We start from the raw sequence: 72,089 nt of genomic DNA, 5'->3' as shown, positions 1-72,089 counted from the left end.
CTGGACAACTTTCTTTTCTAACACTTGACTCTGCTCTCCTCAGCTGATTGATGTGTTGTATCTAGTTGATATCAGACTCAATCTCAAAGGTGTAGGAGAGTAGTCCATTTCAGTCCTTAACCATTCTGACTACCCAGTCTGTAGTCCCTCTCCAGGACTGCTTGTCCAGGAGCATTGAAACACTGAACCTCCTTGTTTGAGGAGCTTCCACTCTGTCTCAGTTGTTTGTCCTGCATGCTCCTTCTGAGACTGATTGGAGGAGATCCAAACGTGAGCACAAGGGATGACCCAGGAAGAGCACAGCTAGTGAGTTGTTGGTTGTGGAGTGTGCTGCACTGTGAGTTGCAAGGATGAAATCGGCAAGCTTCTGATTCAGTGTCAGTGCAGTATGTTCTGCTGACATTGCATGCAGTGTGTTCTTTAGACTCAGGACGAACCTTTCAGCCAAGCCATTTGTAGCTGGATGGTGCGGTGCAGGTGTAATATGTACTATTCCATTCATTTTCGGAAATGACTGAAATTGTTCCACATCAAATTGTGGTTCATTGTCACTGAAATGCCAGTGTTCTGGAATACCAGTCCTTGAGAAGAGGATTCTCAACACATCAGCAGTGCATGAGGCTATTTGGTTGATGCACCATCAATAACTCTCTCTGAGACGTAAAGGCGAGATATCGGCTTTAATTGAAGAAGGAAGAAGGAACAAGCAGCGGTTGACCACCATACTACATCCTGGAGACAGAGAGGCCGGGCTCAGGCCTCAATCGCCTTTATACCGGGGTCTGTGGGAGGAGCCACGGGAGCAGTCAGCAGGAGGTGTGTCCAGACAGGTATATGTAGTTCACCACATGGGCATACTTCAGGCCATTCTGCAGCTGCACGAAACCTGCACCCATGAATGGTCTGGAAAAATCTACGTGAATCCTCTGCCAGGGCACTACAGGCCATTACCAGGAATCGAGAGGCGCTGTTCTTGGTATCTTCTGGACGTGTTGGCATCCTGCACAGTGCTTCGCAAGTTGCTTGATCTGCTGATCTATCCCAGGCCACCAGACAAAGCTTGGAGGCAACACATTCATTTTAAGTACGCTTAGATGACCAGCATGTAACTCATCCTACACTTTAGCTCTCAAACAACGCATAAGGCAACCTCCATCAAGGGCAAGTTCATCCCAGCGCGGTAAAAATGGAGGGGTTGGGAGTTCTGCTCCACATTCCAGCCATCAGCTATTTTGGGTCACCATGGAGACCTGAGACAGTGTAGAGTCTTCTCCATTTTCCCTTTGGATCATCTCTGGTGTAATAGGGAGAGTTTTGAATTGTGTTAGGGAGAATATGTCCGTAAGAGTGTCCTCTTTTGTAAATTTTTCAGGTATTTCCTTTCCCAAGGATAAACAGGATAATCTATCAGCATTTCCTTGATTCATCATCTTTTTGAATTCAATGTTTTAATTGTGTCTTCCAAGAAACAAAGCCGATCTTTGCATTCATGCAGCTGATGTTAGTGGAGCACCCTTCTGTGGATTGAAAATGGACTTTAGATGTTGATGATAAGTAATGAGGGTTAATGTTGTCCTTTACAGGTACCAGTTGAAATGTTTTACATCCCAAACAGTTTCAAAGCCCCTCTGTCAATCTGTGCATGAATGTTTTCTTACATTGGTAAGGGAACACGATGCAAAGGCAATGGGGTGCTCACTTCCATCACACATAATATGTGACATGACTGCACCTAAACCATAAGGAGAGATGTCACAGGCAAGCTTTGCTGGACGATGGGGATCATAATCTGTGAGTGCAGTGTCTGATGTCACCATCTCCTTTACCTTTTGGAAAGCCAGCTCACGCTAATTTGTACATTGCAGTTTCTTCCCAATCTCTAATATTCAGTTCAAGTGTGGAACACTGTAGCCAGTCTGGCAGGAGCCTGTTATAGTAATTAACAAACCCTAAAAAGGACCACAACAGGGGCATCCACCACTGCTCCGATTTTCTCAGCACACTTATGTAATCTTGCACATCAATGGTGTGACCACAGTAAGTAATGCTTGGTTAAAAGAACTCTCACTTATTGCATTGTGCTCTGAATCTATAATCTTCTTTTCTTTTTAACACTGCCTTGAGAGCTTGGAGGTGTTCCTTGTCATCTTAACCAGTAACAATGATGTGACCGAGGTAACACCGAATGCCTGGGCATCCTTGCAGCACCTGCTCCATAGTTTTCTGACAGAGTGCTGGAGCTAATGCTACTCCAAAAATAAGCTTATTATTATGATAAATCCCTTTGTGAGTGTTTATAGTGAGAAACCACAGATACTGACAGACATATCCTACTTGGCTACTAGGATCACTGGCTTTGCACATGGGCTCCAGTTGACCTTGGAAAGAATTCCCTCAGCAATCTGAATATTTTTCTCTGCCAAACATGCTCCTTGTATGTGTCCAACTTTGTTGTATTTTCTGCAAGCTTCACCCTTAAATCTGTACTGCTCTGGTGATGGTGAGCCCCCGCCGCAATGGTAATGCCATTTGTTCAGCTAGCCCAGTTTCTGTTTGGATGTTGCAATTTTGTTCACACAGACTTTCATTCCTGACTGCAACTCTATTGTGTCTCTGGCTGCTGTTTCCATTGACATGCTATTTCAGCTGCTTTTTATGTAAGTTTTGCTTTAGTTATGAGCTGTTTTTGAATGCTCACTTGGATGATTCCACAAGCTAAATGATCTCTCTGTGCATCAATAAGTCCATGACTCTACTGACAATGTTCAACAACTTCTTCCATTCAGCCATGTATACTGAAATGGACTTCCCTTCCTTTTGATTCCACCTATGAAACCTAAAGCGTTCTGCAATCAACAATGTTTTCTGTTCTAAATGTTCCTGCATTACTTCCATCATATCAGCAAAGCTCATTTTGGCTGGTTTGGTTGGAGCAGTCAAAATTCTAAGCAAACTGTGTGCCTTTAAATCAAATGCACTCAGCAAAACTGCCACTTGCTTCTCATTAGCTATTTCATGTGCTTCAAAATACGGCTCGATTTACTGAGTATACGATATCCAATTCTATGTTGTGTAATCAAATGCCATTTCTGCTCTTTTTTTAAGACTATTATTACTCGGTAATCACTGTTTATGAAACTGTGAATTTGTGCATCTTTCTGCCTTTTTAAAAAACTTAACTGTGTCTGTCCCTTTGAAAAAAGCATGCACTGTGCTGTTCTTTTTATTCGACCATTTCTCTCTCTGGTTATTTTTAACTCAAACTTATTGCTGAGCTTCAACTGGTATATAATCATCACATCACAGGTTCATTTTAAAAAATAATGCATTGCCACTGTTATATTTGTAACTCCTAATCATAAAAACTAATTGTAAGGAAAACAAGGGAGCCGGCATGGAAGTCTAACCTCATTGTACCTTAAGTGAGGCATGCACAGTGGAGTGATGACTTATTCCGTTTACATACTTTTACATGTAACCTGCAATGCATTATGTAAGCAACAAAGAATGCTTAATCAAACAATATATTCACAATATTACAGAAATATTATAGACACAACTGCAAATGCAAAACTATGAAGATCTGGATACACTCCACATTAAGTACCTCATATTTACCTGAGTTGTGGTATGTCTAGTTAATGTGGCCCAATTGACTAAAGGAAAAAGCCAAATGAAGGAAAGTTTTTTTTCATTGTTTTAATTAACACTAATATTTTCAATTAACTTGACTAATTATTGTAAAACACATCCAACTTACTTTTTCCCTATTTTTATTATTGATGTTTATTTGAATGTATTTCTATTAATTAATTATTGGAGAACTTGATTAAGGGCAGGAAAGGCTGCTTGCTGCATGAGTTGTCAGAAGGCCACAAGCATGGCCATTAGGAAGGGCTTCAGGCTAGGCTATCTGAAGCCCACACACAACTTGCTCTGTCTTGTGATGTGTCAGTAACATAAGGCCTTGGTTTTTGGGAGCTCAGCACCCCAAGAGATATCTGAGTCTGTGCCAATCTGGCAAAAGGAAAATGCAGGCCATGGGCAGAGTTGAAGATGATCAATCAACCATATTAGGAATTGCATCCAACGTAGAATTATTATGGAACTATTTCTATTAAATAGAAATCTGGAATGAGAAAAGGTCAAAAGACTAATCATGCCTCAATTTGGACTAGAATATAAAAGCCAGAATGTAATTCTGAGGCATTATAAGATGTTGGTCCAACCATGTTTGGAGTATTTTGAGCAGTTTTGGTCCTTGACTCTCAGGAAGGTTGTGATAGCATTGGAGAGGGTCCATAGGAGGTTCTTGAGAATTATCCTGGAAATGAAAGGGTTAATGCACGAGGAGCGCTCTGGGTCTGTACTCACTGAAGTTTAGAAGGATAATGTGAGATCTCACTGAAACCTACCAAATATTGAAAGGCCCAGATACAGTGGCAGTGGAGAGGATGTTTCTAATAATGAGTGTGTTTATGAACAGCGGACACAGCCTCAGAACAGAAGGATGTCCCTTTAGAATGGAGATGAGGAGGTATTTCTTTAGCCAGATGTTGACGAATCTGTGGAATTCATTACCATAGATGGCTGTAGAGGCCAAGCCATTGGGTTTATTTAAAATGGAGATTACAGGTAGAAGGCAGGAGAATGAGGGTGAGAGGAATAATAAATCAGCCATGATTGAGTGGCAGCGAACTTTCAATAGGACGAATGCCCTAATTCTGCTCCCATCTCTTATGGTCTCTTGGCAGATGTGTGAAGCAATTGAACAGTTAGTCTTAGTAATATTAACCAAAAAAAAATCCAGTTGGTTTACTATGTTGAAGACAATCTGTATTCTTTACATGGTATGCCTTATATGTGACTCCAGGGCCACTTTATGTGTAGACTCTGAAATGGTTTAGCAGGTCATTCAGCTCTACCTGTGTTCAGTAGTGTTCATCTAAAATGATTGAAGAATGCACCACCCACCAGCTTCCCAAGCAGCAAAATTATTGTTGGCCTTGATAACAATGCCCAAATCCTGAAAAATCAATATAACTAGTTTTTTGTGGACTCATCGTCGTCGTTAGGTCGCATCTGGAATTTTCAGTTGGTGGACGATTTCTCTCTACGCCGCTCTGTCCCGACACTTGTCCACAACATCCCTAGTCTTGTCCAGCTTGGTCCAATCCTTGATGTTATCCAGCCACCTTGTTCTTTGCCTTCCTCTTCTTTTCTTTCCCTCCACCTTTCCATATAGCAAGTCCAACAAGATGTTATCTCTCTGCGTAATGTGTCCACAACAAGCAACTTCTAACTTCATAATCTTCTCCAGCAATGTCCATGGTCTATCAACTTCAGACAAAACCCTCTCATTTGAAACTTTCTCGTATCCAGCTAATCTTCAACATTTGTGGACTTAACACTTATTAAATTGTACTAAATTGCTTTTCCATCTCTCTGAAAACAGTACAGCCATAACATTATTTTTAGACCTACAAATCTTAATTAGCTAACTCAGAAGTTACACTCTACTTGATCATTTGTTTAGAAACCTGTCTGATTTCATGAACTTGCCACAGTTTTGATTAGTTGCAAATAATTCTGTGGGAAATGTGGATTTAGTTTGTACTGTCTGCTTGATAATATTTCAAGACTCAGTCTTGCACAACATAGACACGCATTTAGTTCAGTTACATTTGTTCTACTAGCCCAGACAGAAGAATGTTCATTAATCTTTCACGGTTACAAGGATTTTTCAATGCAGGATGACCTCTCTCAATTGTCTATCTCTTGTTTAAAAAAAAATGACTCTGTCATATTTAAAGTTGATTTAAATATGTTGGACTTAATTATATTTATTTATCTTGGTAAACTGTAAATGATTAACATGAAAGTTTTTTTTGTATTCTGATTGGTCACTATTTTGCACATAAAATTAATTGAACAATGATACTATAATTATTGTCTAATTCTTCCAGTTGATATAAATCTGCTCCACAGTAGATGTTACGTAATTCAGTAATTGCTGATATAGTTCTTCATTTTGCATTATACCTCAGCAAATGGCTATTTTTAATGTTTTTTCTTTGTAAAGCTGTAAAATTTATCAGACCATGAACGTGAGGCACTGTATGTTGTCAACTACTGTATTTTGAAGAGTTTCATCAATAGGTGGCAGTAAATAACCAACTGATTAGCTTAAAACTATGATTGCTAATACTAGATTTATTTTATTGTTCAAAAGTCTTTTATGCAATTGTCAGCAATTGAAATGGTTCAACAACGTTAGTCCATGCACCGGCCAGACTAAATTTGTACAATGCATATTGCTGGTGCCTGTAAAATATCTGCTTGGAGTTATTACACACACTCTGCAGTCAATTTATTTGTGGCTTAGGTTTAGCAGAAATTGATGGCACAGATCCTGTTATATCAAAGAATAAAATGCTATGTTTAAGATATTTACAGAAAGCATTTAATTCGGTATGCTACTTGAAAGTAGTTGTTGAATGGAGAACTTTAGTTCACCAACAGCTGAACACATCTGGAGCTTTGTATGACTTTACTCCCCTGTCCACACATCATTTAAAAATCTGTTTGTTGTCTTCGCTATCTGACTTAATTGACGCACCAAGAATCTTAAAATTCCTTTCCTTGTCCATGTATTTTCTGCCATATTCATCTCCTGTAAGACCTCCATTCACATATTAAAAAGAATCATGAAAAACAAACAGGTGTGAGAAGAGACCATATGGAAGTTTACAAAATTATGAGAAACGAAGATAGGAAAGAGAGTCAGAACCTTTTCACCAGGGCAATGGAGTTTAGAAATAGAGGACACATATTTAAAGTGAGTGGAGAGCATCTCTAAGGGGTAAGTTTTTCACACAGAATCTGGTGAATATTTGGAATACATTGCCAGAAAAGGCGGTGGAGGCAGATACTATTGCAACATTTCAAAGGTATTTGAATAGACTCTTGCATAGAAAAGGAGTAGAAGTTTAAAAGCCTAATGTGGACAACAGGGATTAGCATAGACAGGCATCACCTACAGCATGGATGAGTTGGGTCAAAAGGGTTTGTTTCTATGCTATATGTTTTTATGATTCTATGATTCAATGAAATGAGGATTGCCTTTTTGAATTATTTATGACTTTAATCAAAAATGCAAACTTATTTAAACAAATTAATTTACAGCTTTAAATATATGTGTACAATGACAACATAGCTGTTCTTGAGCTGGAAAGATTGACAGGCAGACACAATGATTTGAGGTCAATGCCATCTGTTTGATAGATTTTGAGTGTGAAGCTAGTAGAAGTAATTTGTTCCCCATAACAACAACATCTCAATTACAGTGAAGATTACAACTCTGGAGACTCATTTGTACCTTATGACAGTGTGATGGGTTGAATACTACATGTTAATATACCACTGCTTGGTCATTTGGGGGCCTGGGGGGGGGGTAGAATTAGGCAAAACAGGATCGAAAAATGACCAAAAATACTGTAAGAGAATAACAAAACATACTACCTTACAAAGTGTGCCTGTGCAACATATTTGGATGATGTAAGCAAGATCTCTTATAATCATCACCTCTGAAGATCTTGTTTTTTTGTGACATCCTCAATACATCATTATATTTGTTTCAACATTTCAAAGTTAGTTTCACAGTGAAAAGTGCATGGGGAACTAAAAGAAATCAAACTAGCTCTGGAGTGCTGTTCTCATTTCCTCTTTATTTCCAACTCACTTGAAGTTGAATGTTAGAGAGTCCTTGAGAAAATCCAGCCAATATCTCCCACATAGAATTTATAACTGCATGCAGACTTTCAAGAAGGAACAAAGCAAAGTATTGGCAAGGTGATGCAGAAAGGGGGTAATGTGTTCCTGTTCAGGGTCAAGATGCCTCTACTCAAACATAGTAATAGGTTGCTGCTGGCATCATTATTAAAATTATATTTTTTATTAATGCATTTAAGAATATTAGTTACACTTAACTGTGCTTAAATCTTATTTTAAGGTGTAACAGGTAGCTTGCATTCATAAATTCTCCCCACCACCTCCTCTCCAATAATCCTAGCAGCACTTTGCAACCTAAAGGATACTGTTAGCTCTCCAGCCCTCTGCCCCTTTACTCTACTGATACTTCCCATGATATCATTTCCTGTTGCCTCCTGCAAATTTGCATATTGAACGATAAATGACTTAATAAGCGGTTCTTCTCTCTTTAGAAGAGTTCAGCTGAGAATCTTAATGAATTGCAGTAAATAATTACTAGCCGTATTTTTAAAAATTGCTAGGTCAGTTCAAATACCTAATCTGCTGATTTCCCCCTCATCTAGTGTTTAGTATACTTATCTATTGATTGTTCTCAATTAAAATGTTACTTCTTAACCAATGTGTCAGCTCTGGCTCTGCTCATTGGTCTCCTCCTTTAGTTAATATAACAGTTACTGCTGAAATTTGAGCAATCTGGACTGATGTGCCAATTCATAACTTCACAGTTGGACGTGATAATTGATGAGATGGTGAAGTTAGGCTCTGTCTGCAGTCTTTGATGAAAGTAAGAGGAATTATACTAAAGGATTCCTGGGAAATTATCCCTGGGGACTTTGTTCTTCAATCAATATCACTAATAACTTATCTGATCATCATTTGCTGTGTGGAAATAGCTGTCATAGTACATAAATTACAAAAGTGTGGATTGTACAAAGAGTACTTAGTGACATTCTGAAATTGTGCAAAAAGTGACACAGACTTATAAACCTTCATAATGAACCTTAGTCCAACTAATATATGTTGTAATCTACTGCATATGATTCATTGAATGAATAAATACTGTCTGCTGGAAATGATAACCAAATTTTAGTAGTTTTCTTTCTTGTGGCTATTACCCTATTGAATGGATGAGTAGTCCTGAGGAAGTTTATGTCTGCCTGCATCTTGTATTCTTACGTTCTTGCATGCATGCAATGAATCATATCCATATCAACATCTGAATCTGCTGTTAGTGCTGTAATATACTGAATTTTACACTATGGTAAACTAAATCCATGAACTGATCATGAATACCATCTTATTCTAAAGCAGTATCAAGCATTGGGGATTAACTTTTGTCATTTTGAAAAATGCTCCAACATTATTATCGATTATGTTCCTTTTCAATATGACCTGACTATTAATGGGTTTTACAAGTTGATATATAAATCACTTTATATGATTATCCATCTTTTGAGCCTATGAATTGGCATGAGAAATCTTTAAACTTTTATTATGAGTGTTTGCATGAATACTTTTGCTAAAATGTCAAACTTCATGTGAAAAAATTATCTTTATCATTTTGAGAGCTTGGCTGTCAATATTGGTGACTTTGAGTCTTTTGTAGAGTATTGATTTTCTGCCAAGAAATTTCCTGAAATTGTCATTTACTGCTTTGATGCTTTCTTTAATAACTAAGCCATTTGGCAGACCTTTGGCGATCTTCCTGTGTTTGTCTGTTCATAATGATGGAAATGGAGAAACAAGTGTGAGAAAAATTTAAGAACATTAATACTGAGGCAATGCTACATGGTAAATTTTAAGTGAAATTGCCACCTGATTCATGATTTACATCTAAAAAATGAAACTACTACTTATGGCTTCACCTATTAAGGGTACAGCATGATGTTATCATCATTCTTCCACATCATCAGTAATGCAACCTGGGGTCATTGGGCATTTCGGGTCTTTAATCATTAGACACCCTCTCCGAGGTGATGGGTTAGGGTTAGGGTTAGGTTGAGAGTATGCGGACAGTGGGTGAATCATCCCTCTTGTGCTTGTTGATCTTGTCACTTGAGATTCAGTGTCACGCGACCCTGCCACTTTGATCCAGTCCACACCTTCATTAACCAGGTCCAACACTTACCTTTATTGGATCTTACTTCAAAAAGGCAACAATTATACCAGTGCCTATGAAGAATAATGCGGGCTGCCTTAATGACTATTGTCCGGTAGCACTCACATTGACAGTGATGAAATGCTTTGAGAGGTTGGTTATGACTAGACTGAACTCCTGCCACAGCAAGGACCTGGACCCATTGCAATTTGCCTATCACCACAAAAGGACAATGGCAGACACAATCTCAATGGCTCTCCACACAGCTTTAGACTACCTAGACAATACAAACACTTACATCAGGATGCTGTTCATCAACTATAGCTCAGCACTTAATACCATCATTCCCACAATCCTGATTGAGAAGTTGCAGAACCTGGGCCTCTGTACCTTTGTCTGCAAATGGATGCTTGACTTCATCAGAAGACCACAGTCTGTGCAGATTAGTGATAACATATCCTTCTCGCTGACGATCAACACTGGCACACCTCAGGGGTGTGTGCTTAGCCCACTGCTCTACTCTCTGTATACACATGACTGTGTGACCAGGTATAGCTCAAATACCATCTATAAATTTGCTGATGATACAACCATTTTTGGTAGAATCTCAGGTGGTGACGAGAGGGTGTACAGGAGTAAGATATGCCAACTAGTGGAATGGTGCAGCAGCGACAACCTGGCACTCAACATCAGTAAGACGAAAGAGCTGATTGTGCACTTCAGGAAAGGTAAGATGAAGGAGCACATATCACTCCTCATAGAGAGATCAGAAGTGGAGAGATTGAGCAGCTCCAAGTTCCTTAGTGTCAAGATCTCTGAGGATTTAACCTGATCCCAATGTATCAATGTAGTTATAAAGAAGGCAAGACAGTGGCTATACTTCATTAGGAGTTTGAAGAGATTTGGTATGTCAACAAATACACTCAAAAACTTCTATAGATGTACCGTGGAGAGCATTCTGACAATCTGCATCACTGTCTGGTATGGAGGGGCTACTGCACAGGACTGAAAGAAGCTGCAGAAGGTTGTAAATCTAGTCAGTTCCATCTTGGGCACTATCCGACAAAGTACCCAGGACATCTTTAGGGAGCGGTGTCTCAGAAAGGCAGCGTCCATTATCAAGGACCTCCAGCACCCAGGGCATGCCCTTTTCTCACTGTTACCATCAGGTAGGAGGTACAGAAGCTTGAAGGCACACACTCAGTGATTCAGGAACAGCTTCTTCCCCTCTGCCATCCGATTCCTAAATCAACATTGAAGTTTTGGACGCTACCTGTGGTGAACTACATATACCTGTCTGGACACGCCCCCCCCCCCCCCCCCCCCACTGACTGCTCCTGTGGCTCCTCCCATGGTCTCCGGTATAAAGGTGATTGGGGACTCCGCCCTGGCCTCAGTCTCCAGGATGCAGTGTGGTGTCAATTGCTGCTTCTTCTTTCTTCCAGCCAATGAAAGCCTATATCTCACCTCACGTCTCCAAGAGTTATTGATGGTGCATCATTACCTCACTTTTTTAATATACAGTTTTCTGTTTTTACACATTTTAAAAAATCTATTCAATATACATATTTATTATTATGTTTTATTTTATTTTTCCTCCCTCTCTCTCTCTGCTAGATTATGTTTTGCATTGAGCTGCTGCTGCTAAGTTAACAAATTTCACATCACATGCCGGAGATAAAAAACCTGATTCTGATTCTATACAACTGGACTGTGATTTAATTGTTCTACTGACAATTGCTCTACTCTGATCGATTGGCATTGAGTATGCCACTAAAAGCAAAATGAGAAATTATGTTTCACACTGATTTTTTTTCAGTAAAATTAATAGAATTGTTTCATACAAAATTCACATACATCATCCCAGTAAAAATGACTGGGTAGAAATTCCCTGATGCATACACCTAAGATTGGAGACTGTTTTCCATGTAATTTGGATGGGTTTCTTAGCTAATGCGGACCAGCAGATCCCGCAAAGGCCTGGCAGCAGAAGACACACTCGCCTGAGCTTGCTCAAGTAAGGCAGAGTAGAGTCCCCTAGAAGTCTTAATGAGCCAATGAGAAACTTCCTTATTGACTGCAGTTCCCATGGCAAAGACACCACCAAAAAAAATATAATCAACCGTGATAGATATCTGCTTGTTGCTAAAGACAAAAGGTGTCATAAGGCTTGTGAATTCCACCTATCATAAGAGACTATGCCATGCAGTTATATCTTGTGAAATTGTTTGCTTTTTGCTTGTACTTCAAGACAGAATGGCACAATACACTGTCATGTTTATATTAACCTGTATATCTAAGTGAGTGAATGAATTAAAAAGATGGAAATCAAAGTCTGAGTGATTCAGTAATTAAAGCAAACCTAAAGCATTTTAAAAAGTATTTCAGGAGGATTCACATTCATGACACTGACAACAAAGTGGAAAGTAAAGCAGGCAGAACCAATAGGTAAACATGAGGGAACTTGCAAATTTACAAAACTGTGGGGAAGCAGAAAGCATTCCTTGAAAACAAAACAAGATTAGTGCATACAAAATCTTCCCTGTGGACGTGATGACAGAAACAGTACAAATGGGATCTCAAGAAATACAATAAGAAATATAAGAGGTGTTTAGTATTTATGTGCAGCACTTGGACAACATTGTAGAGGCTACAGAGAAATGAAATGAAGTCTGTAGATGGAAAACAAGTTAATGAGTAGGGGACTGCCTCTCTATGTACCTCACACCAGCAAATTTGATAGTACCATTTGATGAAATTATTGACAGTGTAAAGGCATTGTTCAGACCCAGCTTTATTTGAAAAATTTCAGAGCTAGCACTGCTGAGTATGTGTAACAAGATGCTCAAGTAGGGAATTAGGGATTACATTTTTTAAGTCTGAAGGATTTAGCACTGCAATGTAACTGGATGGAATGTTTAGGGACAGATTAGTGTGTTGTAACTAGAGAATCCAGTCCAAAATATATGACATGCTGGACATTATTTTGGAGAAGATAATCGAGTGAGGGAATTTGAAGGAAAAGGCAGAGTGAAGTTTTGGTCAAGATCGAATGGAGTCGAAGCACGTAAAAGAAGGATGGACAGGTCTTTCCCTCCAGATTCATAATCATGGGCTTGAAGCATAACTATGAGTCAGCACTTGCAAAAGATGTCGTAATGTGGAAGATGTTCAGACCAATAAGGAACTCAGGTATTGGATAAGTCACTGTTGAGGCAAAGGACAGAGCAAGCAATATCAATGTTGTTCCAGAACTGGCAACAGAGATAGGTCAGTTGTTATGAATAAATGATTGCTCGGATCATGAAGAATGAGTCGAGGAGAGTATATCATTAAAGTTCTGCTGTTCCAAGTAAAATTGAAAATGGATGGATGACGCTCTATAGTGCTTGTGAAGAATCTGAACCTCGGCAAATAAATCAGTGACCACCTTTTTGTGCATCAAAAGACTGCCCTCAGTGCCCAGAATGAATCAAATAAGATATTAGCGTATTTTGTGATTTAGAAGCTTGTGGAGATATCAGTTTAATTTAACAGATGAAACTGAGGCTGTTGTGCGTATTGGAAAGCAAGGTCCACATCTATTCTGAGCAGAATCACACAGAAGATGTGATGTTACTGTAACCACCAGAATAAGGTAAGAATGTTAAAGCTCACAGAGTAGCCATTAAAATGCCTGTTCCCACTAACATGATAATAGGTTTAGAGCTCTTAACCAGTTGAGAGCAGAATCTATTGTGTTACAGCAACAATATTGGGAATCCAAGAATGTAGTAAGTCATCTCTAAGAGGCAGAAACTGATTAACACTGATAATGTCAGCAGAACTTACCATCACCTTAGGCTGGAAAATTCATTATGAGATGCTTTGGCCAAACTGAATGATAAACAAAAGCAGAACCAAAGTCTGCATAAGGTTTCAAAGAAGCACACAAAGTGGAAAGCAAGAGAATAAATGAATATAGAGGAGCAGCGTAAGAATAGAAGAATCAGAGCATGTTGATGTAAATCACTGTACAGAATTAGTGAAATAGGTTCAATGAATCAAGAAGTTGAAATAGTCAAGAACCAAAACTTTCTACAAAGATGTTGATGTGCATCAAGGAGAGAAACTCCTGTAAGTTCTAGCACAGAGATGCAGAACAGAGGGATGTCACAAGAAGATCTCTGGTGAAAAGAAAACCTCCAGGGGTTGATATTTTGGGTTTGATTATACTTACATGACTGAAGTTGACCTGTGCTAACTTATAAGTGTATAAAAGCCTCACTTTAAACATGCAGATTGGTTAGTACAGTATTGTCCATTTTTTTTCTAACGGGAAAATAGCATGGTATATATATCAAAGTACAGCTGAGGAAAACTGCTATCTTAAAATTGAGTTGCATGTAACATTATTTGCACCACAGGTACAATTCATGTGGAAAAAGATTGAGCTGCCCAGCCACCAGGTCTGTCTGCTGTTTATCTAACCGCTTGCTCAGCTGTGGACTCGTCACTCCATTCACATCATCCCATGTGTAATGACAGTAAAAAGGTAGTTAGGTAATAAATACATGATTACATTGAGGTAGAATAAAGGAAAATAGAATATAGAATATTGTGTTGCGTTTGCAGAGTATTGGCAGGAAAATAAAGTGCAAGGAGTTCAATCAGGAAGATTGGGAGATCAGGATTTCAAGAGTTGAATTAGCATGGGGAAATTGTGCTGAGGTAGTAAATCAGCTCAAATCCTGCTGAGTTGCTGAGATCAAGCCCTGAATATACTTTATACCTGAGCCCGGATTTATGTTATTTGGGGTTCATTGACCAAGGAGTTAGATTTGAGTATGCTTTCTGTATTTTATTTTTTCTCTTTAGTTTACTGTATCAATATACTTTTAATTAATAAATAACAGTTTCATGTTTTAACTTCATCAATTTTTCTTTAACAATGTTTTTAAACTATTTTATAGTTATTTTTCCAACAGTTTCAAAATGTTTCTCATCATCAGAAACATTTGGAAACGATGAAAAGACCCTCAAATCACCAGAAGTTTCCAGTTATCAGTAAAACTCCAGGACTGTGAGCAGTGCTTGACTGTCTGAGCTTGAATCCAGTTACCACTCGTGCCAAGTTGTGCTGCGGTGGTAGTGCTGCCAGCAGTGCTTTGGGAGTGTTGTGGCTACTGTACTTCAGTATGGCTATGGGATTACAGTGTCCAAGTGCAGAATGTTAACTATCTTGCTTACTAAATGCTTTGCGGCTATGTGAGTGAACGTGCAACAGTCATACTCAGGTCACCAGACCTATTCCCTCCAGAGGTGGAGGTCTTGCTCCAATAAACTTTTGAGTCCTTTGAAAAATTAAACATTTTAAATGGTGTGACATCAAATAACTGCTCCAAAAATCATTATATAAATTTCCCAAGAAAGCCCAAAAATGGTGTTTGAGGGATCTAAAGGTTCAGTTCAACTGGCCAGGCAACTAGAAAAGCCAAAAGTTGACCTGTATCTGGTTCTTTAACATCCAGGAATATTTGAGCCAATTATTTTTTTCATACTGAACAAACCACTGATCTCCTAATTGCCAAACTATGGTCCAAGAAGTAAAATGTTTAGTCACTTTGGTGGAACAACACATAATGTTGTTGAAGGTATCTCTTAATTTTAAAAAAAACTTTTGGACACCAAAAATTGGAGTAAGGTTGAGTTATTTATCCCCTTGAGCCTGCACCACCTTACAAAAAGTTCATGGTTAATCTCTGACCTGGAGCACCTTTCTCCTGCACAAACCTAGAACCTGTGATTCCTCTTATATCTATAAATCTATTGACCTATATTATTCATGCAACCAATGACTGAACTTCCGTTTCCCTCTCTCATTAATCTCCTTGCCTACTCACCTACCCTGTGGTGCTCTTCCCCTTTCCCTTTCTCATATCGTCCTCTACCCTCTACTATCAGACTCTTTCTTCTGTGACCCATTATCTCTTTCACCTATGAGCTTCCCAGCTCTTTACTTCACCCTTCCACCTCTCCTGATTTCACCTTTTACCTACCTCCTTGTACTTCTTCATCCCCTCAACCCATGCCCTAATGTCTCATCTTTTCACCAATCCTGATGAAGGGTCTCAGCCCGAAATGCTGAGTGTTCCCTTTTTTCCATAGATGCTGCCTGGCCTGCTGAGTTCCTCCAGCGTTTTGTGTGTGCTGCTTGGATTTCCAGCATCTACAGATGTTACTGTCTTACTGACAGGACTTGCCTGCAGAGCAGGAGATCGCAGAGTGAGTTAGAGACAGCGCCTTATGGACATTACGCAGCAGTTTTAAAAAGCGAGCATGCCCTATTGGGATTTGTCTGCAGAGTCAGAAATTGCTTGAGTTAACAGTAATTAGGGTTAATTAGCAAGGGCCAATTAAAAGTAGTGGGGTTTAAGTACAGCGGACATTGTGTGAGTGGACAGTGTTTTTGCAGTCAGACTTTGACTCAACAGGCTAAGACGAGAACAGGCGCAGGCTGGAACTTGACTTTGGGAAGTTAGTAGCATAACGAGTGTAGGCAGGATGGTAGCTCAGGCAGTGAAATACTCCAGTGAGCTGTGGGATTTCAGAGTACCTAATGGCCTCCTGTTGACTACAACTCCAGAAAGTGCACCCTACTTCAGTTCCTGACTGATAAATTCAAAGAACTGGAGATGGGGCTGAATGCACTTAGGACTATCTGGGAAGCTGAAAACTTCAAGGATGAGTCTTTTATTGGGGTGGCTTACACCCAGAGTGCAGGCTTCAGATAGCACATGGGTGACCACCAGGAGAGGTAAGGGGAGTAATCATGCAGTGCTGTGTCCCCCTAAGGCCATTCCCCTCAGCAACAATTACACCCCTTTGGATACTGTTGGGGGGTTGACCTATCACAGCACAGCAGCAGTGGTCAGGCCAGTGCCACTGTGCATGGCTCTGAGGTTCAGTAGGGAAGGTTAATTCAGGCAGAAGGGTGGTGATAGGAGACTCTGTAGTTAAGGGAATAGACAGGAGATTCTGTGGCCATGAAAGAGAAGGCAAGATGCTGTGTTTCCTCCCAAGTGCTAGGGTCCAGGATGTCTCAGAATATTCTCAAGAGGGGGGGGTGAGGAGCCAAAAGTTGTGATACACTTTGGCAGTAATGACATAAGTAGAAAGGGAGAAGAGGTTTTGTGCAGTGAGTGTAGGAAGTTAAGGAAGAGGGTGAAGAGTAGGCTGCCCAGGATAGTGTAATGTGCCAGTCAGGGCAGGAACAGGATGATGTTACAGATGAATGAGTGACTGAGTGACTGGTGCAGAGGCCAGGGTTTCAGGCTCTCGGATAACTGGAATCTTTCCTGGACCAGAGTAAACTGTACAAAAGAGATGGGCTGCAACAAAACTGGGGAGGAGTCAGTATCCTGGCCAAGAAGGGTTAACATATGAGGAGTGTTTGATGGCTCTGGGCCTGTACTTGCTAGAGTTTAGAAGAAAGAGGGGGATCTCATTGAGACCTATTGAATATTGAAAGGCCTAGACAGAGTAGATTTGGAGAGAATGTATCCTATAGTGGGTGGGTCCAGGACCAGAGGGCACAGCCTCAGAATAGAGAGATATCCATTTACAGCAACGAGATAAGATGGAATTTCTTTAGCCAGAGGATGGTGAATCTGTGGAATTCATTGCCACAGACCACTGTGGAGGCAAGTCATTGAGTATATTTAAAGTAGAGATTGATTGATTAGTCAAGGAACCAAAGTTTACAGGGAGAAGGCAAGAGAATGGGGATGGGGACGATAATAAATCAGCCATGATTGAATGGCGGAGCAGACTTGATGGGCCGAGTGGCTGAATTCTGCTTCTGTGTCTTATGGTCTTATGGACTATAAGCTTAGTTTTAGAGTCCTTTTCAGAGAAACATCTACCCTGATGAGCCCTCTAAGAATTTTATACATTTCAGCTGAAGATAAACTAAAATGAGTTGGAGCTGATATTTATCTATTTTTCTGTTGCGATACAGTTCAGAGTAGGTGCATCCAACTCTTCAAGTTGTGCCACCCAGCAACCCCTAATTTAACCCTGGCCTTATCACGCAACAATCTTTAATAACCAATTAATCTACCAATCAGTACGTCTTTGGACTGTGGGAGGAAACTGGAGCATGTGGAGGAAACCCATGCGGGCTCGGGGAGAATGTACAAACTCCTTACATCAGCGGTGGGAATGTGGGCATGTGGTACCTTCTGAGGCTTAAGCTGGTTTGACATCTTCAAAAAGAACTGGATTTTGAATTGCCATTTTGAGTATGTCTGGCTTGTATGATGCTTCTTTTGTTCATGAACCTGTGGATCAGAATTAGTTGATGTGTAATTTTAACACTCTACACAGCTGGACAAATAATCCACACAGCATTTCCAAAACATTATGCGTCTTCTGGCATTTTAAGAAAGGATCTTTCAAGGAGTGGCACTGCAAATCTAAAACAAGTCCATTTGGGACAAGCTTAACACTGCTTGACCTGCAATAAACTGGATGGATGATTAAAATGAACACTAACCAAACAATGTAATTTTCTGCCTATTTTAATAATTTTTGTTGGACAGAAGCTGACTTGATAGGAAATATGAAATGCAAATCAGATTCTGATTATATCATAGTAATCAAGTTCTATTTACCTAGCTGCCCAAGAACTCATGTCCCAAACTCAGACAGTCAGTGTTCTGAAGTGAGTTGGTTTATACTCAGTCTTCATTCTGTCTGGCTGTTTCTGATCCTGTGTTAAAATCAAAAGATTTGGAAGAAAATCTTCTTGGCAGGTTCTTGGTCCTGGTCCTTTTTCGCTTATTTTCAACACAATTCCATGAATTCTAGGAAATGTATTAATTTCTTGCTGGCTGTTTGGCTTCAGTAGTGTAGACAGCTCCCTGACTGAAAAACAAACAATACTTAAAATCAGTTTTATATAATGTTGCTTTTTGCCACAATAAAGAATTAAATTCAAGAAAATATAATTTTCCTTTTTTAATTTATAGTTTAGATTTAGAGAATTAAATTACTCCTGACAACACACTCTGCTTTATAGATAACCACATCGATACATAATGTGCTTGATTTTCCTGAGAGATCCCAGCAACTTCACATGGCACAGCAAGCATTTCCCTTAATTTAGATCAACTTAACTTGGGCTCATTGGCAAGCAAATGCAAAATCACAAAATTCCCAGACTTCCTTATTGTGTATTTAATATTTCAGTAATATTTTCATAATATTGTAAATGTATTGTTTGATGGAGCATCAAACATAATGCTTACATAATGCATTGTGGGTTATCTGTAAAGGGTCGTAAATTGCATACGTCATTATGCCACCACATGATATGTATGCATCACTTAAAATTAAAAAAAAGCTAAGTTAGACCACAATTCCTGGCTCTGTGTTTTTCCTTTTAATTAGTTTTATGTTTTGAAATTACAAAATATAATAGTGGTGATGAGGAAGTTTTAAAACAAGCTAAAGATGACTACCCACCTGTTGAAGTGCAGCGAGCGGTTTGGATTTTTAAAAAAATGGAGTAAGAAACAGTAGAGTTAAAAAAAGCAGCACAGCACATTTTTTCTTTGCAAGGAGCGAAATTCAATTGAGTGAAAATAGGCAGGAAACAGAAGAATTCATGGATGACTACTGTTATGAATGTACCACAGCTCTGAGGGGCAGAAGAGTGCGGGGTAGCCCCCTCCTTTGTGAGAATCGCAAGATCACTATTGATTTGGGTCAGGAGACCCAGGAAATGAGAGAGAGACGTGCGGAATGTCTTGTTCCCTTGGTGATATAAAGCTATGGGAAATGGCTATTGTCTCTTGGAGACGGACTTGTGTATTACAATACTGTGCTACGTGGAAGCCCTCAGGCAAAGTGGACTGGTTGAGGGAGGGATTGCATCACCCCCAACCTGATTGACATCTGAGACCCTGTGAGTCAGGATAAAAGAGGGTCTGTGGGAACAGCCCCTCAGACGCACCAGAAGAAACGCTAGCGATCCCGTAATAGCGGAAGCCAGTGGGGAGGCCATGTGCGTTCGGTTCCATTCGCCCCAGAACCGGTGCCCTTACCACGGAAAAACAGCTTTTAGCTAACAACGGGGAAACTAACTCCCCAACGACTCGAAGGATTGACATCAAAAAAAGGACTGGGCAAGTTTTAAACCCGTCTTTCTCTCAAACCAAAACGCTGCATCTTGAACGAACTAACAGTGACTTTTATATTTCCACCGGACAATACATTATCCCCTAGACAACGATAGAGCTGTTTCTTATTGATTATTATTATAACCGCGCGTTTAGATTTAGTATTGACGATGTATATTATCTGTATGTTTGCATTGATATTATTTTGTGTATTTTTATCAATAAATACTGTTAAAATAGTACCATCAGACTTCAATGGACCTCTCTATCTTTGCTGGTAAGTGACCCAGTTACGGAGTTCGTAACAACTTGGGATTCTCGTCTTGGGATTTGATATCAAATTGGAGGGCCAGTGAATCGGGCTTGTAAGTCCAGACTTGGATCTGGTTACACGGGTAGCCAGACGGGAAGCCAGCAAAGATGGACGTGGGTGAATTTATAGAAAACCCGACTCTGGAGGCACTAGACGTGGCCACCAAATCAGACTTGATAAATTTGGCAAAGGGGTTAAACCTCGCAGAGGTGAGGTTGTCAATATAAAAGCAGGAGGTGCGAAGGGTAATAACTCGGTATTATATTGGGAAGAATGTGTTTGCAGCTGAGGTATTGGAAAATATTCCTGAAAAGGTACCAGCTAGTGTTGGAGAAATTAAGGTTGGAACATGCAATTAAGGAAAAGCAGCTGGAAGCAGCTGAGAAGGAGAATGAAAGAGCTGAGAGAGAGAGGGAGCATGCACTCCAGCTAAAGGAGTTAGAGGTGAAACAGGAGCAAGAAAGAGCTGAGAAACAAAGAGAGCACGAAATTCAGTTAAAACAGCTGGAAGAAGCTGAGAAAGAGAGGGAAAGAGCTGAGAAACAAAGAGAGCATGAACTTCAGTTAAAACAGCTGGAAGAAGCTGAGAAAGAGAGGGAAAGAGCTGAGAAACAAAGAGAGCACGAAATTCAGTTAAAACAGCTGGAAGCAGCTGAGAAAGAAGGAGAGAGAGTATGGGGAGGCAGAGAAACAAAGGAACCATGACTTGGAGATGGAGAAGTTAAGGCAAGGGCGAAGAGATCAAGGGGCAGACCGAGAGGAACAGTTTAATGTTAGTCGGGAATTGAGGTTAGTCCCTCCGTTCGAGGAGACGGATGTTGATAGTTATTTCTTGCATTTTGAAAAGGTGGCAGTGAATCAGATGTGGCCCAGAGATCAGTGGGTGGCACTGTTACAAAGTGTGCTAAAAGGGAAGGCACAGCAGGCATATACGGCGTTGGCCATGGAGGAGGAAGAGGAGGAGAGTTATGACAAAGTAAAGGTGGCCATTCTCCAGAGTTATGAGCTAGTACCTGAGGCATATAGACAAAATTTCAGAAATTTAAAGAAAGGGTGGAATCAGACGTATATCGAGTTTGCCTATGAGAAGGGTGTGCCTTTGGACTGTTGGTGCATAGCAGAGATAGTGGAGGAGGATTATTGGCATCTCAGGGAGTTAATTCTGATTGAGGTTGTGTTTCGGAGGATATCCAGATGTATTTGAATGAGGCGCCGAATAAGTCCATCTCAGAATTTGCTAGATGAATATGCCCTAACCCACAAGACAAAGTTTTCCTTGAATAAAAGTTCCCAGAGAGACCGTGGGAACGATCGAGAAAGCCCGCCGGCTGAGGCAGAGGTCCCGCCGGAAGCTAGTGGTACGGTTGAGGGGGAAAGGCCAGACGGCCAGAGATTTCTGGGCTTGACCTGTTTTACTTGTGGAAAGGGGGGGCATACTGCATCTAGGTGCTTTGCTCCGAGGAAAGAGACAGGAAAAGGGAAAGCAGCAGTCCCTACCGGATGTGCCGTGATAATCAGTAAATCGACAAGAGAGCCCCAGGTAGACAGAGTACGAGAAGGGTCTGAGACTTATCTGTCAAACGGAACCATGTCTGTGAGGGAGGGAGACACACCAGTTCCAGTACGGATCTGGAGAGACACGGGGGCTGAGCTGTCGTTGATCAGCAGTAAGGTACTAGATTTTGGTCGCAAAACGGGAATGGTAGCTGTGAAAGGAATAAGCAAAGGGACAGAAATGGTGCCCATACATAAGGTTATTATGGATTATGAGCTGGTGTCTAGACCAGTTGAAATAGGGGTGCGATCAGGATTCCTGAGAACTGACACGGACGTCCTTCTCGGTAACGATTTAGCAGGTGGTAAGGTTTGGTTAGCAATGACGATGACCAGCTTGCCGGTGAGTGTTGCCCCTAGATTCGAAGATCTATCCCACATGCTCGGTCACTCGCAGCCTGTTGAGAGAGGCAGCTGAGAATGAGAGCAGTTTAAATCCGGCCAGTTTCGATTTGGCCGAGATGTTTTTACTGACCCTGTACCACGAGGGTTTAGAGGGTGGTAAAACAAAGAGTAGTAAAGTGAAAGAGGGTAAGGGAGAGGAGGTAGACCTGCCCTTAGTGAGGAGAAAAGTTTTAGAGGCAGAAGATAAAGATGAGAAACAGCTAGACCTGTTAAAAAGTCCAGAGTTGGACCTGGATGATCTGTCTGGGTTGGCAGAACTGTTTGAAGAGGTTGAAAATGCTAGAGGTGTTCCCGATAATTAAATGAGGGCAGTCTTAGATGAAAAAGGTGCCCTTACCTTGAAGGAGTCTGCTGGGTTGGCAGATGAGGTTGTTTCAGCCCGCGGGGTTGAGTTTACTCCGGAAGGGAGTTGCCCAGAGAGTAGCTGGGAGAATCTGGGGAATTTAGAATTTGGACCGGGTATGGGTATTGAAAGCCTGATAGAGGCAAATGTCCTGTTTGAGAGTGTCCAAGATGTGGATGCATGTGGTACTGAACCTAGTACTGGAGCTCAGAAAAAGTCTGAGGTATTTGATTCCATTGAACGGGGAGGCCGTCCTTGTGGGTCAGATGGACATGGTTCAGTGAAGAAAGGGTTAATCTTGGTAATAGTGGGAAGTGAGAGTTCCCAGGTGTTTGTGCTCAATGGTGGATTAAAAGTTAATGCGGACACCAAAAGTGGGGAGATAAATCTTATTGTCAAAGGAAACGGGAAATATGTAGTTCCCAAATCCAATGAAGAATATTTAAAGTCTGCGGATCGCTTACAGATGGAGTTGGAAGATGACAGGGCCCCCCAGGCTCTTGTTATTCCAGAGTGTGGTGTGAAAAGGCAGAATTTGAAATGCTGCTTGAATGAAGAGTTCGAACTGAAAACTAATAGCCTGAAGGGTCCTGACGAGAGGGCTAGCAACCTGTGTAAAATTAAAGAATTGGGTGGAAATTCAGAAGATGGTCTAAGTTTGGGACATGGTGTTGATAAAATAACTCCTATGAAAGAAGCAGGCGAGAGCCTCTGTCGCCAGGGCTCCCCACATGGGAACTAACCGGAAAAGAGGCGACGGTTAATGGGGACGCCATTTTTAAATCGCAAAAGCCAGTTTTACGGGATTTCGACAAAGCATGTGAATAATAAAGACAACCCGATGGAAGCCTGCCTGTTAATTTTGAAGCAACAGAAAGAATAGTATTTGCATGAACTTTTGTAGATACACGTAAGCTAAGATCACAACTCTTCAGTTTTTGTTTGCTGAAGGAAAGAAATAAAAGTAGGTGGTTATTAAATTGGAGTCTGATGCTACAAGACTTTAGTAAGGTACAAGATGTTAAGATATTAAAGGAAGTGACACTGTAATCGTTAACTGTTTAGATGCTGAATTGAATGTATAGCTGTCTTACTCTGTAGTGAAAAGGAAAAGCTTTTGTATTGTGTTAGATTCTAAAATCCTGTAAGACTCTATACTACTTCGTTTCACCGCTGGTGAAAATGCTTTGAAGAAAGGGGGTGTTATGAATGTATCACAGCTCTGAGGGTCCGAAGGGTGTGGGGAAGCCCCCTCCTTTGTGAGAATTGCAAGATCACTATTGATTTGGGTCAGGAGACCCAGGAAATATGAGAGATGTGCGGAATGTCTTGTTCCCCCGGCGATATAAAGCTATGGGAAACGGCCACTGTCTCTTGGAGACGGACTTGTGTATTATAATACTGTGCTATGTGGAAGCCCTCAGGCAAAGTAGGCTGGTTGAGGGAGGGATTGCCTCACCCCAACCTGATTGACATCAGAGACCCTGTGAGTCAGGATAAAAGAGGGTCTGTGGGAACAGCCCCTCAGACGCACCAGAAGAAACGCTAGCGATCCCGTATTAGCAAAAGCCGGTGGGGAGGCCATGTGCATTCGGTTCCATTTGCCCGGAACCGGTGCCTTTTACCACGGAAAAACGGCTTTTAGCTAACAACGGGGAAACCAACTCCCCAACGACTCGAAGGATTGACATCAAAAAAAAGGACTGGGCAAGTTTTAAACCCGTCTTTCTCTCAAACCAAAACGCTGCAGCTTGAACAAACTAACAGTGACTTTTATACTGGACAATACGTTATCCCCTAGACAACGATAGAGCTATTTCTTATTGATTATTATTATACGTGCACGTTTAGATTTAGTATTGACGACGTATATTATCTGTATGCTTGCATTGATATTATTTTGTGTATTTTTATCAAATACTGTCAAAATAGTACCATCAGACTTCAATGGACCTCTCTATCTTTGCTGGTAAGTGACCCAGTTACGGGGTTCGTAACACTAACTTTAATAATTACAAAAGCAAGAGCAGAATTGCTCCTCTGGGAATGGGCCATTTATATAGAGAAGTACAACAACCAACAGACCACATTGGGCTTGTACGTGGTAAAAACCAAAGGGCCAACATTCTGGGGTCATGATTGACTGAGACAACTACAACTTGATTAGGGTTCCATGCACCACTTGCATGCCACATCCTCTGCAAGAGAATCATCTGAAATCCAAATAAGAAAGGTACTGGATGATGCCACAACTATCTGCATGCTGTACACCATGAACTAACAAAGGGCAAGCAGGTGTTGGTGCCTCCAGTTAGAAAGCTTTTTGGACCAAGGAAGGACCATGTTGCTCAGAGGAATCATGAAAGTGGCAAAAGCAATGGTCTGACTACAACAGTATTGGCAGTAATATATCTGAGGAAGCTTTTGATGTGTTAATCAGGCAGTTACTTGAAAAATGTGGCTTCGTTTTAAACTTCAGAGATTTCAAGAGCTTCAGGAAAGTTGCAAGCATTCAGTTTCTGTGAGTGTAAAGAGCAAGAATCGACTGTGCATCCATTAAGGTTATTGCATGAACTTCAATTGAGAGACAGCAAGTTGCTTGTAGAAGTAGATGCAAAGACCAAAATCAGTTGGATGAATGAAAGGCTAAAAAGAAAGGAATCAATGGTGATACAAAAACAGAGGTTTTTCAGATGAGGAAACCAAAAGGAGAGATCAGATCGTAAAGGGATCAACAGAAGAATTACTAAGTGAATACTCCAATGAACTAAATGCACCTTCCCAAGATCAAGATGAATATCCTAGAAGGAAGAAAAAGGAAAAGAAAGAGAAGCATGACTTCAGCATTATGAAATAGAAGAGGGTAATTCAGATTTAATTCCTCGAGAAACTAGCAAATTGAGAGATATTCACAAGAAACTAGAAGGACCAAAAGGACAATGAGTGAAAGAAAGACAAGGTTGGAAAAAAGAGAAGCAAGGATTGAAGTAGATCCTGAGAGAAAAGCCAAAAAAAGGAGAAGAATGGTGTCCAGAGCTGTGATAACCATTTAGGTGATAACCATTGTAGGTGGTGTCCTATACAACCACCATGGAGGAAGCCCCAGAACCTGAGATTGTTTTCACAGCCACAAGTCTCACCTGCCAAACAGAGGGGTCCCCTTATCAGGAACGATGTTCTCCCACAACGATCAAATCTCTAGGTCTGAGATTTGCTGTGCTGTGGATGTCTGTATTATAGTTGAATTATATTGTATGTGTTTATATAGTTGAGATGCATTCTATATTGATTTGGAGTTTACATCTAAGCACGGAAGAGTGCTGTGTATTTAATGTTTCAGTAATATTTGAGTGATATTGTAACTATATTGTTTGATGAAGCATACTTGTTGTTTACATAATGCATTATAGGTTATCTGTAAAAGTATGTAAATGGCATACATCATCACGTCACCACTTGATATGTGTGCACCCGGCTTAAGGTAAAACATATGAAGTTAGACTCACATTCCTGACTCTGTGTTTTTGCATTTAATTAGTTTTATATTTTGGAGTTACAAAACGTAACATTCCTGAGATGTACTATTCTGGTGGTGCACGGACTTCTTGCAATTCCTTAACAGTTATGCTGTGAAATGGGTCTTCAACCACACTACTTCAACCAGATTCAGAAACTCCATTCATTTCCAGAGTGCGAGGAGCTAAGTGTCAGGTATTTTATAATTTTTTTTAAAAACCCAACGACCTAAAACTTTGTCTATTTATTATTTATTTATTCAGAGAGATACAGTATGGAACATGCCCTTCCGATCCAACGAGCTGAACTGTTCAGCAACCCATCTATTTAACGCTAGCCTAATCACAGGACAATTTACAATGACCAATTATCTTACTGTCAGGCATGCCATTGGACAGTGGAAGGACACTGGAACACCTGGGAAAATATCCAAGTGATCAAAGGGAGAACATACAAACTCTGTAGAGACAGTGCTGGAATTGAACTCTGAACTCTGACTGTAATAGTGTCACGCTAACCACTGCATTACCATGGCACCCATACTGTTTTTCAGTCTTTTAATTTTTAAAATTGTTTTGACTTATTAGGCTACTTAACTTTTAATCATATTTGAATGTTTTGGATTGTCATATTCAATCTATAAGTATTAACAGCTGGTTTGACCAACAGTCATGGTATCAAAGCAAGCCATTACTAAATGTGAGTGTTCAAGATCAACTGACTCTACTGTCCATATAATGGAGAAATCCAAGAAGTTCTGCTTGGCGAAGTGGGCATTCCCATTCAGGAGCATTAACAAAGTCTGTACAACATTCACAAACTTCATGAAAATTTGGCATTAATATCACGTACATTGTCTTCCATGTATTCATTGCCATAATTCTGTTTGAATCACATTGACTCAGCTAGTGGAATAATTGGATAAGCCTCAGCACAGATTTCCTATCAAAGGAGAATGGTCCCTGCTCCAACATCTTATTGGACTCTAATTTCTGAACTGCTGGTTTCCAGTTTCATTGCTGGATCATCAGCCCTATATTTCTGACTGACTCAGAAGAGAAATCCCCATACCCACCATACTATTCCAACTTGTGGGTCAACGGGGAACAGAAGCAGAAGGCTTCCAGCTCTCTCAGTTGTGGATACATCAGAAAAGCAATGTGCAAAGTAAGATCCACTTGTCAACAAATGTCTTGAAACAATCATCAATGTATAGGTGATAATTTTACATTTCAGTTCTATTAACATATTAGCCTATTAACATAGGCTTTTTGTTGTAAAGGAAGTTATTTTGCTTGTTAAATAAATGACTAAATATTGTCATAAATATTTAACTTTAAATTAAAGAACGCTTAGCAAATAGTGCACAGAAACTAAACTGTCTGTGGAATTGCATAAGATTCCATATATAAATATTCCAACAAAAGATTGATTCTGAGTACAACAAGAAATCAAGCTTGGTAACATTCCAGCTTGTTATGGGTTCCTTAATTCACAAGCTAATTAGCAAGGACTTTAAAAAAAATTATCTGCCCATATAAATTAAGGTATTTGTCTTAACCTCATCCACAGCCTTCCCATCAGACTAGAACATCCTCATTTGTGACTTATCTCAGTCCTTTGGTGAGAACTTGTCTATTGTTGCAGTTTAACTCATGATAACTGTCGCCTTAGAGGGCAAGCTGTACCATAACAAACCCGTGTTCCCAGCCAATCGTAGTGTGACTTCTTAGACTGTTACATGGTGGAATCTATTTTGTGAGATATCAAAGCAGCAGCTGGAGCAGGTCATATATTTAATCTGAAGCAAGAATTTGAAAAAAAAAGTAGTGACCTTTAGCATAAATTGAACTTTATTCTCAAATAAGTAAAGAAATAAATGTCATATTATTTATTTTCATACAGAAGGGGTTCATATTCAAAATATTAATATGGCACATTTTAAACATATAGTTAATACTCAAAGGGAATTATGTCAGATCTTTCAATATTTCATTCCTGTAATTTTACTATATATTTATTTTTGTGTTTTTAAACAAGCTCAGGGTGTTAATAATGTGGAATTTATATCTTGGGTGTCAAGTGTTAACATCAATTTTACCCAGCAGTAAAGGCACAAAAGCCAGGTTAAGTGTAAAATCACATCTGTTCTTGAGCCAAAATGGATCTTGATGCCAATTTCTAAACAGTGTTTCATAATGAACTATTTTCTTTACATCTCTCAACTAGGCATGTAAACTATTAGAGTTAAGTGTCAAATTAATGTTGAAGTAGTTTTGTGCATGTTCTTAAGGAAGTTAGGAAGTAGCTTTCCATTCATTTAAATGTAAGAAAATCATAAATATTTTTATATTTACTGTAGTTATAATTATCTCTATGTAACAAGCATCATATTTGGTTACAGATCAATAAAATTAGTGCAAAAACAAATTTAATGAATGAATCAAGCTATTTTATTTATTGAACACTTCAAATAGATTTAGTTATCATATCAAATTTACTTTGTACAGCACAAAATAATTTTGACATGGCTCCTGAAGATGCTAGCACATTGTTGTTGATCTTTCAGTCCTGCATATCTTATCCTGTTTACTTGTGGAAGTAAATCTGGTGCCATACAGCAAATCTTTGTCTTGATGTGAATACATGTCCTTAAGTTATCTCAGACTGATGAAATTTTGTACAATTAATATGCTGGAGCTTTGCTTTACTGTCTGGAGACAGGATATTTCTGAATCCTTGCTGACCTTGACTGGGGCAGTTCTGTGTCATGCATGTAGTTATCTTGAGCAGGGCATGAATCTATATTGCCGTGAGGTATTGGTATGGGATTTTGTAATTTAATTCTTGAATGTTTACCTAGTTTAAAAGTATTTACCTCAATATTCAAACATTTCATCAATTCATTAGGAACAGAAATAAAACATTTGTAACAGACTTAGATATTATACATTCCTGACTTTTTAATAAGTTTCTTAGTAATATATTAACTACAGCAGTTTCAGAGATGCTATGGATTCACTTGGCTGAATGATTCTGATTATTTTGGAATCATTAGTAAAATGCTAATAGCATAACATTTTCCGACCCTGCCATTCCAAGTGAAAGATTAATGGCTGGAGAACCTACAAACTAGTGTTTAAGTTCCTTACAATGAACTATGAAAGAGCTGATTTTTTACAGAGGCATCATCTGTATTCTCATTAAGCTAAAGTCCTTGTGGACATTGTAACTTGATGGGTGCTGGATGTCAGTCTTGAACATTTTTTTTAATTTGAACTGTTTCCTGTTGAATCAACTTAAATGAAGAAAGAAAAGGCATCATCACATAGCAGTTTTTGAGTATGTGTGTTTGGTGGGGTGTTGGGTAGGTGGGAAAAGGTCTTGTTTTGCTGTTGTCTTGATTTGTTCTGTTGTTGCTGCTGCTTATGTTGTTCTGTTGGCACTGGAAGGTATGGTAACACTTGTGAGCTGCAGGTTGTTAATGCAGGTGGTGCATTTCACTGTATGGTTCAATGTGCGTGTGATATATCTGTGGGAAGAATAAATGGGAGTAGTGTAAATAGATACTTGTTTGTCAGTCAGACCTGGTGGGCCAAATGGCCTGCTTCTGTGTTGTATGAGCTTCTGCTGTAAAGCTAAAGAGGGCTGCACCCCAGGGGAATTCTTTGCAGCTGAAGATGGACCTTGCTGCTGGTGAATTTGACGTTAGCTGGAATACTTGGACTGAGAGACAGAGGACGGGCACATTGCTGCCTACTGGAGGGGAAGGAAAGGTTCAAAAGTGCCTGAACTTCTTCACTGTAACTTTCATCTGGAGTGAGAGGACGGGGTGCCTATGTTGATACATCCAGGCAGGGGCTGGAAACTGAGGAAAGGCAAGGCCTAGCAAAAGGACAGTCAGAAGGGTCAGTGGTTGAGCTGGAGAAGAGCTTTTATTTCCCAGCTCCTTGTGTGCCGGCCTGACCATTCATTTTCTCTATCCTCCCTCTAGCACATCCTTTCTGCTGTCCCAGCTTCAGATTTCCTAGGCTGGTGTATAGAGCCAATCAGCAAAAGATAAACTAGACATTTTTAAATGTATTGAAAGAAAGTGCTATGTAGACTGCAGTGGTTAATTACTTAACAGGTATGCAGCGTCAGAAAATTGTACTTCCCTGAACAAAATTCTTCCATGCGATTCCCAATACGTCTGCAGCCTATATTGGCTGTGCCTGATACAACTGGACTTTACACTGACTTGGCAGTTGTTGAGCCTGGGAGAACGGGACCCACTGGCTGCCAAGGCCGTTCGGGTGCAGAACTGGCCACTTATAATAAAATGGGCTCTGAATTTCTCAGAATATTGCAGATGAGTTGGGGTGTGGGGCACTTTCCTGGCAGAACATTGAGCCCCAGAGAGCCCTGGAATAAAGCGTATTTGCCCGAAGGCATGTGATCAATGAACTCTGCTTTGGAAGATCTTCTTCAGTGTTTCCTTCTGAGCATTATTGCCAAAACTGAATTCAATCTGCAATACCATTCTGAATTGAGAATACTAAGCTTAAGAAGTTTCAAACTGAAACACAATCCACCTAAAATGAGCCCACTTCTATATTTTAATTACACAAGAGTGTGGAGTACTCAGCTACTCCCAAAGGCAAGTCCCTCAGAGAAATATTTTATTGATAATTTTCCTGAGATTTATTTTCCATTCTGGATTTAACACATGCTGATAAGTATTTGAAATAATGGTGGTTGGAAGGCGGCAAGGATTCTAGGGGAAACAGGTAAAGATCTTTGCAGAGAACTGTTTGGTGCCAAGACTACATGGCTGAGTTACAGTTGCTGGATCTTTATTCTCTCAAGGGAAGGAGACCTCATCGAAGTTTATAAAAATACATATACAAGGAGGACTGTTGTAATATTCTCAGGGTTTGAGGGTCCAAAATTAGAAGACATTAAAATAAGGGCGGGTGGGTACTTAAAATTCACCCTGAGAGGTAACATTTTACATAGCGGGTAGTGAGTAGCGTGGGAGGAAGTGGGTAATGAGTAACTGTGGGAGGAAGCGGGTAGAGAAAAAATGTGAGTGGAAGCAGGTAGTGAGTACCTGTGAGAGGAGGTCGGTAGTGAGCAACTGTGGGAGGAAGCAAGTAGTCAGTACCTGTGCGAGAAAACGGGTAGAGAGTAACTGTGGGAGGAAGCGAGTAGTGAGTACCTGTGCAAGAAAGCGGGTAGAGAGTAACTGTGGGAGGAAGTGAGTAGTGAAAAACTGTGAGAGGAAGAAGGTAGTGAGTACTTGTGAGAGGAAGTGGGTAGTGAGTATCTGTGAAAGGAAGTGGGTAGTGAGTAACTATGGGAGGAGGAGGGTAGTGAGTAACTGTGAGAGGAAGCGGGTGGGGTGTATTTGTGGGAGGAAGGGGTGGGGAGTAACTGTGGGAGGAAGTGGGTAGTGAGTAACTGTGAGAGGAAGCGGGTAGTGAGTATCTGTGAGATGAAGTGGGTAGTGAGTACATGTTGGAGGAAGCAGGTAGTGAGTAACTGTGAGAGGAAGCATGTAGCGAGTATGCGTAGGAGGAAGGTGGTAGTGTGTAACTGTGGGAGGAAGTGGGTAGTGAGCTACTGTGGGAGGAATCGGGTAGAGAGTAATTGTGTGAGGAAGTGGGTAGTGAGTAACTATGAGAAAAAGCAGGTAGTGAGTAACTGTGATAGGAAGCGGGTAGTGAGTAACTGTGGGAGGAAGCAGGTAGTGAGTGACTGTGGGTGGAAGTGGGTAGCGTGTAATTTTGAGAGGAAGTGCGTAGTGTGTAACTGTGAGAGGAAGTGGGTAGTGAGTAACAGTGGGAGGAAGCAGGTAGTGAGTACCTGTGCTAGGATTCGTGTAGAGAGTAACTGTGGGAGGAAGCGAGTAGTGAAAAACTGTGAGAGGAAGCAGGTAGTGAGTAATTGTGAGATGAACCGGGTAGTGAGTATCTGTGGGAGTAAGTGGGAAGTGAGTATCTGTGGGAGGAAGCTGGTAGTGAATACCTGTGTGAGGAAGCGGGTAGTGCGTAAGTGTGAGAGGAAGCGTGTAGCGAGTATTTGTGAGAGGAAGCGGGTAGTGAGTATCTGTGAGAGGAAGCGGGTAGTGAGTACCTGTGGGTGGAAGCGGGTAGTTTGTACCTGTGGGAGGAAGCGGGTACTTAGTGACTGTGGGAGGAAGCGGGTAGATAATAATTGGGAGAGGAAGTGGGTAGTGAGTATCTGTGAGAGGAACAGGGTAGTGAGTATCTGTGAGAGGAAGTGGGTAGTGAGTATCTGTGAGAGGAAGCGGGTAGTGAATACCTTTGAGAGGAAGTGGGTAGTGAGTACCTGTGGGTGGAAGCGGGTAGTTTGTACCTGTGGGAGGAAGCGGGTACTTAGTGACTGTGGGAGGAAGCGGGTAGATAATAATTGGGAGAGGAAGTGGGTAGTGAGTATCTGTGAGAGGAACAGGGTAGTGAGTATCTGTGAGAGGAAGTGGGTAGTGAGTATCTGTGAGAGGAAGCGGGTAGTGAATACCTTTGAGAGGAAGTGGGTAGTGAGTACCTGTGGGTGGAAGCGGGTAGTTTGTACCTGTGGGAGGAAGCGGGTACTTAGTGACTGTGGGAGGAAGCGGGTAGATAATAATTGGGAGAGGAAGTGGGTAGTGAGTATCTGTGAGAGGAACAGGGTAGTGAGTAACTGTGAGAGGAAACGGGTGGGCTGTCTTTGCGAGAGGAACTGGGTAGTGAGTGACTGTGGGAGGAAGCGGGTAGTGAGTACCTGTGCGAGGAAGCAGTTAGTGAGCATTTCTGAGAGGAAGCAGGTAGAGAGTACCTTTGGGTGGAAGCGGGTAGTTAGTAAATGTGGGAGGAAGCGGATTGGGAGTAACTGTGAGAGGAAGCGAGTGGGGTGTATTTGTGGGAGGAAGTGGGAAGTGAATAACTGTGGGAGGAAGCGGGTAGTGAGAACATGTACGAGGAAGCAGGTAGAGAGTAATTGTGAGAGGAAGTGGGTAGTGAGTAACTGTGGGAGGAAGCGGGTAGTGAGTAACTGTGAGAGGAAGTGGGTAAGGAGTACCTTTGCGAGGAAGAGAGTAGAGAGTAACTGTGGGAAGAAGCAAGTAGTGAAAGGAAGCAGGTAGTGAGTACTTGTGAGTCAAGCAGGTAGTGAGAGTCTGTGAGAGGAAGCAGGTAGTGAGTACTTCTGAGAGGAAGCGGGTAGTGAGAACCTGTGGGAGGAATTGGGTAGTGAGTAACTGTGGGAGGAAGCAAGTAGTGAGTACTTATGAGAGGAAGCGGGTAGTGAGTATCTGTGAGAGGAAGCGGGTTGTGAGTACCTGTGGGAGGAAGTGGGTTGTGAGTAACTGTGGGAGGAATTGGGTAGTGAGTAACTGTGGGAGGAAGCAAGTAGTGAGTACTTATGAGAGGAAGCGGGTAGTGAGTATCTGTGAGTGGAAGCGGGTAGTGAGGATCTGTGCGAGGAAGCGGGTAGTGAGGATCTGTGCGAGGAAGCGGGTAGTGAGTATCTGTGAGAGGAAGCGGGTAGTGAGGATCTGTGCGAGGAAGCAGGTAGTGAGTAGTGAGTAACTGTGGGTTGAAGCGGGTAGTGAGGATCTGTGAGAGGAAGCGGGTAGTGAGGATCTGTGAGAGGAAGCAGGTAGTGAGTAACTGTGGGAGGAAGCGGGTAGAGAGTAACTGTGGGAGGAAGCGGGTAGAGAGTAACTGTGGGAGTATGTGGGTATTGAGTAAAAGTGGTAGGAAGCGGGTAGTAAAAACCTGAGAGGAAGCAGGTAGTGAGAACCTGTGGGTGAAAGTGGGTAGTGAGTAAATGTGGGACGAAGTGTGTAGTGAGTAACTGTAGGAGGAAGCGGGTAGTGAGTAGTGAGTAACTGTGGGTTGAAGCGGGTAGTGAGGATCTGTGGGAGGAAGCGGGTAGTGAGTACCTGTGAGTGGAAGCATGTAGTGAGAACTTGTGCGAGGAAGCAGGTTGTGTATCTGTGGGTGGAATCGGTTAGTGAATACATGTGCGAGTAAGTGGGTAGTGAGTAATTGTGAGAGGAAGCGGGTAGTGAGTGAGAGGAAGTGTGTAGTGAGTGACTGTGAGAGGAAGCAGGTAGTGAATACTTTTGAGAGGAAGTGGGTAGTGAGTACCTGTGGGTGGAAGCGGGTAGTTTGTACCTGTGAGAGGAAGCGGGTGGGGTTTATTTGTTGGGAGGAAACGGGAAGTGAGTACCTGTGGGAGGAAGCTGGTACTTAGTGACTGCGGGAGGAAGCGGGTAGATAGTAATTGGGAGAGGAAGCGGGTAGTGAGTATCTGTGAGAGGAAGCGGGTAGTGAGTAACTGTGAGAGGAAGCGGGTAGTGAGTAACTGTGGGAGGAAGTGGGTAGAGAGTAACTGTGAGAGGAAGCAGTTAGTGAGCTTTCTGAGAGGAAGCGGGTAGTGAGTACCTTTGGGTGGAAGCGGGTAGTTAGTAACTGTGGGAGGAAGCGGTTTGGGAGTAACTGTGAGAGGAATTGTGTAGTGAGTAACTGTGAGAGGAAGCGGGTGGGGTGTATTTGTGGGAGGAAGTGGGAAGTGAATAAATGTGGGAGGAAGCGAGTAGTGAGAACCTGTACGAGGAAGCAGGTAGAGAGTAATTGTGAGAGGATGTGGGTAGTGAGTAACTGTGGGTGGAAGGGGGTAGTAAGTATCTGTGAGTGGAAGTGGTTAGTGAGTAACTGTGGGAGGAAGCGGGTAGTGAGTATCTGTGAGTGGAAGTGGTTAGTGAGTAACTGTGTGAGGAAGCGGGTGGAGAGTAACTGAGGGAGGAAGCGGGTAGTGAGTACTTCTGAGAGGAAGCGGGTGTTGAGTATCTGTGAGAGGAAGTGGGTTGTGAGTACCTGTGGGTCGAAGCGGGTATTGAGTAACTGTGGATGGAGAGTAACTGTGAGAGGAAGCAGGTAGTGAGTATTTGTGAGAGGAAGCGGGTAGTCAGTAACTGTGGGAGGAGGCGGGTAGTGAGTAATTGTGACAGGAAGCGGGTAGTGAGTATCTGTGGGAGGAGGTGGGTAGTGAGTAATTGTGACAGGAAGCGGGTAGTGAGTATCTGTGGGAGGAGGCGGGTAGTGAGTAATTGTGACAGGAAGCGGGTAGTGAGTATCTGTGGGAGGAGGCGGGTAGTGAGTAATTGTGACAGGAAGCGGGTAGTGAGTATCTGTGGGAGGAGGCGGGTAGTGAGTAATTGTGACAGGAAGCGGGTAGTCAGTAACTGTGGGAGGAGGCGGGTAGTGAGTAATTGTGAGAGGAAGCGGGTAGTGAGTATCTGTGGGAGGAGGCGGGTAGTGAGTAATTGTGACAGGAAGCGGGTAGTGAGTATCTGTGGGAGGAGGCGGGTAGTGAGTAATTGTGACAGGAAGCGGGTAGTGAGTATCTGTGGGAGGAGGCGGGTAGTGAGTAATTGTGACAGGAAGCGGGTAGTCAGTAACTGTGGGAGGAGGCGGGTAGTGAGTAATTGTGAGAGGAAGCGGGTAGTGAGTATCTGTGGGAGGAGGCGGGTAGTGAGTAGCTGTTGGAGGAAGAGGGTAGTGAGTAACTGTGAGAGAAAGCGGGAAGTGAGTAACGGTGAGATGAAGTGGGTAGTGAGCATCTGTGTGCGGAAGTGGGTAATGAGTTCCTGTGGGAGGAAGGAGTAGTAAGTAACGGTGAGAGGAAGCGTGTAGTGAGTACGCGTGGGAGGAAGCTGGTAGGTAATACCTGTGGGAGGAAGTGGGTAGTGAGTACCTGTGCGAGGAAGCAGGTAGTGAGTAGTGAGTAACTGTGGGTTGAAGCGGGTAGTGAGTATCTGTGGGAGGAAGCGGGTAGTGAGTAACTGTGGGAGGAAGCGGGTAGTGAGTAACTGTGGGAGGAAGCGGGTAGTGAGTATCTGTGGGAGGAAGCGGGTAGTGAGTATCTGTGAGAGGAAGTGGGTAGTGAGTATCTGTGGGAGGAAGCGGGTAGTGAGTATCTGTGAGAGGAAGCGGGTAGTGAGTATCTGTGAGAGGAAGCAGGTAGTGAGTATCTGTGAGAGGAAGCAGGTAGTGAGTATCTGTGGGAGGAAGCGGGTAGTGAGTAACTTTGGGAGGAAGCGGGTAGTGAGTATCTGTGGGAGGAAGCGGGTAGTGAGTATCTGTGGGAGGAAGCGGGTAGTGAGTAACTGGGAGGAAGCAGGTAGTGAGTATCTGTGGGAGGAAGCGGGTAGTGAGTATCTGTGGGAGGAAGCGGGTAGTGAGTATCTGTGGGAGGAAGCGGGTAGTGAGTATCTGTGGGAGGAAGCGGGTAGTGAGTATCTGTGGGAGGAAGCGGGTAGTGAGTAACTGTGGGAGGAAGCAGGTAGTGAGTATCTGTGGGAGGAAGCGGGTAGTGAGTAACTGTGGGAGGAAGCGGGTAGTGAGTATCTGTGGGAGGAAGCGGGTAGTGAGTATCTGTGGGAGGAAGCGGGTAGTGAGTATCTGTGGGAGGAAGCGGGTAGTGAGTATCTGTGAGAGGAAGCGGGTAGTGAGTATCTGTGAGAGGAAGCAGGTAGTGAGTACCTGTGGGTGGAAGCGGGTAGTTTGTACCTGTGGGAGGAAGCGGGTACTTAGTGACTGCGGGAGGAAGCGGGTAGATAATAATTGGGAGAGGAAGTGGGTAGTGAGTATCTGTGAGAAGAACAGGGTAGTGAGTAACTGTGAGAGGAAACGGGTGGGCTGTCTTTGCGAGAGGAACTGGGTAGTGAGTGACTGTGGGAGGAAGCGGGTAGTGAGTACCTGTGAGAAGAACAGGGTAGTGAGTAACTGTGAGAGGAAACGGGTGGGCTGTCTTTGTGAGAGGAACTGGGTAGTGTGTGACTGTGGGAGGAAGCGGGTAGTGAGTACCTGTGCGAGGAAGCAGTTAGTGAGCATTTCTGAGAGGAAGCAGGTAGAGAGTACCTTTGGGTGGAAGTGGGTAGTTAGTAAATGTGGGAGGAAGCGGGTTGGGAGTAACTGTGAGAGGAAGCGAGTGGGGTGTATTTGTGGGAGGAAGTGGGAAGTGAATAACTGTGGGAGGAAGTGGGTAGTGAGAACATGTACGAGGAAGCAGGTAGAGAGTAATTGTGAGAGGAAGTGGGTAGTGAGTAACTGTGGGTGGAAGCGGGTAGTGAGTAACTGTGGGAGGAAGCGGGTAGTGAGTACCTGTGTGAGGAAGCAGGTAATAAGTATCTGTGAGTGGAAGCAGGTAGTGAGTAACTGTGGGAGGAAGCGGGTAGTGAGTAACTGTGAGAGGAAGCGGGTAGTGAGTAACTGTGAGAGGAAGTGGGTAAGGAGTACCTTTGCGAGGAAGAGAGTAGAGAGTAACTGTGGGAAGAAGCAAGTAGTGAAAGGAAGCAGGTAGTGAGTACTTGTGAGAGGAAGTGGGTAGTGAGTATCTGTGAGAGGAAGCGGGTAGTGATTACCTGTGGGAGGAAGCGGGTAGAGAGTAACTGTGGGAGTATGTGGGTATTGAGTAAAAGTGGTAGGAAGCGGGTAGTAAAAACCTGAGAGGAAGCAGCTAGTGAGAACCTGTGGGTGAAAGTGGGTAGTGAGTAAATGTGGGACGAAGTGTGTAGTGAGTAACTGTAGGAGGAAGCGGGTAGTGAGTACCTGTGAGTGGAAGCATGTAGTGAGAACTTGTGCGAGGAAGCGGGTAGTGAGTATCTGTGAGTGGAAGCATGTAGTGAGAACTTGTGCGAGGAAGCAGGTAGTGTATCTGTGGGTGGAATCGGTTAGTGAATACATGTGCGAGTAAGGGGGTAGTGAGTAATTGTGAGAGGAAGCGGGTAGTGAGTAAGTGTGAGAGGAAGTTAGTGAGTGACTGTGAGAGGAAGCAGGTAGTGAATACTTTTGAGAGGAAGTGGGTAGTGAGTACCTGTGGGTGGAAGCGGGTAGTGAGTACCTGTGGGTGGAAGCGGGTAGTGAGTAACTGTGGGAGGAAGCGGGTAGTGAGTGACTGTGGGAGGAAGTGGGTAGAGAGTAACTGTGAGAGGAAGCAGTTAGTGAGCTTTCTGAGAGGAAGCGGGTAGTGAGTACCCTTGGGTGGAAGCGGGTAGTTAGTAACTGTGGGAGGAAGCGGTTTGGGAGTAACTGTGAGAGGAATCGTGTAGTGAGTAACTGTGAGAGGAAGCGGGTGGGGTGTATTTGTGGGAGGAAGTGGGAAGTGAATAACTGTGGGAGGAAGCGGGTAGTGAGAACCTGTACGAGGAAGCAGGTAGAGAGTAATTGTGAGAGGATGTGGGTAGTGAGTAACTGTGAGAGGAACAGGGTAGTGAGTAACTGTGGGTGGAAGGGGGTAGAGAGTACCTGTGGGAGGAAAAGTGTAGTGAGTACCTGTGCGAGGAAGCGGGTAGTGAGTATCTGTGCGAGGAAGCGGGTAGTGAGTATCTGTGAGTGGAAGTGGTTAGTGAGTAACTGTGTGAGGAAGCGGGTGGAGAGTAACTGAGGGAGGAAGCGGGTAGTGAGAACCTGTACGAGGAAGCAGGTAGAGAGTAATTGTGAGAGGATGTGGGTAGTGAGTAACTGTGAGAGGAACAGGGTAGTGAGTAACTGTGTGAGGAAGTGGGTGGAGAGTAACTGAGGGAGGAAGCGGGTAGTGAGTACTTCTGAGAGGAAGCGGGTGTTGAGTATCTGTGAGAGGAAGCGGGTTGTGAGTACCTGTGGGTCGAAGCGGGTATTGAGTAACTGTGGATGGAAGTGGGTGGGGAGTAACTGTGAGAGGAAGTGAGTAGTGAAAAACTGTGAGAGGAAGCAGGTAGTGAGTAATTGTGACAGGAAGCGGGTAGTGAGTATCTGTGATTGGAAGCGGGTAGTGAGTAACTGTGGGAGGAAGCGTGTCGTGAGTATCTGTGGGAGGAAGCGTGTCGTGAGTAACTGTGGGAGGAAGTGTGTAGTGAGTAACTGTGGGAGGAAGCGAGTAGTGAAAAACTGTGAGAGGAAGCAGGTAGTGAGTAATTGTGACAGGAAGCGGGTAGTGATTAACTGTGAGAGGAAGTGGGTAGTGAGTACCTGTGGGTGTAAATGGGTAGTCAGTAACTGTGGGAGGAAGCCGGTAGTGAGTACCTGTGCGAGGATGTGGGTGGAGAGTAACTGAGGGAGGAAGCGAGTAGTGAAAAACTGTGAAAGGAAGCAGGTAGTGAGTACCTGTGGGAAGAAGCAGTTTGTGAGTAACTGTGGATGGAAGTGGGTGGGGAGTAACTGTGAGAGGAAGCGGGTAGTGAGTAACTGTGAGTGGAAGCGGGTGGGGTGTATTTGTGGGAGGAAGCAGCTAGAGAGTGATTGTGGGAGGAAGCGGGTGGGGTGTATTTGTGGGAGGAAGCGGGAAGTGAGTAACTGTGGGAGGAAGCGGGTAGTGAGTACCTGTGCGAGGAAGCGGGTAGAGCGTAATTGTGAGAGTAGGTGGGTTGTGAGTACCTGTGGGAGGAAATGGATAGTGAGTAACTGTGGGAGGAAGCGGATAGTGAGTGAGAGGAAGCGGGTGGGCAGTTAGAATAGTATAATTTAAGAAGCACTTGGATAGGTACATGGAGGGGCAGGGCTTAGCTGAATATGGCCTTATCACAGAAATTTGGGACTATTTGGATGGTGCCGTGTTTGGCTTTGACTTGTTGGGCTAAACGTCCTACATCCATGCTATATTACTCTGTGACTTTAAATACTGAGGTGGGGGTCAGGATGACAAATTCTGACTTCTCCCTTGCCCAGCAAGATCTGGACTCTCCTGCATAGGTTTAAACAATCTTCTCTAAATCACCAGCTTCCTCACTCCGCATACACTCCATTTCCTCGCTCCTCTTCCCAATCCCTACAATGGTTAATCCCATTAATATTTCTCCCAAAATCTTCTCTGTGTTTGGTGCCAGTCTGTGGAAGCTTATTTATAAGTAAAGTAGCCAGTAGCCTTGACATCTGGTCACCAACCCATCCACTCTACCCTTATTAAATTCAGCAGGTGTCAATTCCATCCCTATCCAGCCCCCAGCTTTTCCAATCACTAAGCTATTGCTGTGACCCTTGGCTGCATCTTTCTCTCTACATTAGTGTTGAGGACAGACTGTCTCTATGTGCTTTTGTTACTTGCTCTCCCAACTACAAAGCTCACAATTGGCTTGAAATTGAAAATGAAATTTGGACTTCAAATGCATGCATCAGCTCTTGATTCCTTCATCAATGTTATAGTGTAATGTTGAAATTCTGAGGCCCCAGCACGTTCCCCAGGGTATACCATTTCCCAAATAAAGAAAATTCTCTTTATCTCTATTGTCTACTTCCTAGCTCCTCATCTATTAACAAATTTAATAGAGGCAAGATGGTGCGTCTCGCTCAAGTTTGCAGTAAATAACAGTGATAAAGGGTGTGCATGTACATTGCCAAGGCTCTACACAGAGATTTGTGCAGATTAATCCCATAAGAACTGCGGCAAAGATATTTTAATGAAAAAGACATGTATGTGATTAATTTCAGTGGTCGTAATTCAACTTACAGTTCATGTGATTTTATTCAATAGTTTACATCTATAAGTACATCGTGAATGCTATTAATTTCATACTGCTGTGAAAAAATGATCCACAGCCATACAGTACATAACGATTCATTTTTTTAATTTGTTTTGTATATTAGAACTTAAACTCTTTGATCCTGCGCTAACGTTTGTCCATGGATTATAGGGTGACTTATCTTTGAGATAAAGAAAAATGTGGGAAAACCATAAGACCATAAGACTAAGGAGTAGAATTAGGCGATTCAGCCCATCAAGTCTGCTCCACCATTGCATCATGGCTGATCCCGGATCCCATTCAACCCCACACATCTGCCCACTCTCCATATCCCGATCAGGAAACTATCAACTTCCTCCTTAAGTATACCCATGGACTTGGCCTCCACTGCAGTCTGTGGTAGAGAATTTCATGGATTCACTGTTCTCTGGCTAAAAAAATTCCTCTTTATCTCTGTTCTAAAAGGTTGCCGCTCAGTTTTGAGATAGTGCCGTCTGGTCTGGATACCCCCACCATAGGAAGCATCCGCTTCACATTCACCTTATCTAGTCCTTTCAACATTCATCTAAATTCTAGTGCAAACAGGCCCAAAGCTGCCAAACGCTCCTCATATGTTAACCCCTTCATTCCTGGAATCATCTTTGTGAAACTCCTCTTGACTTTCTTCGATGACAATCCATTCCTTCTGAGATATGGGGCTTAAAACTGTTGACGATACTTCAAGTGTGGCCTGACTAGTCTCTTATAAAGCCGCAGCATTATCTTCTTGCTTTTATATTCTTTTCCCTTTGAAATAAATGCCAATATTGTATTTGCCTTCTTTAGCACAGACTCAACCCATAAATTTGCCTTCTGGAAGTCCTGCACGAAACTCCTAAGTCCGTCTGCACGTCTGATGTTTGAAACTTCTCCCCATTTAGCTAATAATTTGCACTATTGTTCCTTTTACCAAAATGCATTATCATACATTTCCTAGCATTGTATTCCATCTGTCATTTTGCTTATTTTTCCAATTTGCCTATGTCCTGCTACAATTGCATTGCTTCCTCAGCACTACCTACCCCTCCACCTATCTTTGTATCATCCACAAACTTTGACACAAAGCCATCAGTTCCATTATCTAAATCATTGACAAGCTCTGTGAAAAGTAGTGGTCCCAATACTGACCCTTGAGGAGCACCACTGGTCACTGGCAGCCAACCAGTAAAGCCCCACTTTATTCCTGCTTCCTGCCTGTCAGCCATTCCTTTATCCATGCCAGTATCTTTCCTGTAACACCATGTGATTTTATCTTGTTAAGCAGCCTCGTGTGTGGCATCTTATCAAATGCCTTTTAAAAATCCAAATAAATGACATCCACTGCCTCTCTTTTGTCCACCCTGCTTGTTACTTCCTTGAAAAGATCGAACAGATTTGTCAGGCAAGATTTCCCTTTACAGAAACCATGACTATGACTAATTTTATCATTATTCTCCAGTACCCCAAAACCTCATCCTTAATAATAGACTCCAACACTTTCCCAACATCTGACCTTAGACTAACTGGTTTATAATTTCCTTTTCTTTGATTTCTTCCGTTCTTAAAGAGCAGAGTGATATTTGCAATCTGCCAATCATCCGGCACCATGCCAGAATCAAGTGATTCTTGAAAGCTTATGACCAATGAATCCATTTTCTCTTCAGCAACCTCTCTCAGGACCCTGGGATATAATCCATCTGGTCCAGGTGAGTGTCAGGAGACAGAAGTGAATGTAGTTGCAATTTCTAAGGAGAAGGTACTTGAGAAGTTGTAAGTTCTGAACGTTGATAAGTCACCTGAGCTAGATGGACGACACTCCAGGGTTCTGAAAGAGGTAGTGAAGAGATTGTGGAGGCATTAGTAACAATCTTTCAAGAATCACTAGGTACTGTAATGGTTCTGGAGCACTGGAAAATTGCAAGTATCATTCCACTCTTTAAGAAGTAAGGGAGGCAGAGAAATGAAATTATAGGCCAGTTTAGCGGATCAAAAGATGAGATTTCAGGGTACTTGAAGGCACATGATAAAGTAGGCCAAAGTCAGCATGGTTTCCTTAAGGGGAAATCTTGCCTGACAAATCTGTTGGAATTCTTTTGAAGAAATAACAGACAGTTAGACAGAGGAAAGTCAATGGATTTTTTTACTTGAATTTTCAGAAGGCTTTCGACAAGGTTCTGCACATGAGTATGCTTAGGGATGATACAAGAGCACATGGTATTACAGGAAATGTACTTCCATGGAAAGAAAATTGGCTGACTGGTAGGAGGCTAAGAATGGGAATAAAGTGGGCCTATTCTGGATGGCTGCCAGTGCTTTGTGGTGTTCGGTATTGTGACTGCTTCCTTTCACATTATATGTCAACAATTTGAAAGATGGAATCAATAGCACTGTGGTCACAGTTGTATATGATACCGAGATAGGTGGAGGAGCAGGTAGTGTTGAGGAAGCCAACTTAGACAGATTGGGAGTATGTGCAGATGCAATGTAGCATAGGGAAGTTTATGCTCATGCATTTTGGTAGAAGAAATAAAGACATAGACTATTTTCTAAATGAAGAGAATATTCAAAAATCAGACATGCAAAGAGACTTGGGAGTCCTTGTGCAGGATCCCCTAAAGGTTAACTTCCAGGTTGAGTCAGGAGTAAGGAAGACAAATGCAATGTTTGCATTCATTTCAAGAGGACTAGAATAAAGAGCAAGGATGTGATGTTGAAGATTTATAAGATAGTAGTTAGACCATACTTGGTGTACTGTGAACAGCTTTTGGCCCCTTATCTAAGAAAAGATGTGCTAGTGTTGGAGGTGGACCAGAGGAGGTTCACAAGAATGTTTCTGAAAGTGAAAAGGTTAATATATGAAAAGTGTTTAATTGTTCTTGGCCTATACTCACTGGAATTTGTAAGAATGAGGTGACTATATTATTGAAACCTATCAAACGCTGAAAGATCTAGAAAGAGTGGATATTGTTTAGGAGCCTCAGAATGGAGGGACATCCATTTAGAACAGAGATGAGGAGGAATTTCTTTAACCCAAAACTAATGAATCTGTGGAATTCGTTGCCACAGATGGCTGTGGAGTCAGTAAGTATATTTAAAGTGGATGTTGTTAGGTTCTTGATTATTCAGGGCACCAAAGGTTATGAGGGCAAAGGGGCACGGGGCAAAGGGCGAAGAACGGGGTAGAGAAAGATATTAAATCAGCGACAATGGAATGGTGGAGTAGACTCAGTGGGCCCAATGGCCTAATTCTGGTCCTATGTCTCATGGTCTTATGGTCTAATTACAGCCATATGAATAATTAATCTGCTAACCCATAGGTCTTTGGAATATGAGAGGAAACAGGAGCACCTGGAGGAAGGGCCTAGATCGAGTAGACAGGCACACTCTTCTTTCCCACGACGAAGAAGTCTAAAACTAGAGGGTGTGGGGTAAGGTGAGAGGGGATAGGTTTAGAGGGGATCTGAGGAATAAGGTTTTCACACATAACATGATGGGTACTTGGAATGGGAGGTCATAGAATGTTATGCAAGCAGGTACAAATGTTTAAGATACGTTTGAACGTGAACAAGGATAGGAAAGTTTTGGAGGATATAAACCAAATGTAGACAAGTGGGATAAATTTAGATGTTCATTATTCGCCAGCATGGACAATTTGGGTCAAAGGGTTTTTTCAATGTTGCATAACAATGTGGAATCTCAGCAAAACTGGCCTCGAGTGCTAGTCTTCATATAGCAGCTTCAAGTTGAATGCATGACATTAACTTCACAACAGAAGTCAATGGAAATATACAATACAAACACAAGGAAATCTCCAGATGCTGGAAATTCAAGCAGCACACACAAAATGCTGGTGGAACACAGCAGGTCAGGCAGCATCTATAGGGAGAAGTGCTGTTGATGTTTCGGGCCGAGACCCTTCGTCAACAGTAACTGAAAGGAAAGATAGTAAGAGATTTGAAAGTAGGAGGAGGAGGGGAGAATGCGAAATGATAGGAAAAGACAGGAGGGGTTGGGTTGAAGCTGAGAGCCAGAAAGGTGATTGGCAAAAGGGATACAGAGCTGGAGAAAAGAAAGGATCATGGGACAGGAGGCCTAGGGAGAAAGAAAGGGGGAGGGAAGCACCAGAGGGAGATGGAGAACAGGCCAAGTGATGGGCAGAGAAAGAAAGAAAAAAAAAGGGAGGGGGGATAAAACTAAATATATCAGGGATGGGGTAAGAAGGGGAGGAGGGGCATTAACGGAAGTTAGAGAAGTCAATGTTCATGCCAGCAGGTTGGAGGCTACCCTGATGGAATATAAGTTGTTGTTCCTCCAACCTGAGTGCGGCTTCATCTTGACAGCAGAGGCCATAGATAGATATATCAGAATGTGAATGGGACGTGGAATTAAAATGTGTGGCCACTGGGAGATCCTGTTTTCTCTGGCGGACCAAGCGTAGGTGTAGGTGTATTGGTGAGAGCCAACGCAGACCGGAAGACCATTTCGATGAACACCTACGCTTCCCATCCCATGATCCTTTCCCTTCTCTAACTCTGTATCCCTTTTGCCAATCACCTTTCTGGCTCTCAGCTTCACCCCACCCCCTCCAGTCTTCTCCTGTCATTTCGCATTTTCCCCTCCCCCTCCCACTTTCAAATCTCTTTCTATCTTTCCTTTCAGTTAGTCCTGGCGAAGGGTCTCAGCCCGAAACATCGACAGCGCTTCTCCCTATAGATGCTGCCTGGCCCGCTGCATTCCACCAGCATTTTATGAGCTGCTACTGGAAATATACAATTCTGTGTTTTGAATGTGACATAGTTTTAGTTTGCTGAGTTATTTTGCTAATCTAAAAAAATGCTAATAACTCAGCAGGGAATGCTATTCTCTCAAAATCCCTTAGATAGTGACATTTCATTATAGATGACAGAGTCCACTGCAGTCTATCATTTGTTTCTATGTATTTTTAAGAGAGACAGGTTGCACTTGAACCAGGGAGGGGCAAATATTCAAATACCCCTGCAATGAGTTTTGTTAGTGCTGCAAGGAAGGGTTCAAACTAGATTGTTGGGGAGAGGATGGTGGTGGTTGGTGCATGTTAAGTCTCTCAACAAGTTGTGTGATAAAACAGTGACCTGTGAAAGCACGTTTAGTAATCAGAATGGCTGGGGACACAATAAAGGCAGGAAAAGGAATACTCCGTTAAGATGCACTTTTTTCAATGCTCAAGGTTTAACAGGTAAGACAGAGGAGCTCAGAGCATGGATTGGCTCTGAGGAAAAAGACGTTATAGCCATTACACAAATATGGCTGAGAGAAGTGCAGAGCCGGCAGCTTGGTGTTCCAGTATACAAATACTATGCTCAACTAAAGTACAGGTAAATGAGGAGGGAGTTCGCATTTTCGATAAGTGAGGAATTAAACAGCGATGCTTTGAGGTGACATTTTCAGGGGATTATCCCCTGAGGCTATATGGGTAAAACTTAGCAAGAAAAGGGGAGGCTCACTTTACTGCGGGTGCATTATAGAACCCCTAGCCTCAATGGTCAAAGAGAACTTGGGGAGCAGGTGTGTAGAGAAATTGCTCATAGTTGTAAGTATTAATGAGAGATTTTATTTTCCTCATTTTCTGGTATTAACTGAACAGTTCGGAGTGTTAAGAGCCTGGACTGGGTGGAATTTGTGAAGGGTGTCCAGGAAAGTTTCCCCAAGTCAATATATAGAGGGCCCTTCTCAGGGAGCTGCGGTACTGGACCTTAGGGAACCAGGCAGGGCAGAGAACTGAATTAGCAGCCAGAGAGTGCTTTGGCTCAGTGATCATAACTCTCTTGGTTTTAAGGTAGTGATGGAAAAGTATAGGACAGGCCAAAACTGGATCAGGGCTAGTTTTGAAGGAATGAGACAGGATCTAGCATAAGTCGATTGTTTGAGCCTGCTTGAAGGAAAAGAAATGAATAGCAAGTAGGAGGTTTTTAAGAGTGTGATATCAAAACTCCAGGAGCAGCTGCTATGGTGAGGGCAAAACTGGCAAGGTTAGAGAACTGTGGCGAACAAGGCATATTAAGGCTCTAGTTTTAAAAAAAAGAAAAAAGTAGCATACATTGTGTTTAGGAGGTTAGGGGCAAGTGAATCTCCTGATAACTATAAAAAGATCAGAACTATTCTTAAGAGGGAATCAGGAGGGCAAAGTGAGTTTATGAGATGTATCTAGCAAGTGAAGTTAAGAAGAATTCTAGGAGATTCTACAACTACATTAAGAGTAAAAGGATGGCCAGGGAAAGAGTAGGGTCCCCTTAGAGTAGGGCCACCTACTTGAGCAACAGGAGATGGGTGGGATTTTAAATTTATGTTTTCCTTGATATTTACTGAGAAGAAAATCATGGTTGCTGAAGAAATTAGGGAACCAAGTGGAGAAATTTGGAGGACATTCATATTAACACGAGGAAGCGGAAGTGAGGTGAGCGGGCAGGAGTCCGTACCAGGCTCTCTCGTCCATTCTGCTCTCCAATGTCTGCTTGCTGAGGGAATCAGGCCTGCAGTCCTCAGAGTCGCCTGTTGCCAGTGGCCAAAGTTGGGAACGTCATAAGCGGTGTGCGAGGAAGCAGAAGTGAGGTAAGTGGGCAGGAGTTCATGCCAGGAAAAAACCAAGCCCTATTTGTGTAATGGCTATAACGTCCATTCTGCTCTCCAATGGCCATTAAATTGGATTACATCTGTGGCAACGAAATACTCAGCAGGAGTACAGAAACGGACAAAATCCCTGGATGCCGCCATTCAACTGTTTATTTATGAAACAGATTTTCCCCCAAGTCATCGACTACCAACCTACTGCCCTCTGCTGTGCCTATTGTCTTGTTTATTATTTATTGTAATACCTGCACTGTTCTGTGTACTTTATGCAGTCCTGGGTAGGTCTGTAGTCTAGTGTAATTTGTTTGTGTTGGTTTACGTAGTTCAGTGTAGTTTTTGTATTGTTCATGTAGCACCATGGTCCTGAAAAACATTGTCTCATTTTTACTATGTATTGTACCAGCAGTTATGGTCGAAATGACAATAAAAAGTGACTTTACTTGACTTGAAGTGGAGAAGTTTGGAGGACATTCATAACAAGAGGGAGGTATTAACAGCCTTAAAGTACCTTAAGGTGGCTAGGTCACAGGGCCTGACAGAGTGAATCCTTGAACTTTTGGGAGACCAGAGAGGAAATTGCAGAAACCCTTGGAAAAATATTTGCTTTATTGTTAGGTACTGGGAAGTGACTATTGTGTTCTGTTGTTTAAAAAGGGTAGGAAGGACAAACTAGGAAACTACAAGCCAGTCAGTTAGTGGGGGGAAATTACCGGAAGGAAACTTGAGGACAGGAGTTACCAGCATTTGGGAGGACAAAGTTTGATTCAGAGGAGTCAGTGTGTCTTTGTGCATAGGAAGTCATGCTTGACAAACATTTTAGAGTTTTTTGAAGTGGTAGCCAAAAATTTAGATGAAGTTAGGACAGTAGATGCTGTCTATTTGGACTTCAGCAAGGTCTTTGACAAGTTCTTACATGGAGGCTGCTCTGCACGGTTTGGTTCCATGGAATCCAGGGAGAACTAGTCAGCTTGGAACTGGGAAGCAGAGGGTGTGGTTGAAGGTTGTTTCTTGGGATGGATGTCGTGATTAGGGGTCAGTGTTGGGACCCTTGTTATTCATTGTTTATTTAAATGAATACACAAGGCTCGATCAGTAAGTTTGTAGATGACACAAAATTAAGAGTATTGTTGGTAGTGAAGAAGCTAATCATAGATTACAGAGGGAATCTTAATCACTTAGGGAAGTGGACTGAGGAATAGCAAATGGATTTCAATACAGTTGTTTGTGAGGTAATGCATTTTGGAAAGTCAGACCAGTGTAGGACCTATACTAGGAATGGTGGAACACCAGAAAATATAATGGAACAGAGAGGACTAGGAGTACAGGTTCATTTTGAAATCAGCATTACAAATAGGATAGTGAAGTGTAAACAGCATTTAGCACGCTGGCCTTCATCAGAAAAGTTATTGAGTATAGGAGTTGTGTCATTATGTTGCAGTTGAATAAGATGTTGGTGAGGTCACACTTGGAATACTGTGTACAATTTTGGTCACTCATTTATAGGAAAGATGTTGTTAAATTGAAAGGATGCAGAACAAGATTAACAATGAGTAAACACAAAGTACACTGCAGATGCTGTGGTCAAATCAACATGTACAACATGCTGGAGGAACTCAGCAGGTCGGGCAGCATCCTTTGAAATGAGCAGTCAACATTTCGGGCCGAGACCCTCTGTCAGGACCTGGCACCAAACTGTATCGACTTTCATCGTTCCTTTGGACCTGTCATCAGCATGGAGAGGGGGGGTCCCACTGCATGTGCAACAGAGGGATCTCCATATCAACTCTGCCCTGGCTTGCGCCCTGGAGAGGCCACTCCCAGTGACTACCAGAGGCGCAGTATCCATGGTTGACCACTGTACCATGGATCTATACTGTATTTATTCCTCTTGCTCATGAGCACTTCATTTTCTAAAAAGGGATTTTTATAATTTGAAACGAGAAAAAAATGAATTGGCAATTAAATAATTTACTACATAATTTATGACTACAATTTGTCTGGCTATGAATGTGATATAAATTTCTCCTAAAATGGGTTTCTCAAAGAACAATAGTTAAAAATTTCTCCTGTTGTAAGGTCTAACAGATACAGGTGTCAGCTGAAATCTCATCAAAGAGAAAGCTCTGTTCCTAGTACTCAAGGTGCATTGTCATGATAATCTGGTTAAATAATTGCGCAATAACATGAAATATTTCCAACCTATTTCACAGAGGCAACAAAGTAATTGTGTGTTTCACATGTTTTCTTTTAATAGAAGTGGCTCTCTTCTATTGTTGATCAGAGTAATTTGCAAGTATATTGTGTGGAATTTTAACTCACACTCTGCGGTAGTTTTAAGACTTTGCAAAGCATTGAAATCAAGTAAGGGTCTTTATCTGCTGATTGACATTCAATTTCAGCCTGATGCACTGATTCACAGTGGCAGAAGATCCCTTTATAAATAAGCTGAAGCCACACAAGTTGTGGTAACTCAAAATAGAAAATAGACCATATAACATAAAACAGTACAGCACAGTACAAGTCTTTAGGCCCACATGGTTGCGCTGACATTTTAACCTACTCCAAGGGGGCTATGCATGTCTCTCCAGCATAGCCCTCCACTTTTTTCATCTATGTGCCTATTAAAGTTTCTCTTAAATACCCCTAATGTATCTGCCTCTACCACCACCCCTGGCAGTGCAATCCACTCGCTCTACTCTCTGTATAAAAAAACTACCACTGACATCCCCCTATACTTTCCTCCAATCACCTTAAAATATGCCCTCTCATATTATCCATGTTCAACCTCAGAACCTTGGAAATAGGTGCTGGCTGTTCACTCCATCAGTCTTGTACACCTCTATCAAGTCACCTCTTATCCTCCTTTGCTCCAAAGAGAAAAGCCTTAGCTTGCTCAACCATTCCTCATAAAACATGCTCTCTGATCCAGACAGCATCTTGATAAATCACCTCTGCACCATCTCTAAAGCTTCTATATCCTTCCTATAATGAGGTGAACAGAACTGAGCACAATACTTCAAGTGTGGTCCAATCAGTTTTATAAAGCTGCAACATTTCTTCACCACCCTTGAACTCAATCCCCTGACCAATGAAAACCAGCAAATTATACGCTTTTTTAATCACCCTATCAACTTTCATGGCAACTTTGAGAGATCTATGGATTTCAACCCCAAGATTCCTCTGTTAAGAATCCTGCCATTAACCCTATATTCTGCCTTCAAGTTTGGCCTGCCAAAATGTATCGTCCAGACTTTCCCTCTGCTACTTCTCAGCTGACGCTTGACAGTCAGGACGGACTCGGAGAGCTGAATGTCCTTTTTCCTAAATCATATGACTATGTCAGTGATGCACCATCAATAACTCTCCGAGATGTGGGGCGAGATATTGGCTTTTATAGACTGGAAGAAAGAACAAGCAGCAATTGACCACCATGCTACATCCTGGAGGCTGAGAGGCAGGGCTCAGGCCTCAATCACCTTTATACCGGGGTCTGTGGGAGGAGCCACAGGAGCAGTCAGCGGGGGGGGTTCCGGACAGGTATATGTAGTTCACCACAGACAGGGTAGTCTGTTCTTAACCCAGCATTTCTTGTGTTTCCATGAAATTTCAATTCATTGATTTTTGTATTCTAAGTCAAATGTAACAAATTTGTAACCAGTTGTTCATTCTGCAGAAGCCTGCTATGTGTGATTGATTTATTGTGCTAATGCCACTGGACAGCAAAAGATAGCAGAATTATATAGCAATGTAGAAATCTTAGAATTACTATAACAAAGAGCACAAAGTCTTGGAAGAAAGGAAAATGAGAAAAGAAAAAATGGGATAAGCATCACATTTATTCTCTACCAGAGGGCACAGTTTTGGTTCGAATTTCATAACAATGCTCAGAGCTCTGTATTTGCATCTTCTTACAAGAAAGAAAAGGAGTATTGGAATTCCACAAATCTTACTTCAGTATGTGCAAGGTCTGTGACATTCTACTATTATAATAACCTATTCAATTAAATTACAAGAGGCCATCAGTGTTGTTTGTGCCTCTTACAGATTTTGTTTTTTCTGCACATTTATGTCACAACTTTCCTTCTGATGATTTTGACATTTATTCTTCCTGTTCCTGTTAGTGTAGATAACATAGTTGCTGTAATGATGTTTACATAGTGACGTTTATAACTGCGGTATATCTGTTTTGGTCTATAGAGGTGCAGTTCATTGTATCGTATTTTGTCAACTATTTTGCTTTCTGACCATTTTTAAAAATTCTGATTTGAAGCACACAATGGAAAGACATTCATCTCCATCCACACTTTATTTGCTCTTGAAACAGCAATATCTTTGAGTCTTAGGTTTTTGGTAATATTGGTAAAAACTTAATAGATATATTTTGAAGAAAGTATTATGTTTGTTTATACTTATGCACATGTTTACTCTTGTTTACACTGCATAATTAAGGATGTATTATATACATGCTACCTTGGTTAATACCTGTTGTGAGACTAATCAACAGCTTTATTACATTCCAGTGCATGATGATTCTGTATTGAATGTAATATGTATTTTACTTAGCTCTGCAGCTTCACAGTAAAAAGAACTCATCACGAACCCTGAAAAAATCTTCCATCTCGGGTGATTTTTGAGAAATTGTTCAGTTGCGTAGCTATGTCTACATGCACAGTAGAGTGAAACAATAGTTCATCACAAAGGTGCCACCCCGAACTGGAGACGTGTCTGACCACCGTAGATGATAATTCAGCATCCAACCTGAGCAACGTCAATTGGCAAGACCTGCAGGTCAGGCCAGAATGTGTTTCTTCTATCGTGTCTCTGTGATGCTTCAAGCATATCTGCAGCACGAGTTCGCGCTAAAGCTGGAGCAGCAAGAATGCGAGCAGCACATGCTGAGCATGAAATTGTGATGCAGGTGGAGAAAGCACATAGTGACGTGGAGAAACCACAGAGAGAGGTAGAGAAGGCATATTTAGTGGCTACATTAAGTACGCTCAAGGAAGACCGTAAAGCAGAGGCTGCCTGGATAGAAGCGAATGTTATGAAATAGCAGCTAACTTAGACAGTGGAAAGTCTACAACCAAAATCAGTCATGCTTTGCTGTCACAACAGTCAATGCATCTTATTAAAGATTCAATCCCAATGCATTTTTGCTATTAAAAAGACAGTGCTTCAGCTCTATAAGGAGAAACTGTCTACACACTTTGTCGACTTGCCTTTCACTTAGTCCAGCTATTGACAGTCAAGGTCTGTAGGAGTGAAGTCCCACAATACCATCTTCTGCATTTCCACTGCACAAAGAGCTCAGTCAAGAGTTGTTATGGATACCAATCCCATCTACACAGGTATGGGCAAAGTGAATTCCCCTCTATTCCAGGATACACACCTGACAAACCAGTCTCCACAATGGAGCCAGAAGTGCATTACATTTGTCTTGGTATCTGGCTTGTGGAGACCCAGTTACAGCAGGACTAAAAGTGTTCAACAAGCAGTCTTCCAGTTACGTGCCCTGTAAGTCAAGCTTTCACAATGCCATGGAGTGACTAAGTCTGAAACCAAGCAAAGACCGAGACCTTCTCCGTTGGTGGCTTGGTGGGGATCACTGCAACATGCAAGAAGGCTTAGGGCAGTGCACATTAATAATCTAGCTAAGGTTTTACAAATGTTGTGGCAGAGGCTGGACAAGTACTATGGCTCTCCAGAGTCAATCAAAGAACCTCCCTTCTGCAGGCTTCATAATTTTCCAAAGCTCTCACACAAAAAACCACGAAGGTTACATCAACTTGCGGCTCTACTCTACTAACTGCAAGCCACAAAAACCAAGGGTTACTTACTATGTCTGAGTTTTTTGGACCTAGCAACAGGAAAACTCCCTACAGTGGGGAAAGTAGTGAACAATTTCCAAGAATAGCGGATAACTGAAGGTTTAAGTATAAAACGAAGCATTATGCCCCCTATCTGCCATTTTCATTCTTCGTGAACTTTGTCTGCTACCATGCAGAAACGCAAGATAATCCTGATTTTCTGCTCTCAGCTGCAGGTAACACCTTATTCAGAGCATGGTATGCAGCAAAAACACTGAAAAGCAAAACCCCTACCACATTCAGCAAAAACAAAGTAGAAAACTCTATCATGAACCCCGAAAGACAATGCCCTGTACATAAGAAACCTCACCCCTTGAGGAAGTGCAGAGAAAAACAGCTTTCAGACTGGAGACCTTCCTTCAAATTATGAACGAAGAGTTTAGCAAAGACAAGTCGAACAGCTGGGTAGCTCCCCATCCTTTCTGCTCTCCATGACAACTCTTACCAAGCAACAGAGAACAAGTGGACCTTAGTTGACTCATGTCCCGCAGTCGCACATTCACAAGGAGATGAGAAATGAAGGATCACTCTGTGTGGCTCTTGGAGAGATTCTCAGATACAACCATGCTCCTCCACCAGATCCCAACAAAGAGAACTGGGACCTGCCAGTTTTGCTTGTGTTTACCACCTATAGAAATCTGCACAGTTGAAAGGCATATTACTGAGCAAGGTGCTCTTTTGTAATCCTGACCTCAATAAAAGTCTGTTTGGGGTCCTTCTTATATGCGTCAGAACTGAGTCTGTCACAGTTCTGTGACAAACAATCAAGAATTGTTTGATTCGGAACAAGAAGGCAGCGGGAGAGCACCTAAGGATTTCCAGCGGGAAGACATTTTGAGTTCTCGGGTGAAGAGAGAGTCAGACTGCGCAGGCGCGTGACGTCAGCCATTTGAGCGCGAACAGTTTAAAAAGAAGGCAGCCATATCCAGCGGGCATCGTTGGGAGCAGACAGCGGATTGAGAGGCAGCAGAGTGAAAGGCAGCGGAGTGAAAGGGCTTTGAGTTCTCAGGTGACGAGAGAGGCCAGACTGCGCAGGCGCGTGACGTCAGCCAGTTGAGTGTGAACAGTTTAAAAAGAAGGCAGCCATATCCAGCGGGCATCGTTGGGAGCAGACAGGGGATTGAGAGGCAGCAGAGTGAAAGGGCTTTGGCTCCACGGGCTTCGGCGGTAACGGGACGAGGTGAGGCAGTTGTTGATTGCAAAAGGAGGTAGTATGTGTGTGAGGTCAGTTTTCTGCGGTCGGTGTCAGATGTGGGAGGTCCTGGAGTCTCCCGGCATCCCAGACAGCCATATCTGCACCTGAAGCATTGAGATGAAACTCCTAAGGGACCGTGTTAGGGAACTGGAGCTGCAGCTCGATGACCTTCGTCTGGTCCGGAAGAGTGAGGAGGTGATAGAGAGGAGTTACAGACAGGTGGTCACTCCGGGGCCACAGGGGACAAAGAAATGGGTCACAGCCAGGAGAGAGAAGGAGAAGAGTCAGGTACTAGAGAGTACCCCTGTGGCTGTACCCCTTGACAATAAGTACTCCTGTTTGAGTACTGTTGGGGGGTTCGGCCTACTGGGAGAAGCGACAGTGGCCATGCCTCTGGCACAGAGTCTGGCTCTGTGGCTCAGAAGGGTGGGGAAAGGAAGAGGAAGGCAGTAGTGATAGGGGACTCTATAGTTAGGGGTCAGACAGGCGATTCTGTGGACGCAGGTAAGGAACTCGGATGGTAGTTTGCCTCCCAGGTGCCAGGGTCCAGGATGTTTCTGATTGCGTCCAAGATATCCTGCAGTGGGAGGGAGAACAACCAGAGGCCGTGGTACATATTGGTACCAATGACATAGGTAGGAAAATGGAAGTGGTCCTGAAAGAAGACTACAAGGAGTTAGGAAGTTGAAAGCACGACCTCGAAGGTAGTAATCTTGGGATTACTGCCTGTGCCACATGACAGTGAGAATAGGAATAGAATGAGGTGGAGGATAAATGCATGGCTGAGGGATTGTAGCAGGGGACAGTGATTCAGATTTCTGGATCTTTTGGGGCGGGTGTGACCTGTACAAAAAGGATGGGTTGCACTTGAATCCCAGGGGGACCAATATCCTGGTGGGCAGGTTTGATAGAGCTGTTGGAGAGGGTTTAAACTAGTTTGGCGGGGGGGTGGAAATCAAAATGTGAGTGCAGGGATTGAGGTAGAAGAACACAGGCATGATGCTAAGAGTTCTGAGTTGATGAGGAAGGACAGGCAGGGACAGAACATAATTGCAGCAAATTAAAGGGGTTGAAATGTGTCTATTTCAATGCTAGGATTATTAGGAACAAGGAGGATGAACTTAGAGCATGGATTAGTACGTGGAATTACGATTTTGTGGCCATTACTGAAACTTGGTGGGAGGAAGGGCAGGATTGGATGATGCAGGTCCTGGGGTTCAGGTGCTTTAAAAGGAATAGGATGGGAGGTAGAAAAGTAGGGGGGAAAGTGGCATTGCTGGTCAGGGATAGTATCATGGCTATAGAAAGGGAGGATGCTGCAGAAGGAGTGTCCATGGAGTCAGTCTGGGTGGAAGTCAGAAATAGGAAGGGATCAATCACTGTGCTGGGAGTAGTCTATAGGCCCCCAAATAGTCCTCAGGACACCAAGGAGCAGATAAGCAGGCAGATTTTAGAATGGCGTAGGAAATACAGGGTAGTAGTTATGGGTGATTTCAACTTCCCTCATATTGACTGGCTCTTCCTTAGTGCAAGGGGGATAGTTGGGGCTGAATTTGTCAGGTGTGTTCAAGAAGGATTCCTGACACAGTAGGTGGACCGGCCGATGAGAGGAGAGGCTATACTGGATCTAGTAATGAACCTGTTCAGGTGGCAGACCTCCTGGTGGGGGAGCATTTTGGTGAGAGTGACCACAACTCCCTTAGCTTCAGCATAGCTATGGAAAGGGATAAAATCAGACAAAATGGTAAAGTGTTTAACTGGGGAAGGGCTAACTTTGAAGGGATGAGGCAGGAACTAGCGAGAGTAAATTGGAAACAAGATGTTCAAAGCGGAAAGCACAGAAGTAATGTGGGAGAAGCTTAGGGACCAATTGAGCTGGGTTCGGGATAGGTTTGTCCCACTGAGGCAAGGAAAAAATGGTAGGAAAAAGGAACTGTGGCTGCCAAAACATGTGAGGCAACTCATCAAGAGCAAAAAAGAAGCATATGTTAGATATAAAAAGCAGGAAGTAGGAGGCACTTACGAGAAATATATGGTAGCCAGGAAGGAGCTAGAGAAAGGGCTTAGGAGAACTCGAAGGGGGCATGAGAAGGCATTGCATGTAGGATTAAGGAGAACCCCAAGGCGTTCTATGCATATGTGAAGAATAGGAGGATGATGAGAATGAAGGTGGGACCACCAAAGGATAAAGAAGGCAACGTGTGCTGGAGGCAGAGGAGGTTGGGGAGGTCCTAAATGAATACTTTGCTTCAGTATTCACAAGTGAAAAGGATCTTGATCAGGATGAGGTTGAAGTAGAGTGGGACTGTGTGCTGGACAATGTGGAGATTAAGGAAGAAGAAGTGCTGGATCTTCTTAAAAACATTAAGATTGATAAATCCCCAGGGCTGGATATGATACAGCTCAGGTTGAGAGAAGAGATCACAGGAGCATTAGCTATGATCTTTGAATCTTCTTTGGCTGCAGGGGAAGTGCCGGAGGACTGGAGAATGGCAAATGTAGTTCCCTTGTTTAAAAAAGGTAATAGGGAGAAATCTGGGAACTTTCGACCAGTGAGTCTTACATCAGTGGTATGCAAACTACTGGAAAGGATTCTTAAAGATAGGATCTACGAACATTTAGAGAAATACAGTCTACTCATGGATAGTCTTTTTCTTTTTAAATCTTTTTATTAATTTTAAACAAACATGAATACAAAGTGTTTGAGAGTACAATGGATAGTCAACATGGCTTTGTGAAGGGAAGTTCGTGCCTCATGAGCCTGATAGAGTTTTTTGAAGAGGTAACAAAAGAAATTGATGAGGGTAGGGCAGTGGATGTGGTCTACATGGACTTTAGCAAAGCATTTGACAAGGTCATGAGAGACTCATCGGAAAGTCATGAGGCATGGGATCAGTGGAACCTTGGCTGTTTGGATAAAAAATTGGCTTAAAGGAAGAAAGCAAAGGGTAGTTGTGGAAGGAAAGTATCCTGCCTGGAGGCCGGTGACTAGTGGAGTGCCGCTGGGATCTGTCCTGGGACCCCTGCTATTTGTGATTTTTATAAATGACCTGGATATAGAGGTGGAAGGATGGTGAGTAAGTTTGCAGATGACACGAAGATTGGAGGAGTTGTGGATGGAGCTGTAGGTGGTCGAAGGTTACAAGAGGATATAAACAGGCTGTAGAGTTGGGCAGAAAAATGGCAGATGGAGTTCAATCTGGACAAGTGTGAAGAGATGCAATTTGGAAGGACAAACCAGAAGACTGAGTACAGCATTAATGGTCAGTTACTTAAGAGTGTGGATGAACAAAGGGACCATAGGGTTCAAATCCATACATTCCTCAAGGTCGCTGCACAGGTTAATAGGGTAGTTAAGAAGGCCTATGGGATGCTAGGATTCATTAACAGGGGGATTGAGTTCAAGAGTAGAGAGGTCATGTTGCAACTCTACAAATCTCTGGTGAGACCACACTTAGAGTATTGTGTTCAATTCTGTTCACCTCATTATAGGAAGGATGTGGCAGCTATGGAGAGGGTGCAGAGGAGATTTACCAGGATGTTGCCTGGTTTGGAGAACAAGTCATATGAAGCAAGGTTAGCAGAGCTGGGACTTTTCTCTTTGTAGTGTAGAAGAATGAGGAGGGACTTGATAGAGGTCTACAAGATTATGAGAGGCATAAATGGGGTGGATAGTCAGTACCTGTTTCCCAGGGCACCTGTAGCAAACACCAGAGGGGATATGTATAAAATTAAAGGAGAGAGGTTTAGGGGAGACATCAGGGGTAAGTTTTTTATACAAAGGGTTGTGAGTGCCTGGAAGGACTTGCCAGGGATGGTGGTGGAGGCTAAAACATTAGGGGTATTTAAGAGCCTCTTGGACAGGCACATGGATGAAAGAAAAATGGAGGTTTATGGGGTAGTGTGGGTTTAGTACTTTTTTTAAGGATTATATGGGTTGGCACTACATGGAGGGCCGAAGGGCCTGTTCTTTTCTGTAGTGTTCTATGTTTCTATAGTGACAGCAGACATTAAACAAATGTTCTCCAGCTTCCAAGTGAGAGAGAATGATCAAGACCACTTCAGATTTTTGTGATCTCATGACCACCAACTGGCCAATGAGATTCTGGTGTACTGGATGACTGTTCATATAACTGTCCTTAGCTGTGACTATCTATGGCCTTAGAAAGACAGCTATTAAGAAGAGAATAAATTTGAGACTGAAGCCAAAGGTGCCATAGAAAGGCATTTTTATGTTGCTGATGGTCTTGAGTCTTTTTCTAGGGCAGAAGAAGCAGTCAGCGTGCTGAATGCAGTGCAAGGTATCTTGGTGCAGTCTAATCTCAGACTGCATAAGATTGCATCCTACATGCAATGTTTCCCATCTAAAGACCTGGCCAAAGACCTACAGAATCTTGATCTTGTACAGGATCTCTCTCCAGTGCAGTGCACTGGGGAGCTTGGATGGGAGCTCATTACTAACACGTTTACTTTCCAGGTCGCTGATGCTGAAAGACTCTCCATGTGTTGCGGTGCGCTATCAACTATCAACAGCCTATGTGACTCTCTTGTATTTGCTGCTGCAGTCCCCATCCAGGGACACTTTATGTTAAGAGAGTTGACCTTGGACACCTGTAATTGGACTGTCCCACTGCCTAATGAAAACCGTGAGCAATTGTGTCCTTCCCTTCAGGATCTTAAAGACATGAAAATTCCAAGAACCTATGCAACAATCACATTACCTACTGCCCAAAAGAAAGAAGTGAGCCGGCAACCAAAGCTATTGCTGATTTGGCATATATAAAAGTTACAGATACTGCTGGATAGAGTGAAGTTTGATTCATCTTGAGCAAGGCTAAGCTTGCTCCCAAACTGGGATCTTACCATATCAAGATTTGAAATCAGTGCTGTTGTTCTAGCAGTTGAAATGACAGAGATGGTAATCGAAGAGCTGAACAGAGATCTAGATGATAACAAGTTATTTACCGATAGCAAGGTTGAGTTCGGTTATGTATTTAATGAAACAAGGAAACTCTATGTTTATGTACAGGACGTAATAGTATCCAATAGTATCAGGTGATCAACTCAAAAGAGTCAAAGGAACTCTATTCCCACTGATCTCAGCCTGGCTGATCATGCCACAAGAGGGCTCCAAGCTAATCAATTATTATCAAAGTACATGTATGACATCATTTGCAGCTCTGAGATTCATCTTCCTGCAGGCATACTCTATAAGTCCAATAACCATAATAGAATCAGAATTAGGTTTAATATCACCAGACAGGTCATGAAATTTGTTGACTTTTGGCAGCAGTACACTGAAATACATAATAAATTAATATAGAGGAAACATGAATTACAGTAAATATACATATATATGTCTATTAAATAGTTAAGTTAAAATAATTAGTGCAAAAAATCAAAAATAAAGAGTAGGGAGGTAGTGTTCATGGATTCAGTGTCCATTTAGAAATTGGATGGCAGAGGGGAAGAAGCTGTTCCTGAATCACTGAGTGCATGCCTTAAGGCTTCTGTACCTCCTTTCTGATGGTAACAATGAGAAGAGGGCATGTCCTGGGTGATAGAAATCTTTAATGATGGACATTGTCTTCCTAAAGTACCTTAGAATCAATGAAAGACCACATCAACTGGGTGTAAACCAGTGTGCAAAAGACAACAAACTGCAAATTCAAAAAGAAACAAATATTAATAATAACAAATAAGCAATAAATATGGAGAACATGAGATGAAGAGTCCTTGAAAGTGATTCCATAAGTTTGGAAATAGTTTAATGAAGTTATCACCTTTGGTTCAAGCGCCAGACAGTTGAGGGGTAATAACTGTTCCTGAACCTGGTGGTGTGAGTCCTGAGGCTCCTGTATCTTCTCCCTGATGGCAGCTTCAAGAAAAGAACATGACTGGGTGGTGGGGGTCCCTGATGATTGATTCTGTTTTCCTGTGACAACAGTCCATGTAGATGTACTCAATGATGTGGAGGGCTTAACCCGTGATGGACTAAGCTGTAACCACTACTTTTTGTAGGATTCTCTATTCAAGGGCATTCATGTTTCCATACCAAGCAATGATGCAGCTAATCAACATACTCTCCATCACACATCTATAGAAGTTTGTAAAAAAATTTAGATGTCATGCCAAATATTCGAAAGCTCCTAAGGAAGTAAAGGTGCTACTGTGCTTTCTTTGTAATTGCACTTGGATGTATTGAGGCCAAGGTCTTGGAGCTTATTGATTAGTTTTGAAGGAATGATGGTATAGAATGTCAAACTGTAATCAACAAAAGGCATCCTGATGTAAAGATACAAAGATTCAAAGTACGTTTATTATAAAAGCATGTGATGGCTGGTTCTTCCCTTTTGAAGATCAGGAGGTAGAACTCCATCACTGTAGTGCTTTTCTTCCTGCTTGCACTGTGTAGGTTTATAGTGTGGGCAGCTTCCACACTTTAGGCCAGGGGACATTCCACAATGGCACAAGGAGCTGCGACAACCACAGGGCTGTAGGTTGAGTAGTGGAGTTTTTTTTTCTCTCTCTTAAATAGACTGCCTGGCAAGGTTAACGCGTCCCATCAACCCGGGTTTGGAATCGAAGTTGTCCTTCTCCTAGTCTGGCTGCCAACCAATGTTGATGAACCTAGTCTGCCCTCCCTGTTATACTGCTGGACACTTCGGTCAGACCATGAAATATCAAACTCAGTAAGAACAGGGACTCAAGATGAAGGTGTTGCTATGGGCATAGTAGTGTAGGAGAGACAATTTGCAAGTGACCTCCAAGCCAAACAGTGGTCCTGCGGTGACCACCACAACTGAAAAGGAGAAGCTATGGAAGATGCTTCGATAAGGAAGGTGACTCGTCTGTCCCCATCAAAGTATGTGTGAAGCATACAACCCTGAGAGGAACAAATCACACAAATGGCAAGAAAAAAGATGAGCAAGAAACGCGGAATATAAAACACCAAATCACGAAGTCATCAATGGAGTCCAGGCATATTCAGTTCAGTTCAACCCTGCGCCATCTCTCGCTATCTGAAAACCACAGTGCTATCTGCCTTTATCAAAACTGCACAAAACAGCAACAAAAACAGAAGTGACCAGGAACTAGAAACACATCATAATGTGAACTTCAGAGTCCAATCCACAAACCACATTGATTAAACCTTCCCAAGACCAATGGACTCCGGCAGCTTAGAACAAGTGGGAGAGAGAGAAGACCATAAAGTATGTAGCAACCTTCGAATGCTGGTCATAGCATTCAAAACAATCATCCCTCAGAAACTGATTGGAAAGCTGAGCCTACTGGGCCCGAACACCTCCCTCTGCAACTAGATCCTAGACTTCCTGACTGGGAGACCTCAGTCAGTCCGGATCGGGAGCAGCATCTCCAGCACCATCACACTGAGCACAGGGGCTCCCTAGGGCTGCGTGCTCAGTCCACTGCTGTTCACTCTGCTGACCCATGGCTGTGCTGCAACACACAGCTCGAGCCACATCATCAAGTTCACAGATGACACAACCGTAGTGGGTCTCATCAGCAAGAACGATGAGTCAGCTTACAGAGAGGAGGTGCAGCAGCTAATGGACTGGTGCAGAGCCAACAACCTGTCTCTGAATGTGAAGAAAACATAAGAGATGGTTGTTGACTTCAGGAGGGCACGGAGCGACCACTCCCCACTGAACATCGACAGCTCCTCGGTAGAGATCGTAAAGAGCACCAAGTTTCTTGGTGTTCACCTGGCGGAGAATCTCATCTGGTCCCTCAGCACCTGTTTCATAGCAAAGAAATCCCAGCAGCATCCCTACTTTCTGTGAAGGCCGAGGGAAGTCCATCTCCCACCCCCCATCCTCATCACATTCTACAGGGGCTGTATTGAGACTATCCTGAGCAGCTGCATCACTGCCTGGTTTGGAAATTACACCATCTCGGATCGCAAGACTCCGCAGTGGATAGTGAGGTCAGCTGAGAAGATCATCGGGGTCTCTCTTCCTGTCATCACGGACATTTACACTACACGCTGCATCCACAAAGGAAACAGCATTATGAAGGACCCCATACACGCCTCATACAATCTCTTCTCCCTCCTGCCATCTGGGAAAAGGCACCGAAGCATTCGGGCTCTCACGACCAGACTATGTAACAGTTTCTTCCCCCAAGCCATCAGACTCCTCAATACCCAGAGCCTGGACTGACACCTTGCTGTGCTTTTGTCCTGTTTATTGTAATGCCTGCACTGTTTTCTGCACTTTATGCAATCCTGGGTCGGTCTGTAGTCTAGTGTAGTTTTTTTTTCTCTGTGTTGTTTTTTTACGTAGTTCAGTCTAGTTTTTGTACTGTGTCATGTAACACCATGGTCCTCAAAAACGTTGTCTCATTTTTACTATCTACTGTACCAGCAGTTATGGTTGAAATGACAATAAAAGTGACTTGACCTGACTGGAACATTCCCCCAGGAGCAGCGAGCAAGGGGGAGAGAGACTGTTCACACAAAGGTAGACGGTGCTGAACACATGCCTGCCTTCTGCTCTCATCCTCATTGATTTCAATTTTCCTTGACACTTTAATCAGTGAGAAATGGAGTTGATCCTGGGGTTAGACCCCATCTCCAGGCTTCTTGGCCTCCAAGCAGCATGCAACACTTGAAACTTTGCCTAACTCCCCGGGAAACAGAAAAGTGCCATATCACTCAATCAACCCAGAAACATGCCTTCAAAATGTAAATCACAGGCTCCAACGGTAGCTGATGAAGTAAACCAAATGAAGAAAGTAGTTTCGTGAACCGTTTGAAGGATGTTGCCTTTGGTCAAATTGCTTGCTGGCGCCACCTTCTTATGAAACTCTATGCACCTTTGTTGTCCAAGTGTTCCAGGGTTGAGTGAAGAGCCAAGGAAACGGCATTTGTTATGTAGCTACGCTAATTGGAGCATATCCAAGCAGGAATTGATATGCTTCATCACAATCTCTCACCACTGTGAATGTAAATGCTCCTAGATGATAGCCATTGAGGCATGTTACCATGTTCTTCTTAGATCCTGGTATAATTGAAGCCTTCTTGAAGCAGGTGGGTGCCTCAGACTGCTGTAGTGAGAAGCTAAAGATCTCAGTGAACACTATTGGCAGCTGATCAGCACACATTTTTAGTACTTGGCCACATGCCCTAGCATGTTACTACTTGGCTGCTAGCACATCAGCCTCAGAGACTGAAATCACAGGATCATCAGGGGTGGTGGGAGGTCTTGTTGGTTCCTCCATGTTTTGATGGTCAAAGCGAAAATAGAAAGCATTGAGTTCATCCGGAAGTGAAGCCCTGCTGTTGCCTATGTATCTTGATTGAACTTTATGAAAGAGTGATAGTTTTCAAGCCCTGCCACAATTGTTGAGCATCCTTTTTTGATTCAAGTATTGCCCAGAATTGTCACAACACCCATGAGATTGCTTTCCAGAGATCTTACCTGGATCTCTTGTAACTTCATTAGTCACCTAACTTGAATATCTCTGATCTGACTCTCAGTAGTTTGTGAATCTTATGGTTCATGCAGAGCTTCTGGTTGGGAAGACTCATTTACAACTGCTTTTTATGAAGTTACCCAGTATTTCTTGCTGATTGGCAACAATAACATAGTCAGCAGGAAACTCTTGACTTAACCAACCCTGAAGCGAATATAGAAATACATCCTCAAGTAGACCAGCAACACTCATTTTTCATTGCTCCAACTTGGCAGTGCACGTTTTGAGAACTTTGTAAGCTAGAAGTTGCTTACCCGAGCTATTACCTAGCTCTCACATAGTGTATTGCTCATTCCTTTACAGGAGCACCTAAAGACAGCCTTTGCAATGATTGGCACAGCTGTAAACAACTTCTCCGTGCTGAACAACTTAACTGGGAAAAAGGTTAGAATCCTTCTTGTTGAACAAAGGCAGATTTATGTAGAGGAAGGGTAGTGCATCACAAAGCAGGAACCCCTCCCAAAACAAAGTCTCCTTCATAAATTCTGTCCCGTTCTTGACTCTGAGGGCCACTGTGATTTGGAGTATGGATAAACAAAATACATCTCACTTCAAAAGAAATTCACTCAATTGTCATTCTGGGTGAGCGCCATGTAATCTCTCCATTCATTAGACATTACCAGCATGTTCGTACTGAGAATGGTTAAATACTGTTTTCAGGACCAGTTTCTGAGGCTACATCCACACTAGACCAGATAAATCCATAACCAAAGCTTTTTCTCTTCGTTTTGACCCTCCATCCACACTAAATCGATGTTTTCCTCCCCCAAAAATTGAGCTTTTCTAAAACGCCCTCCAAAGTGTATAAATTTGAAAATGCCAGATTGGCTGGAGCAGTGTGGACAGGGTAACCGGAGAAATCTATAAATGCTGTCATGATGTGCCGGAACAGATGGTGATGGCAGTGCACCATTTCATTGTTTTCTTAAAGACAACCTAACAGTTTCAGAACAGACGGCAATGAGACTGAAGCCAGAAGAGTTAGAAATGTACTCACCAAATACTTTGACTTATAACTTACTCAATAAATAAGTATACTCACTTTGCCTTGTTTTCTGTCCTTGCTTATATGAAGGTGGTTTACCTACTTATGCAAGTATTTCTCTGACAATAGATGTGTAACAGCCTAAAGTAACATTGTATGGAAATACAAGATAATACTGATGCAGACATGTTTTATACATTTAACAAGGTGCTTTATTAATGCAACAGAGTTCGTCAGTTTTTCAGTGTTCGTCATCAGCCGGGTCATACTGCCCGTGAACTCCCTGTCAGTTGCCTCCATACGCTCCACTATTAGTTTTTTTTTAGTTTTAAGTCCTTCTGCCCGAGAGCCAACAGCTGTCTGTCATTTAAAGTTTTTCTAGTTTGTAACTGAACAAACGTGCACCAAGTCTCTCACAGTGAGATTTGACACCAAACATGTCACTTGTTTTCAGTAGATATGTCCTGTGCATGTGCAGTAGGAGAAGATTCACTGAAATATCTGTTTTAATGTGGACAGAAGTATTGTCAAAAATGCTTAGTATGGACGCCTATCGTTTTTACGTGAAACTGGCATTTTCAAAATTATCCAGTCTAGTGTGGAAGTAGCCTGAGATTATTCTTTTACCAAAGACTTGGTGAAAAAATCATTCAATATTTAGTTTCAGTAGTTCAGGCAAGGAATGTTCTAGTCTCTAGAGGACAGTTCATTTTTTATGAACGTCACGTGCTATACATAAGCTGTTTTTTATATCATTTTCTATGCAGTGTTATTTTTTATTACTACTTGAAGCACACAGTGGAAAGATAATTATCTCCATCTACTCTTTATTTTCCCTTGAACCAGCAATATCTGTGAGTCTTAAATCTTTGGTAATATTGGTAAACATTTCATATATATATATTTTGAAGAAAGTATCAAGTTTAAGTTTATCTTTGTGCCACATGTTTACATTTGTTTACACTATATAGTTATGGAGTATACTACCTTGGTTCACACCTGTTGTGAGAATAATCAACAGTATTAATGTATTCAATCATGTGGAGATTCTACATTGTATTCAAAACATATTATGCTTAACTCTTTGCAGTTTCACAGAAAAGAGGCTTCATTAAAATGCCTGAAGAAAGCTTACAACTCAGGTGATTTTTGAGAAGTTGTTTAGCTGCATAGCTGTATCCATATACACAGTGAAGACAGTAGAATATCCCAAAATGCCAGTTATTGCACTGTAATCAACAATTAATGAAGTGCTCTTCTGAACTACAGTATACTCAGTGTGTAACATGAGAAGCACAGCTTCATTTTCCTCATGCCATAATGTGATAATGACCAGTTAATGTGTGTTGGTTATCTCGACAACAGAAGAGCATCAATGGTTGAAATGCTGATTTAACAGACTTAACTTTGCATTAAAGAACATGGAAGATGTTATCAGCGAGTTGTGATAGTTAGAGCATGGTAGTTCAAACCATCCTTCATTTCAGCAGGAACAATGTCTATAGATGTTCAATGTTGAGCAGTTGAAAGGGTGAACTGCTTCAAATTCCAGGGTGTCAACATCTCAATGGATCTAACCTAGGCCTGACACATTGATGCAATCATGATCAAGCACACAGTGGCTTTACTTGGTAGGGGTTTGAGGAAATTCAGTACATCATGAAAGACTCTTACAGATTTCTATAGATATATGGTGGTAAGAATTAGGACTGGCCACACAAATGTCCACCATTGTATACCTGTAGAAGTTTCCATGAAGCTATGGAAGATCTATTGCACAGGATTGCTGGAAGCTACAGAGGGTTGTAGACTCAGCCATCTCCATCATAGGCATTAATCTCCCCACTACTGAGGACATTTTCATGAGCTAGTGCTTCAAGAAGGCAGCATCCATCACAAAGGACCCTCACCATCTGCGACATGCCCTCTGCTCATCACTGCCATTGTGGAGGAGATATGGGAGCCTGAGACACCCAGTCAATGATTGAGAAACAACTTCTTCCCCTCCACCATCAGATTTCATGAACTAAGAACCCTACCTCATTATTCTTTCTTTTTGCACTGATGTATTAGTATCTGTAAGTTACAATAATTTTATGCCTTTGCTCTGTACTACTTTTGCAAAACAACAAATTTCACATCAGTGATCAATCAGTGATAAAATATCTAATTCTGCTCCTGACTCGTAACTGAATGTAAGCATCAAACAGAGAAAGGGAAATAGTAGTATGTATAGTCCCTGATTTCTTTCATTATTTTTAGCTTTTCTTTTCCTAGCTACTGTAGATTTCTCCAAAAATTTTCTGCCAGCACGCTTTCTATCATGGGTATCAGTTAGTAGAATTTACAGGGATTGAACTCTACATTCCTTTGCAGAGATAATTGAGCATGTGCATCCTGGAAGAGGTGGTTCTCAAACTACTAGGACTTTTTTTTTCTTTTCTGCTCAGAAGCTAGGAGGATAGGAGACAGACATGATAAATTGGCAAAGAGATGGCTTAATTGGTTTGGACAGATTAGGAAAGATACAAGAGTCCAACAGAAGAGGAAAAGAAAGTCATCCAGAAGGACTAAATAAAACAGAGATATAGTAGATATAATCCTGCTGCTGTCTAAAAGGAGTCTGTACATTCTCCCTGTGGCCACGTGGGTTTCCTCTGGGTGCTCTGGCTTCCTCCCACCATTCAAAGATGTACCGGGTCAATGCAAGTCGTCCCATGATTAAATCAGGGTTGCTGGATGATGCAGCTCAAAGTGCTGTAAGGGCCAATTCCACGTTGTGTATTAATAAGTAAATAAAATTTAAAAGTCAGAGGAAGATTAGGATGACAGCTTAGTGATTCTCTCAAAGCAATGGGTTGGTCAAATTCACAATAAAGAACCACAATCTATTTTAATCAGGGCTAATTGCACTCATTAATTGGTGAGGTTTAAGGATGATTAGTGTAAACCAGGTCATAAAAATTCTCAGGTTGGAGATCCAGATGATTCTGTAGTCAAGTGGAATCTAATTTATTGCAGAGAAATTTGATCCACACAAAAAAGTAAACACACATCACAGGATAACTGTGATCCAAAAGAGGCAAAAGCATTTTGTAAGCCTGTGTAGAAGCTGTACCTGCACTCTGAAGCATGTTTAACATTTCTCCTCATTCAGACTTCTGTTCTGGTTTAGTTGGTTCACACAGGCACTGATCTTGTAGGTGGGTCCATGTTTCCTGGTGATTAGGTGCTTCTCCTATGTTTTACATTCTTTGGGTGAATTTTACATCCACCATTCATGTCACGGGAGTAAACAGCTAGACTCATCAAACTATATTCCAGAAGTAAGTACTGAATCTATTTTCATCAATGAGAACTGATGCTTTATTGTAATCACTTCTGCACTTTTCCCAGAGGTAGTAAAGGGTGTCATTTCTATAGGAGGAAGGTTTGCTATTTTGCTAATTTCCCCCCCCCCTCTATTGTTTGTTACTTGAAGCAGTAAACAAAATGATGGCAAAATTCAAAGTTCAAATAAATTTATTATCGAAGTACATCTATGTCATCATATTCTACCTTGAGATGGATTTTCTTGCAGGTGTTCATAGTAGAAGAACAAAATACAATAGAATCAATGAAAATCTACAAACTTAAAAAAAAAACACACTGAAAAATAACCAATGCACAAAAGAAGACACTGCAAAAACAGCAACAAAATAATAATAAGTTAATTAACTAATAAATAATACTGAGAATATTAGAATTCTACAATGTGAGTTGTGAAATGTCCATCATATGTCTTGATAGTAATGCATAGCAACCTGAATATTCTCGAATACCTTCTTTGCAGTGTGCTAGAAGTATGAAGCAACATAAAATGACAATAAAGTAATGTTTGTCACATTGAAATAGCTGTTCATTATCTATGGAAAGAGGAAATCAGTTTGACAAATGATCCCCTGTAATGTTGTTATCAGGACAAGATGTACCCTTCTCAAGAATATCGTTATTGCACATGACGAGACAGTGATCCTGAAACACAATGCTACAAGTAACCATAAGAATTACGGATATCATAGCAATGCATGGTACTTGCAGGAAATCAAGGTTTTCAACTCCACCGGGTAAGATATTTTTAGAACTGGGGATAAACAGGAAAAGGTAAAACTCCATAAACCATTTGCCATTCTGAAACCAGAAAAAGTATTTGATTAATATCTCTTACCTTCATGATGGAAATATTCTATTGATCATTCTGGGCAAGAGTGTATCTGTACGATACAGGGCTTCTTAGGTTTTTATTACTTTTGTAACTGAAAATGCACCCTCTGAGATACAAATCTTCAGATATGGATGGTGATATGAAGAAAAATATTTAAATCTGATTAATTATGTTATAACAATGTTTTAGTTTCTTTCCATAGTGTGATAGCAATATAATACTGGAGTACATACTACTTTTGCCAAGATTCCTTGAAATCAAGCAGATTGTTTCATAATTCTCATGATACAGAAGGAGAGCATTCACTCTGTTGAATCCACGTCAACTCTTACCGCACCCCCATCTGTCCCATCCCTCCACTTATTTTCCTTGGCTCAGATTAACTCCCTCCTGATTCTCCACCAGCAACCTACAAAAGTATTTTGCAGTAACTAATCAACCTTGCAGCACACCTTTGGGAGGCAGGGGAGAAACTCACATGGTCACAGGGAGAATATGTAAACAAACTTTCTGGTAAAATATTACTCTCGATAAATAATACACTGTGTTATTTATACTTACTTAATGTTTTATTTAATCAGATTGAACTGTGTAAATGAATTAGGTGATTACTGACAAAAAAACAATTTTTTGTCGGGCTGAATAACAGCTAATCTGTTACTGAATGTTGGTTTTGATACTTGTCAATTCTTAAGAAGCCAAAACAGAATAACACAGTTAAGGATAAAATGTATTGCAATTAAAATAATTTACTCTTGGACTGAATAACTGTCAATCTCTTTTTGGACGATGGTTTTGATATCTGTCAGTGCTTGATTATCTTTAAAAAATAGAAGTAAAACCACAATATAACAGTTATGGATAAAACACTCTTCTTGTGTATCCATGCAAATGAAAAGGCCATGGACAATTGTACTGTTTTGAATTTAATGTGGACTGAAGAGGAATCTGGTTTAATTTGACAATGCTTCAGTTATGGTGTATTTAGAATGGTCATGAATGAGTTAGTACTCAAGTAAAAAAATTTCTTTGTTCAGTGCATCAGGCAAAGTAGCAAATACTTGGTAAGCATGCATATTTTAAATATGTATAAGAGGAAACCATCTGAAGTGATTTGATCTGACCTGCAAGTCTCAGTGTCTGCCTTACATTCATAACTAATTTTTATACTCCTGCAATGTAAGTCCTTTGTACAGTTCTGGATATTTCAAAGCTGCAAATTGTTAACAATTGGCAGGTTTAGAGGGTAATTCATTAAGAGTTGCCTGAAAAGTAATTCTACTTGAAAGCCCCAGAGGTAAAACTTTATCTGCACAAATTCAATATTCTAGAGACTTAAATTAAGTATGATTTTTTCTTCATATTTCTGGACATTGAGTTTTGAACATCATGCCACATGTTTGCTCATTTAATTTACCAGATTAATTAAAATAAGTAAACCCTGTGCAAATTTAAACTTAGGAGTTATAGGCAATGTAATAATTTCACTTTAAGCAATTGTTTTATGCTAACCTTAGTGTTTTCAGAATGTTCATATTATAAACAAATAAATATAAATTATCGAATAACAGAACGATAGAGGTGTACAGCAAAAAGAAGTTCCCTTTGGCCCAGCTCATCTAACTCAATTGTATATACTGTATATATGTATATATATACTGTATAATACTGTATATCTATGCTAATCCAATCTGTCTGCATTATGCCAAGATCACTGTACTCCTTTCCGGTATAAGTACCTGTCCAAGTGCCTTTTAAACATTGTAATTGTATCTGCCTTTAACACCTCTTACAGCAGCTTGTTCCACATAGTATCAATTTCTGTGTGAGAAACTTGCCCTGCAGATCCCCTTTAAATGTATTTCTTCTCATCTTAAACCTGTATCATGTGGTTTTAGATTCCTCAGCCCTGGGAAACAGACTCTGAATAGTTGTAAAGGAAAATGTTTGGCTAATTAATACTGGGAAGAATGGCATATTTCTTGTATTGTTTTCTTTCTGTTCTTAGCCCTTTCACTGCTATCAAATGTTATTCCCATTGCCCTGATTTCCTGAAGTATTTCTTTGCCTAATTAGTAGCTCCTTCCTTATGTGCTGATAATCTCCACATAATAATTATATTTCTTCTTCTTCAACATTCTGGTATACAAACACAATCATCAGACTTTTTTATTGGGCAGTTTGAAAATGTTTCCATAAAGGAAAGATAGCAATGTTAGTTCCAGCTGCATAACGTCTGCATGGAATATATCCTGTGCTCTTTGAACCCACTCTTTGTAATTGGGACTCTACGAGTAGTACAGGATACTACCGATACACTTGGCACAAGTCATCCATTTTACTAGAGAAACTGCTCCCCCATATGCATACTTGCCTGAATGTTGCATGAACATGAAAATGGATCTGAGTATTGTGAATCAGATGCAACACAATGGAATAAAAAAATCACCAAATGGGTTTGAAACAAGAAAAGACAACTCAGTGGTTTAAATGGTCTTTTACTCTTCCCATTTAAATGTTGAACTTGGAAGTATTGCAATCATATTTGATAATTCCTGTAGACAATCTTGTAATAGAATTAACTTGTGACCATCCATTTAAAATTGACGGAACATAGCCTAGGCGGTCAAGTCTGTGTGCTGTTTTGGAACCTCTGCAGCTGAATATAAAGTTGGAAGTTAAGCTATTTTCAAAAAATTGACAGGATAATGAAACCTAATAAATACAACGTAAATCAAGGATTTACAATATTCATTATATTTGATAAGAATACTTGCCCCCTATTCCAAATCTGTTGCTGGCTGTTTAAATTATTGTGCAAAAGGGAAATTCTCAGGAACTATGAGGATATGTTACAAGGCTGAGTATAATTTCAGTAGTTTTCAAAATGGTGGCTTTAGTTATTCATAAAATGTGGATAAACTATTACAGATAAATGTAGTCCTCTATTTCATGGAGCTGAGTTTTAAAAAAGCATTGGATCACAGGCTACAGAGGAGCATTAAATGCAACAATAGCAGCATTACGCAGCTGCAGATCTAGGAACCATTTTACCTTTCAATTATAATT

This window comes from Hypanus sabinus, chromosome 2 (assembly GCF_030144855.1).
Source record: "Hypanus sabinus isolate sHypSab1 chromosome 2, sHypSab1.hap1, whole genome shotgun sequence".
NCBI classification, from domain to species: Eukaryota; Metazoa; Chordata; class Chondrichthyes; order Myliobatiformes; family Dasyatidae; genus Hypanus; species Hypanus sabinus.
This window is presented reverse-complemented; position numbering follows the sequence as displayed.